This window comes from Tamandua tetradactyla, chromosome 17 (assembly GCF_023851605.1).
Source record: "Tamandua tetradactyla isolate mTamTet1 chromosome 17, mTamTet1.pri, whole genome shotgun sequence".
Taxonomy (NCBI): Eukaryota; Metazoa; Chordata; class Mammalia; order Pilosa; family Myrmecophagidae; genus Tamandua; species Tamandua tetradactyla.
The window spans coordinates 43,411,805-43,482,833 of NC_135343.1; the positions used below are offsets into that span (position 1 = coordinate 43,411,805).

The window sequence follows — 71,029 nt, forward strand, 5'->3', positions numbered from 1 at the left end:
GAGTGCACGTTCCCCGGGAGTCACGGGGTCACCGTTCTCCGCGGCCTGGGGGTTTCCGATCCAATTCTCTCAGTTGGTCCGGGGGTTGCGCGTGGTGTGGGCACCAGTCGCCTTGGTTTCAGGGGACCACCTCTCCAATTCTCCCAGCCGGCCTGAGAAGGGGGAAGGGAGTAACTCCGGCCGCTTGCCACCCCGCCCGGTAAGGCCCGCGCGCCTCGGCGATCTCACCCGAGCTGCTTCTCTCAGCCAGCCAGCCGTTCCAGGATGGGGTACGCTGTCTTTTTTATCTCTGTTGTGGCTTTGGGCGCTTTCTGTATCGTTTCTACTCCCCTAGTAGGTGTCCTGGAGAAGAAACTAAGATCCGCGCGTCTTACTAAGCCGCCATCTTCCAGGAAGTCCTGTACTCAATATTCCACCACCTTCTTGTTCCAGCACTTGAGTTCATCCTCCTTCTCCCCTGGTACCTGTCTACATCAGGTATCTTCTCATGGTCCCATATTTTAAGTTTCTTCCTCTCTGACTCTTCTCAGTCTAAAAATATTAAGTTCCTATCATCCCGAACCACACATACACACGTGCATACACCTTGTCCTTCAACAACCATCTAATTACTACCCAAATGTTCTCTTTTCCTCTTAAGCCAAGATCCTGAAATGAGTCATCTGCATTCAGGGTTTACACTTTCTTTCATTCCCTTCTCACAGCAGTCCTTTGTAAAATTGTCTTATCCTACCCTCCCATCAAATAATTTTCAACAAGTTCAACAATGGTCTCTGCGTTGCTAACTGCAGTGGCCACTTTTTAGTTCTTATTTTAAAGAATTCTCTACTGCATTTGATACAGCTGACTGTATTAGTTTCCTGTGGCTGCAGTAGAAAATTACCATACACGCGGCGGCTTAAAACAACAGAATTTTATTATCCTTCAGTTCTGGAGGCCAGAAGTCCAAAATAATAAGTTTCACTTTAAAACCAAGATACCAGCAGGGCTGTGGCCTCTGGTGCTTCAAGGAGAGAATCCGTTTCTTGCCTCTTTCAGCTTCTCATGGCTGCCAGCACAATTTGGCTTGTGGCCGCATCACTCTCATTTCTCCAAGTCTCCCTCTGCCTCTCATAAGAACACCTATGATGGCATTTAGGGCCTGCCCAGGTAAGCCAGGATTCTCTCTCTCTCCCAAGATCCTGAACTTATTCACCTCTGCAGATACTTTATCAATAATAAGGGTAATATTCACAGATTCTTCCCAACAACCGACAGCAGTTTCTGAATGCCTTCCCGAGGCTGATGTCTGGGATAATAGAAAGCTCCCTAACGATGACCTTGGATATATTCACTCCCTATGAGAGAATATGTGAAAAAGTCAAAACACATTAACTTAGTGGATGCTATATATAGAATTGGTTTAATGTGAAAAAACTTACGTCGGCTTAAAATCGGTTTGATATGAGAGATTTACGGATGAGGACAAAAACTGACAAGAAAATGGGGGGGGGCAATGATTGCTGAGCGGCAGGTGTACGGCTGAGTGTTCCCTACATTTTCACGCCGTCAATTAGCACATAAAACGTCCACCGTGGACACAGAAAATGGCGAAGCCCCCGCAGAGGTGGCGCGACAGCAGCGGCGTTTACAACTCGGCTCAGCAAAATCCTTAGCTCCGCAGCGAACGCATCGTGGGCGGGGCCACGTGTTTCTGGGCCGGCCCAGTGCCGCCTCCCTTCTTTAGAAGTCGGAACCCTCGAGAGTCCTTTCAGTGTTTTCCAGTCGGCTGCAAAAGCTCAGATACCTGCCCTCCGGAAGTCGTTGCACAGTCGTTTCCGGGGCGGTCTGAGTAAGAACAGGACTCCGGATGGGCCGCAGCCGTAGCCGCTCCCCACGGCGGGGTGAGCCTAAAAGCAATTTGGGGGGGCCTGGGGGTGGGTCGGAGGCGCGTTCTTTTTTTGTTTGTTTGTTTGTCTATACCAGAGTAACGCAGAGGCAGGCCCTTTTCACTTGGGGAGGAGAAAAGCGGGGGGTGGATGGAGGAACGCAGACCTGGGTCCTAGACTCTCCAGCCTGAGTCCTCCGGTTTGAGGGTGGTTAGTTTTTTGCCCTCTGACATAGGATTTCGTCTACTCTTTATCAGCTTCATGCAATAAGTTTTATTATATTGGTGACCGGGAAGCTTAGAATCAAACCATATGTCTTTCATTTAATTTCTGGGTTTATGTGGGCAAGGTGTCCAATCTTTTTGAGTTCAGATTTCCGTTATTAGACATTGGGGTGAAATATTAACCACCTTAAATGATTGATGTGAGAATTAATGTCACATTCCGTAGCCCTCAGTATGTGATAGTACCTGGCTCTTTAGATACTCAATAAATGTTAGTTTTCTTCTCATAGGGAAAAGGAAAATCTGTATTTAGACTTTGTGTCCAGAGTGCTCACCTCGAAATGACATCTGCTCTCCTACGCCATAAATGATCCCTTACCACCCTGAACTTGGACCAGATCAAACTTAGACTCTTTGTTCTGCCCCTTGTTAAGTTTTTCACTTCCGACTAGTCCCTAATGTTCTAAGACTAGGGTTTGTTAAAAATTAAATGAAGCCACAAGCCGTATGATTGAGCACTTGAAGTGTGGCTAATCCGAATTGAGAAATACTATACGTATAAAAAACGTACCGTATTTCCTTGACTTAGTAGGAAAGAAAGCACGGTATCTCATTAATAATTTTATATTGATTTACATATAAAATGATAACATTTTTACTCTGTTGGGTCAAATATATATTATTAAAATTAATTCATCCTGTTTCTTTTTACTTTTTAATATGACTGCTGGAAATGGCTTGCTTTGTATTTCTACCAGAGAGTGCAGCTCTAATATTTGATGTAATTTTCAGCTCTGCAATTTTATGTCTTTGTATTAGAGCGCAGGCGGTCCCGGTCCACATCCCGGGAGAGAGAACGCAGGCGTCGAGAAAGGTCCCGGTCCCGGGAGAGAGATCGGAGGAGGAGCCGCTCTCGATCCCCGCACAGAAGACGGTCTAGGTAAATGCAGAAAATGAGCCGTAAGCTTTGCTATAAGTCGCAGTGAAACTCGTGACTTTCCGTAACATTGTTTTTTATCACTCATAAGGGGATTTGAAATGTCTTGAAATGGAACTTTAATCTAAATTTCGTATTCCCATTTGCAAATTGGGGTTAAACCTCTCATCATCATAGAGTTGTTCTGAGGACTGAATGAGAAATAATACATGATAAGCACCTAGCATAGTTCTTTACAAGAGTCCTAAGTAAGTGTTCTATATTTTTGTTTTGTTTGTTAACTTTTTGGTGAGAATGATTTAGTCAGTTTTTGTGTTTGTAATTGTTAGAAATGTCTTAGTTACATTTTTCTGCGTCACAGAACATTTTTTTTAGCCTTACCTCTATGGAGTGAACTGATGATAAACAGTAAACTGTAGTTTCCATTTTTTTGTTACTGATCAAGGCCTAGGCTAAACCTTTCTCTACCCTTTGCTGTGGAGATAGACCCCTGGTTCTGGAGCCTGGCTTTTGTTCAGTTTTGCGGGCATGGGTGTACATTTGTGCTTATCAGCATAGAGTTACCAGGTATGTCTGTTTTTAACATCTTTGCTTATTCAATACTAGATCCCCAAGACGACACAGATCTACATCTCCCTCCCCTTCTCGACTGAAAGAAAGAAGAGATGAGGAAAAAAAAGAGACAAAAGAAACAAAGAGCAAAGAACGTCAGATTACTGGTAATGTTATTAGATACATAACCATAGAAAGAATATAGCCTTGTTTAGATAATTTCAGCCAGATATAATTACAAAAGTATAATTTAAATATTAACCTTTCATAGTATTCATTACATATGGTTTGAGATTTTGATGTAATGGTACTTTAGTAAGTTGCTGATTGTCCATGGTGCTCCTTACATAACATAGGAAGGGCAGTTTAAAATTTGGAGGAGAATATTTTGTTTTGGAAGTATCTTCACAACTAGATATTATACATGTGATATTAAAGATTATCCTGGGCCATGGTGGCTCAGCAGGCAGAGTGCTCGCCTGCCATGCCAGAGGACCCAGGTTCGATTCCTGATGCCTGCCCATGTAAAAAAAAAAAAATTATCCTGCTTAAAGATTCCAAACATGTTCTTTCAAGCACTGTCTACTGACAAGTGGGGAATCAAAAGTGTATTCTTTCCATGCATCCAAGGATAGTCTGTTTATCCAAACTGAAGAGGATTTTTTTTTCATTAGACTCAATGCTAATTGTTTTGTGTGTTCTCTGCTGTTAATGTGGAATAACTATTAATCTGTTCATATATATATGATAGGTGAGTTTAAAAAATTACCACCTAGGCCTAAGAGTTACCCCCCAAGAGAACCTCTTTTGTTGCTCAGATGTGGCCTCTCCAGCCAACACAACAAGCAAAGTCACCACCCTCCCCCTGTCTACGTGGGACATGACTCCCAGGGGTATGGACCTTCCTGGCAAAGTGGGACAGAAATCCTAGAATGAGCTGAGACTTAGCATCAAAGGATTGAGAAAACCTTCTTGACCAAAAGGGGGAAGAGTGAAATGAGACAAAATATTGTGTCAGTGGCTGAGAGATTCCAAACAGAGGTTATCCTGGAGGTTATTCTTATGCATTAAATAGATATCACCTTGTTAGTCAAGATGTAGTGGAGAGGCTGGAGGGAACTGCCTGAAAATGTACAGCTGTGTTCCAGTAGCCATGTTTCTTGATGATGATTGTATACTAATATAGCTTTCACAATGTGACCTTGTGATTGTGAAAACCTTGTGTCTGATGCTCCTTTTATCTACCTTATCAACAGATGAGTAAAAACATGTGGAATAAAGATGAATAATAGGGGGAACACATGTTAAAATTTAGAGTGAAATGCTGGTGATTGGTGAGGGGGAGGGGTGGGTGGTAATGGTATGTATGAATTTTTTTCTGTTTTATTTTTATTTCTTTTTCTGAATAGATGCAAATGTTCCAAGAAATGATCATGATGATGAATATGCAACTATGTGATGATACTGTGAATTACTGAATATATATGTAGAATGGAATGATCAAAAGTTAAGAATGTTTGCATTTGTTTGGTGTTTTTTGGTATTTAAAAAAAATTTTTAATTAAAAAAACAACAACAAAAAATTATCACCTATTTTTGCAGAGGAGGACTTAGAGGGCAAAACAGAGGAAGAAATAGAAATGATGAAGTTAATGGGATTTGCCTCCTTTGACTCCACGAAAGTAAGTAAGAAATAAAACACACCAGCTAAACATTCTGATTCAGATGACTCCCATTTTTCCGTATTCTTTTACCATCACTTATAATCGATATAAGTTTATATGATTGATTATAAGACAATAATGATCTCTATGAAAAGCTTTGAGAGCACAGAGGAAGAAGCAGCGAGCTGCCATTGGAATTCAGGGGAAGCTTCCCAGGAATGATGTCCGAGTTAGATCTTTAAGGGTGAGTAGCGGTGATCAGGCAAGGAAAAGGAAGAAAGATTGAAGTAGAGAAAATGCCATTATGTAAAAAAAGCATAGTGTTGTAGGAATCTCAAATTGAGTGAATGATAAAGAAGTGCTGATGGACTAGTGAGTAGGGATGAGGCTAGAAAAGTAGGAGCCAAATCATGCAGGCCTTTGATGCTATGCTAAGGAATTTAGAATCAGTTTTTTAGATTTGAGGAGAGGAACCAATGCCTTTTAAGCAAAAGAGTGTTGACCTGTGTATTAGAAAATGACCCTGGGGGGCAACCTGGAGGACAGAAGGGAGGCAGATTAGATTGGAGGTAGAACTGGTGAGTGGTGCAAGCAAAAGTTGAAAGTCTGGACCCAGGCAGTGGGCATGGAGAGGAGGGTCCAGAATATTGAGAACTGTTCAGGAGCCAGAGTTAGTGGTAATGAAAGTGAGTAGTCAGTGATAACTTGGAGGTGTCCAGCTGGGGAGACTGGGTAGTACAGTTAACCACAAAAGGTGTGACAGGAAGGGGAACTGCTGTGAAAGGGAAGAACAACATTCAGCAGCCAGATAAAGATGGTATGTGCAGCTGCATACATGTCTCATAGCTCACAAGAGATGGATTGGAGAGTTGGGAGCTGTCTCACAATACTGGAGAGAACAGGGAATGGAAGGGAGAAGAGGAAAGAATTGTAAAGAAGAGGAGAGGAGAGTGGAAAGAGGGATTGTAGGGAGGAAAGCGGAGGGAAATAGAAACAAGGCTATGAAGAGGAGATGTGGAGAGAGAGAGGAAGTAGAGGGAAGGGGAGGAAGAGGTAGCTGCAGAGGATGGGAGAGGGAGCATGTGTATGTGGAGAGAATATATTTTAAAAATCTCTTTTCTAGAAATTTAAGTCTTTCCAACTTAGTTTTACAAATGGCAGTTGAGATTTTAATTTATTTTAATTTTTTATCACACCAACATATATATAATATAAAATTTGCCATTTTAACCATTTTGAAATGTAAAATTGTTTTAGTTTGTAAGCTGCCGGAATACAATATACCAAAAGTGGAACAAGTTTTAAAAAGGGAGTTTATTAAGTTGCAAGTTTACAGTTCTAAGCTTACAAAGAAGTCCGAGCTAAGTCATCCAGAGAAAGTTACCTTGGTTCAAGAAAGGCCGATGGGTCAGGAACACCTCTGTGAGCTGGGAAGACAAGTGGCTGGCATTTGCCGGGGTCTCCGGCTTCTCATTTTAAACATCTTCCCTGGGGCGTTTTCTTTCTTCATCTCCAAATATCTCTTGGACTCTGTTGCTCTGAGCTTTTTCCAAAATGGTTCCCTCTTAAAGGGCTCCAGTAAGCAACCCAACATTAATTGGGTGGAAACACGTCTCCATGGAAACCATCTAATCAAAAGTTGCCACCCACAATTGGGTGGGTGGATCACATCTCCATGAAAACAGTAAAAAAGATCCCTCCCAGCAATATTGAATGAGGGTTAAAGAACTTGGCTTTTCTGGGGTAGACACATTTTCAGACTGGCACAACAGTTCAATATTACAGTATTGTCCTGCCATCCCTACCTTCCATTTCTAAAACTTTTTTATCACCCAAAACTCTTCGCTCATTAAGTAGTAACTCCCCAATTCCCCTCCCCTCAGGTCTTGGGAACCTCAAATCTACTTTCTTGTCTCTATGAATTTGCTTATTCTAGATATTTCATGTAAGTGGAATCATACAGTATTTGTCCTTTTGTGTCTGGCTTATTTCATTCAGCATGTTTTTAGGGTTCATCTATGTTAAAACATGTATCAGAACTTCATTTCCTTTTATGTTAAATAGTATTCCATTGTTTGTATATACTATACTTTGTTATGCGCTTATCCGACAGTAGCACTGAGTTGTTTCAACCTTTTGGCTATCGTGAATATTGCTGCTTTGAATATTGGTGTACAATATTTGTCTCTGGGATACATACCTAAGAGTAGAATTGCTGGGTCATTTGGTAAGTTTATGTTTAACTTTCTTAAAAATCACCAGACTGTTTTCCAAGGTGGCTGCAACATTTTATATTCCCGTCAGTAATATAGGGGGCTCCAGTTTCTCCATCTCCTGGCCATCGTTTGTTTTTTTCCTTTTTTTTTATTAATAGCTATCTTAGTGGGTGTAAAGTGGTATCTCATTGTAATTTTGATTTGCATTTCCCTAGTAGCTAATGATATTGAATATCTTTTCATGTCCTTATTGCCCATTTGTGTATCTTCTTTGGAGCAATATTTCTTAAAGTCCTTTGCCCGTTTTTCATTAGGTTGTCATTTTGTTGTAGCGTTGAAAATTGAGATTTTTGAGGAAAATTGTCAAAAATAATTGCTTTCCCACCAAGTTGTTAATAGAATGGGGTGATGTCAGGTGCTATAATAGTTTCTTTCTTTCTAACGACTGTGGTTGTATACAGTTCACATGTTTTTATAAAATGACAGTGTATAGCCCTAAGAAGAGTGCTGAGGCATGACTATTTTGGAGTGAGAAGATTAAGAAGGAGCTCTCGCTCTTGCAAATGGCTATATGAACTTGCTTTTGAAATTCCTTTCAGAATTGAATGTAGTTTCTTGAGGGTACCAAATCTTTGTTTTGTTGTTATGTATGCTCTGCAGTGGGGGTCATATTTCATTGTTTTCCATGTGACTATCACATTATCGCGCACCATTTACTGAATGTTTTTTGTTTTTTTGTGTGTGTGCAAAGGGTGGTAATCGAACCTAGATCCTGCAGGGCAGACGAGCGTTCCACCACTGAACTACCCATGCACCTTCTTATTTGTTTTTACAAGGAATTTTTATAAATGAAATATTTTATTTAATATATGTGTTGAAGGATTAAAAATATTTCCAGAGTAAAAAAAAAAAACTGTAATTTTTATTATGCTTAGAAGAGTACGGATGAACTTATTGAAATTATTTTCTTGTTTTTCTTATTGCCTGTTGTTATTTTAAAGGACCCTGAAGCGGGCAGGCCAGGGTGGCTCAGTGGCAGAATTCTTGCCTGCCATGCTGGAGACCCGGGTTCAATTCCCGGTGCCTGCCCATGCAGAAAAAAAGTACCTGAAGGATGTAAAGATGAAGCCATAGCTTCACTTTTACATGCAGTCAGTGCTGAATATTTGTTATAAAGGAAAGAATAATGAGAATTCATAGATTCTGTAAAAATTACAGAGTACCGTTGAGACCAAATGATGTCAGTTTTATTTGTTAAATGACACTACGAGGATTTGAATTTAGTTCATATGCAGTTGGCTTCATGGCTTTCAGGTACAGTCTCTCAGCTCATTTGAATTTTTCAATAATGTGTATCTTTTGATATTTCATCATTGATCCATGGTGGGACCTTTTCATATGCTAATGTAGTCACTTATTTTTGTTTCTCTTTTAACATTCTTCTAGGAAGTCTCAAAGTTTGGTTATGTTTATCAATGATACTTTTCCATTCCATCATGTAAATAAATGAGAATAGGACTAATAATATGCAGCCCTGCAAATAGTTTTTAAAAATCAGTAAGCCTTTAGGAATTGGACTTAATAGCAGGATTTGCTTTTTTCCCAAGGCCAGACTTTCCAAGCCATTCCTACCTCCTGTTCTCTGTGAGGCCAGAATCATATATCTCAATTTTCCCAGTATTTTTTCCCTAAAATAAGTTTGATGAAAACAGGAACAGACAAATAAGACCATATATATTTATTTTAGCTCCACTTCAAATATGTAGATCACCTCTGCATGCCTTGAGGCCAGTGGGCAGAATCCTTTTTCTGCCCTAACACAGCTCTCTAATAAATATGCTACACAGATAGGGTACCCTGCCTTGGATAATGAGATATTGTTCTTGGGAACCACTGGTGTGTGTGTCATGACATTAACTGGTGATGCTCATACATTTAGCAGTCATTTTCTGAACAGCTGCAAGTGCAGTGGCCTAGGATGTGAGAATGCAAAGGAGACTCTCAGACATATCCCACCATAAAGAAGCTTGCGGTCTCTTAGGGGAAATAACAGCAAGTGTATACACCATGGTAATATGGAGCAGAAAATGGAGGGTGCTCTGGGGAAAGCACAGTTAACATTCTACACTTGTATAGGCATTAGAGAAATGGATGTTTCTTGGCAGCTGGATCATTTGAGTTGAGCTTTGAATGATAGATTATAACCAGGTAGTGAAATTGGATGGGGGTGGGAAAGGCAGTTCAGGTATGAGGAACAATATGGAGGCAACTAAGTAAGGTGAGTCACCTTGACTGGATCAAAGGCTCATAAAGGAATTGGTGAGAGAGGGTAGATGTCATATTTGAGAAAGACCAAGATGTAAGTGACACGTAATATAAGCATCTGTTAATCCATGTTCTGATTCTTGATTTAAAATTCAAAATTATAAGTCCTGTGTAAGTAATGGGATTAAGAGGAATGGTGACTGTTGCAGCCATGACATGAGAATAGTTTTCATTTAAATTTTGTGATTGTGGGTTTTTCTGGAAATAACATCCATACTTTCTGTCTAATTTCAAACTATTCTTTGACCCAAAAAGGTCAGATTCTTATACTCTACTGCCTGGCACACCTTGCACATAAGGCATAATACCATGTATGTTGATTTGAATATTGTATTAATTGCTCTTGTGTAACTATAAGAATGTAAGCAGAGAGTTGTAACACTTGGGAGTTTGTGGGATATCATCAGGAGCTGAAAATTTTCTCTCTCGTTGGGCTACCTCATTCTTTTTTTCTTTTTTTAATTATTTATTAATTTAAAAAAATTACAAGAAACAAACATTCCCAACACATACACTCAGCAGTTCACAATATCATCACATAGTTGCATATTCATCATCATGATCATTTCCCAGAACATTAGCATCAATTCAGAAAAAGAAATAAAAAGACAACAGAAAAATAAGCAGAAAAAAAAATTTTACAGGCCATACCCCTTACTGATCCCTTTCGTTGATCACTAGCATTTCAAACTAAATCTATTTTAACATTTGTTCCCCCTGTTATTTATTTTTATTCCATATGTTCCTCTCATCTGTTGACAAGGTAGATAAAAGGAACATCAGACACAAGGTTTCACAATCACACAGTCACATTGTGAAAGCTATATCATTATACAATCATCATCAAGAAACATGGCTACTGGAACACAGCTCTACATTTTCAGGCAGTTCCCTCCAGCCTCTCCATTACATCTTGGATAACAAGGTGATATCTACTTAATGCATGAGAATAACCTCCAGGATGACCTCTCGACTCTGTTTGGAATCTCTCAGCCATTGACACTTTGTCTCATTTCACTCTTCCCCCTTTTGGTCGAGAAGGTTTTCTCAATCCCTTGATGCTGGGTCTTAGCTCATTCTAGAGTTTTTCTCAATCCCTTGATGCTGAATCTCAGCTCATTCTGGGATTTCTGTCCCACGCTGCCAGGAAGATCCACACCCCTGGTAGTCATGTCCCACGTAGACAGGGGGAGGGTGGTGAGTCTGCTTGCTGTGTTGGCTGGAGAGAGAGGCCACATCTGAGCAACAAAAGAGGTTCTCTTGGAGGTGACTCTTAGGCTTAATTTTAGGTAGACTTGACCTATCCCCTGTGGGGTTAAGTTTCATATGAACAAACCCCAAAACTGGGGGCTCAGCCTGTAGCTTTGGTTGTGTGGACAACCAAAGCTTGTGATATTCTCACTACTTGTGAGAATATCAAGAATTCAACTTGGGGAAGTTGAGTTTTCCCCCGTTCTCACCATTCCCCGAAGGGGACTTTGCAAATACTTTTCCACTCACTGATCAAATCACTCTGGGATTCATCAGGGCATCACCTGGACAAACCAACAAAATCTCATGTCCTATACAAAGTTCCATGTACTTAAGGTGTTCAATCAGCTATCTACAAAAGTTATATTAGGAGATGCACTAGTCAAAGTATAGATTTGTACCAAATAAACATTTTTTGCTTTAGTCTCACACATTAGTTGAAATTTTAAAATATTAAGTACCATCTATTTTTTTTTTTTTTTAACATGGGCAGGCACCGGGAATCGAACCCGGGTCCTCTGGCATGGCAGGCAAGCGTTCTTGCCGCTGAGCCACCATGGCCCACCCAGTACCATCTATTTTCAGCACACTGCAGTAATGACATTCTTTTGTTCTTCCTCACGCAAAAACATTTTTAAAATTTGTGCATTTAGTCACTATCATTATACACTCTAGGCATTCCTAGATTACACCATCTCAATCTTTATCATCTATCTTTCTTTGTGATTTCATTTATGCCCCAGCCCTCCTCCCTCTATCATTCTCATATGCAGCTTCATTCAGTGTTTTAACATAATTGTATTACAGTTAGGTAGTATTGTGCTGTCCATTTCTGAGTTTTTATATTCAGTCCTGTTGCACAATCTGTATCCCTTCAGCTGCAATTACCCAATATCTTACCCTATTTCTATCTCCTGATGGTCTCTGTTACCAAGGAAATATTCCAAGTTTATTCACTAATGTCAGTTCATATCAGTGAGACCATACAGTATTTGTCCTTTTGTTTCTGGCTAATCAAACTCAGCATGATGTCCTTAAGGTCCATTCATGTTGTTACATACTTCATAACTTTATTCTGTCTTATAGCTGCATAATATTCCATCTTATGTAAATGTCACAGTTTGTTTAGCCAACTGTCTGTTGATGGACATTTTGGCTGTTTCCATCTCTTGGTAATTGTTAATAATGCTGCTATAAACATTGGTATGTAAATGTCCATTTGTGTCCTTGGCCTCGTGTCCTTTGAGTAGAGACAGCATATAGATGGGTCCTGTTTTTTAATCCATTCTGCCAGACTATGTCTTTTGAGTGGAGAGTTTAATCCATTAACATTCAGTGTTATTACTGCATGGGTAGTACTTTCTTCTACTATTTTACTTTCTGGATTTTATATGTCATATCTAATTTTCCTTCTTTTTACCTTTATTCATAGTCTTTCTTTCTACACTCTTCTCTATACCTCTCTCTCTTCTGTCTTCGTATCTGTCTCTAGCGTTCCCTTTAGTATTTCTTGCAGAGCTGGTCTCTTGGTCAGAAATTCTCTCGGTGATTTTTTTGTCTGAAAATGTTTTAATTTCTCCCTCATTTTTGAAGGACAATTTTGCTGGATATAGAATTCTTGGTTGGCAGTTTTTCTCTTTTAATAATTTAAATATATTATCCCACTGTCTTCTCGCCTCCATGGTTTCTGCTGAGAGATCTGCGCATAGTCTTATTGGGCTTCCCTTGTATGTGATGGATTGCTTTTCTCTTGCTGCTTTCAAGATCCTCTCTTTCTCTTTGACCTCTGACATTCTGATTATTAAATGTCTTGGAGTATGTCTATTTGGTTCTATTCTCTTTGGGGTACGCTGCACTTCTTGTATCTGTAATTTTAAGTCTTTCATAAGAGTTGGGAAATTTTCAGTGATAATTTCCTCCATTAGTTTTTCTCCTCCTTTTCCCTGCTTTTCTCCTTCTGGGACACCCACAACACTTATATTCATGCGCTTCATATTGTCTTTCAATTCCCTGAGTCCCTGCTCATATTTTTCCATTTTTTTTCCTATAGTTTCTGTTTCTTGTCGGATTTCAGATGTTCCGTCCTCCAGTTCAGAAATCCTATGTTCTTTCTCTCAAAATCTACCATTGTAGGTTTCCATTGTTTTTTTTATCTCTTCTACTGTGTCTTTCATTCCCATAAGTTCTGTGATTTGTTTTTTCAGACTTTCAGTTTCTTCTTTTTGTTCTTTCCTTGCCTTCTTTATATCCTCCCTCAATTCATTGATTTGGTTTTTTATGAGGTTTTCCATGTCTGTTCATACATTCTGAATTAATTGTTTCAGCTCCTGTATGTCATTTGAATTGTTGGTTTGTTCCTTTGACTGAGCCATATCTTCAATTTTCCTAGTGTGATTTGTTATTTTTTGCTGGTGTCTAGGCATTTAATTACCTTAATTGGTTTATTCTGGAGATTGCTTTCACTTCTTTTATCTAGGGTTTTCTTGCTGGATGAATTTGTTTTCTGTCTGTTCTTTGACATTCCGTTCAGCTTTATCTGGACCTTTAGCTTAAGTTTTGTTTAACAGAGGAGAATTTTTCAGTTCTTGTTTTCTAGTTTCTTGCCCTGCTTGTGTGGTGCCTTTCCCCCACACACAGTTAGGAGGGTCTACTTAGATATTATAGATCCCAGCCAGATTTTCTCAGACCAAACTGGCCTCCTATCAGGAGGAAAGAGTCACCTGCATCGGTTTTCCCTGAGGGTGAGACCCAGCAGTTTGAAAGACTTTCCTGTGAAGTCTCTGGACTCTGTTTTTCTTATCCTGCCCAGTATGTGGTGCTTGTCTGACTGCAGGTCCCACCAGCATAAGATGATGCGGTACCTTTAACTTCGGCAGACTCTTCCTGCTGGGGGCATGGTGGAGACAGAGAAGAGGTTGTAGGCTGGTTTTAATGGCTTCAAATTACCAAGGCCTGGTGTCTGAATTCCTTGATGGAGGGATTCCACCTGGGTGGGGCTTCACCCCTCCCCTGGGGAAGGCACAAGCTCCAGATAAGCCCCCAAAAGAGCTCACTTCTGCCTATGCCTGGGGCAGTTGCAGCCTGAAAAGTCCTGCCGCTGTATCCAGAGGCAGTCAAGCCTTTGTAGATACACAGCCACAAAAACCTCTGTTTCCTTATTTTTCCCCCCCTTTTTCTGTTAGTCCTGCCCCCTTGGTGCAGGGGCAAAAATGATCAACCTCTGCTTTGATCAGGTTCACCTAAGCTGGGGCCTATTTTTAGTAGTCAGAATTTGTTAATTAGTTCCACAATTGGCGTTTGATTGTGCCCAGTCCCTGCTCCTGGTTAAGTCCTTTCCTTTCCCCTCTGGGAAGCGGCCTGTGGGGGAGGGGCGCTGGCCACCGCAGCTTTGGGAACTCACGGTTCTGGGGGGGTGCTCCAGCCAGTCCAGCTGGTCCAGTCTGGGGTACGCTGTGTGTCCAGTCACTATCGTGGCTCCGGGAGCTGTTCTGTACTGTTTCTGGTTATTTAGTAGTTGTTCTGGAGGACGAACTAAAATGTGCATGTTGTTAAGCCGCCATCTTGACCTGGAAGCATCCTACCTCATTCTTAAATGAATCTGGCAGTGTATCTATAGGATCATACTCTCTGATCTAGACATTTAATGTATCATTCCTTTTTTTTTTTTTTAATGTTTCTTTATTGCTTTTCTCTAGGGTAAAAAGGTGGATGGCTCTGTCAATGCGTATGCCATAAATGTATCTCAGAAGAGGAAGTACAGGTATATAGACCTCCAATAATTATGTTTGAACTAATGATACAAATAGCATTCTTAAGAAAGAATTTCATTATGGGATAATCATGTTTGTAGGAATTGTAGCAGTTTTCCATACTGTCCCTTGTTTTACTAGAGGATTATCTTCCTTGCTTATATTCTCATGTATTAAAATTGTTTTCCAGTTTACCTGTGAGCTCATAAATAAAATAGAGAAGGGTAGTTGGCCTCAGTGTTTTAGGGCATAAGTAGTTATTTCCTCAAAACAGCACAATCTTAAGTCTTTCGACTCTAATTTTATCATAATTAGTAAAATAATTACTAATTTAAAATAGATCCCTCTTGAATTATTTACCAAGATTGATTGTGTAAAAACATAAAGTGTAAATATATTCTTCTATTAAGTGTAGGCATATTTTATTAGTACCACAGATTTGGAACACTCTAGACATGTTCAGACTTAACCTTTCTGTCCAATTTAACCACTGATAAAAGACTAGGATTCCAATTAAATAGAATATGAATAATGTGATTTCAGAATCATCATTGCCGGTCTTTTATAAAATTACTTTCAAATCAGGTCTTATGGGGAAACTCTGAAATCTGATTTATAACTAATTGTTGCAATATGCTTTTGAATTACTTTTTTTGTGTATCTGTTATTTTTCACATTAAAAAAAAAATAAGGTCCTACAGGGAGAACCATACAGTGAGTGGTTTAGTTTGCTTGATGGGTGCCTATTTTAGAACTCTTTTCTATTTCCTTAAGTTGAGTGTTACCTAAAATGTGCTACCTGAAGTGAATACAAGTTTTCAAATTTATTATTTTTTTAAGCATGTAGAATCTTCCCAAATAGTCTTGAAAGTTTGTATTTTGTAGTTTTAAAAAAATCTGAGGGCAGCCCACAGTGGCTTAGCAGACAGAGTTCTTGCCTGCTATTCCGGAGACCCGGGTTTGATTCGCAGTGCCTGCCCATGCAAAAAAAAAAAAAAAACAGATCTTTAAGACTTTGGCTTATTTCATTGGTAAAATATTCTCTTAATGTGCATTAAATAGCACTTGAATAGTTCTTACCCTAGACTTTGCCATTTTAAAGGTGGTTTATAGGTTTCATGTCTGAAGCATGTAATGATGTTTTCTTACAAGAGTCCAAAATTTTTTTTAATAAACTATGAATTGTCTTTTCTCATCACAGGCAGTACATGAATCGAAAAGGTGGATTCAACAGGCCTTTGGATTTTATTGCCTGAGAATTGAAATGTTGAAGAATGTTTTTTCCCTCATCTTGGTCAGAAGAATGGATTTTATATTGTGCATTTAGTTTACATCAAAAACAGGATCTCAGTTCTCCCTCCTCTTAAAGTAAGAAAATCTTATTTATGAAGTGTGCAGTTCACTTACCTGCCTCAAAAGAAGAAAAATTAAATATTACATTTTTTTCTTTTAGGAAATGTCATTTGGGTCAATCGTCAACCCCATTTTGTTTGTCCTTATTCCTGTGGAAGCTGTGTATGTTTTCTTCTGCTTGTTAGAACTTTTTAAAAAAACATGGAAGTAATTTGGATGTAAGTTTCTCCAATAAAGCAATATTTCTACTTTTTTGTATCTGTTAAATATTTTTATTACTAGGTAAAAACATCTCCCTAGACATTTTCTGTTTTTTCAGATATGGTTTTAGTAGTTTAAAAATTGGAAGAATGAAAAAGTATTACTTTGGAGTTTTATATCTCCTGTTTCCCCGCCCCTCTACCATTTATTATCTGTTCCCCCCTGCAATTATACAAAGCAATGCATACTCATTATTAGAAAAATAACTTGTGAGAAACCGAAAAGTAAAGTCAAAAATCACCTGTAATCTGACCCCCAGAAATAATTTGTGTTAATATTTTAGTGTATATCTTTCCAGGTTCTTGTGGGTATGCATGTATATTTCTTGCCCCTACCTATCAGATCATACTTTGCTGTTCTTTCTCTAACTTTTTACCCCCTCCTATTTATTGAGAACAAATTTTTTTACGCTCTTAAATAATTTTTTTAAACTTAGCTTTTAATAGTATTTAGTCGTACCATAATTTACTAAGTAATACTTATTAATGACCATTGCATTGCCTTCTATGACTTCCTATTATAATTAAAACTGTGGCTAGTATCCCTGTTATATATATCTTTTTATATCTATCTCCTCAGGCTCAACTCCTAGGCATTGTTGGGTGAGATAAAAGGGTGTATGTTGTAAAGCTGTTGATAGACGTGACTAGAAAGGTTATAGCCAACTCTTACCAGTAAAGTATGAGCATTCCCATTTCATGTATTTGTACCAATGTTGGAGATTGAATTTTTAAGAAGTTTCCAGTCTGATAGGTGAAATAATGGTAACTGGTTTTAATTTGTTTAATTTCTAGGGAAAATGAACAGTTTAAAAATGTATTAACTGGGTGGGCCCCAGTAGCTCAGCAGGCAGAGTTCTCACTTGCCATTCCCGAGACCTGAGTTCGATTCCCATTGCCTGCCCATGCCAAAAAAAAGAGTACTAAACATTTGTATTTCTTTTGTGAAATGATGATTCCAAGCCTTGGATCCGTTTATCTTGTGGCAAGCATTTATTTTTCTTATTTGAAGGAAGCTCTTGTTAATATTGAGGATAATAATCATTACCCATTTTTTTCATTTCTTCCTGGTATTTCAGGCTTCTGTAGCTGGATTTTAAATTTTCATATTTTTGAGTAAGTTCTACAAATACATGGAACATAATTCAGATGGTACAAATGGTATACAGTGATGAGCTAATTGTGAATCCTTTTAGAGATCCCACACATACACAAACATTATATATATGTTATTCAAATGAAAGCAGACTCTACACACCATTCTGCACCTAGATTTTTTTACTTACCAGTATATCTTAAGATTGTTATCAGTACATGAAATAGCCTCATTTTTTTAAAATATGTGATCCACTGTAGTATGGATTATAATTGATTAATCTCCTGTTGAAGGACATACAAGTTGTTTCTTATCTTTTGCTATGTTAAACAATTCTGCAAAGACTATCTTTTTACACATATGATTTTACAAGTCTTTGGCTAGATATTAAAATCTTTATTATACCTGAAATTTGACCACCCTATTTAAAACTTTCCTGGCAGATTAGTTGCCTATAAAGAAAATAATAGTAATATGACTGCATTGTATGGTGCAGTATATAAAGTGCTTTGATTATTTAATCCCTGTGAGACAGATAGAGCAGATAGTATTATCTCCATTTCCTAGATAAGAAAACTGAGACTTAGAGAAGATAAACGACTTGCCAAAATTCAGATCCTGAAGATCAATACTGTTGGCATTCTTACCAACTACTGCTTTCAGTGCTCACGTATTTGAATATGCTATATCATTTGCACAACTTGACGTTTCCATGGCACAAGTGTCACCACTCCAGGCAGGCAAATTATTTTGCTTGGACTTTTGTCAGTAGAGCTAAGTAGACTCCTGATGCCTCTACAACCACCACCACTACTGCCAAGTATTCTATATCTGTAAATCATCTGTGACAAGGACTATCTCACCATATTTGTGCATACTGAAGGAGCACAGACTCAATTGTTGTTTTAAAGGGTAGCTAATCAGGGATAAAATACTATACCCCAAACCAAATTATGTTTTTAGATTGTCATCATCATTGTGGTGGTAGTAGAAATTTGACTTAAGACCCTCAAGGCAGCATACTGTGTCAATAAATAATTGGAGAATACCTTGTAGGTCAATAGGTTTCCTTTCAAAGAGGAAATCTTTGAAAATCCAGAGAGAAGATACCTCTGATCTTAAGGGAAGTCTTAGTTTGCATGAACTTGTATCCATCAGATCATTTGATTCTGGAAAAATGACAAAGATGAAGCATCCTTGTCTTTCTCCTCTAACAAGTATTAGCTCTCAGAGGACATACATTTTGCCAAATCTTCTGTTTTCAAGTATCTAAATGTTAGCATGCTCCAGGGTTCAATCCTTGGAAACTCCCCGATTTCTCCCTCCGTGAGTCTTCCAGACCTGTAGCTACAAACATCTGCCTTCACTCTCAAATTTCTACTTCCAACCTGACCATTTTCCTGAATTCCTGTCTTGTACACCCACCCAGAAGATTAATAGGCACCTCAAATTTAAGGTAAAGTGAACTTTCATTTCCCTGTCCAACCTTCTCTGAAGATTCCCCCATTTCAGTAAGTGGCTTCTCCTTTCAGTCCTTTGCACAAACCAAAATCCTTGGAGTCATCCTCAACTCTTCTTTTACTCCCATGCTCCACATTGGATTCATTAGTGAATCCTTTTGGTTCTAAACTCAAAGTATATTTTAAATCTACTTTTCACCACCTGTACCACTACCACCCCAATCTAAGCCACCATCTTTCTCACCTTTTCTACTGCAATAGCCTCCTGATAAGTCTGTCCTTCTCCTGCTTTTGCTGCCTCGGTTTATGCATCAACAGTGGAGTGTCAGGTCACATTGCTCCTGTCTCCCACAGTTTTCCATCATTTAGAGTAAAGTCCAGTCCTTACTTGACTACAAGCCTCTATAAGATCTAGACCCTGATTCCAGCAGGCTCACTGTGCTCAGCCATACTGGCTGGCCACCTTCCTGTTCTTTGAGAACAAATGTGTCTCTTTCACAGTCTTTCCATTTGCTCCTAGAATTCTTCCTGGAATGTTCCCCTTCCTCCCTATATTCACATGGGTAGCTTCTTTAATCCATTCAGGCCTTGCTCGAACTGGGGTTATTTCTGACCACACTGTCCAAATTAGCAAATCTTTCTTCTATCTCCCCTCTTTTTTTTTAATATTTAAAAAATTAAGATAAAAATTCACAAATCATAAAATTCATCCTTTTAAAATATACAGTTAAAGTGGTTTTTTACTGTATTCACAGAGGGGTTCATCTATCACTATTATCTAACTCTGGAATATTTTTATTTTCCTTATCCTGAAAAGAAACTCTATATCCACTAGCCATCACTCCCCATTCATGTCCTCCCATCAACTCTTAACAACCCTGATCACCTTCCGACTCTATGGCTTTTCATATTCTGGACATTCATATAAATGGAATTATAAAATATATGGACTTTTGTGGCTTTTTTTCACTTAGCATAATGTTTTCAAGGTTCATCCACATTGTAGCATATATCATGGATGGATGATATTCCATTATATGGATATACATATTTATCCATTTTCCAGTTGATAAGACATTTCTATTTTTTGGCTATTATGAGTAATGCTGTTATGAACATTGATGTGCAAGTTTTTGTGTGAACACATTTTCGGTTTTCTTAGGTATTTACATAAGAGTGGAATTGCTGGGTCATATGGTAACTCTGTGTTTTAACTTTTTGAAAACCGCTAAACTTTTCCAAAGTGATTACACCACATTCCCACCACCAGTGTATGAGGGTTCCAGTTTCTCCACATGGTTTGCAAATCCTCCTTTACTTTTCTTCACAGGTTATACCACATAGCCTGACATATTCTATATCCATTTATTACTGTCTGGCTCTTCCACTAGACAGCGAACACTGAGAGGTGGGGCTCCTGTGTCATTCACTGCTGTAGCCCCAACATCACTCAATACGAGGCAAGTAAAGATTGTAAATATCGATTGAATTTGTGGATATAGTTTTTTTTACTTAACCATTTCCTCTGATTTTCATTTTAACCTTTAGCTACCCAGGTAATAAATACATTTTTTTTTTGTAAAATATTATGACAAAGCTAAGTCCCCTTTGACCTGCACCATAATCCTGATCCTATTGTCCCACTCCACTGTTAATCCTTTGCAGTGGATACTTCCAGATCTTTGTCTACACATATATGTATGTAACAGAATTTGAAATGAGGGATGCATAGTTTGGGTTTGCTTGTTTACATTGCATCACACTATAGAAATTATTTTACAACTGAATCTATGCCCTGAAGATCTTTCCATGCCAGGATATGTAAGTCTACTTCTTTTGGTTTTTAACTGCTACATGGTGTTTCATGGAGTGATATGCCATAGTTTACTTAGTCATTGCTCTATTTTTCAAATCACAAATATTTGTGGGGTGATTTTTTCAAGTATCATTTTTAAAGGCTTTAAAAACTTAGTATCACAGTATTGGATATCATGATATTGAAGTCTTCCAAAGTAGCCACAAAGAAAAGGTTTGGTATTAGTGAAGCAGAAATGTCCAGTCCTGATTTTTACACTTTGAATAAAAAATTTCCCCAAACACTTATGAAACAAAATTAATTTTAATGTCATAAGGTGTCAAAATCAGTAATAGTGTTTTAATTCCCACAGTTTGGGAGCTTTTTTGACATTCAAGGATTATGTTACTATTATTCCCTGCCACTGAGGTACTCATGAAGAGGTTCTCAGTAGAATTCCTCTGGCATTGAATAACCTGCCACACACTTTAGCTTGGCATTTACTTTTAATATACTATCCTCTGCCCACCTGGAGTATAAGCCCCTCAAAGAAAGGAGACTGAATAAATCTCTCAACCTTTAAAGAAGTACAGTGAAGTTTAGCTGACAAGTCTTTGTGCTTCCCCACTTTCAAATGGATTTATCAAATTCTATAAGTTTATTTTAATTTTATTTAATCAAAAATATAAATTATCTATCACCTGTATTTATGCTATTACATATAGCTTTTTACTTAAGAATTCTGTTCATAAAATTCAGGTTCAAACATTCTGGAATTCCCAACTTTTATTTTGGGGGTGCTGAACCCATCAGTCAATTCTTACTTAATGCCTCTGAGGTGCTAGGTGCAGGGGTTCATCACTTTTTTTGTTTTAGATTGTGGTTTTTTTTTTCAGTTCTTTCCTCAAAACTCGTACTGTCAGGAACAACTAAGTGGTCATTGTATACACTGTGAAAAATAATTTCTAAGGAAAAAAACCCAAACCTTTGTTTTATACTTACACTGCTTCACCTCCAGTAGGTGGCACCAAATACCCTTTGGAATTTTTTGTAATTCCTTCCTACTTTTGTGTTGCTGGCTAATTGTAATTTCTCCTGAGGCCACAGAAGAGAAACGATCCTTCTTTTAGTTTAGTACTCTGATTTTGATATAACTTAGTATTTTTGTTTGGAGTTTAAACTAGACTTTTGTTGGTGTTTAAATTATTAACTTATCTCTGACTCCAGATCTCAACCCTTTTCTTGTGTGAGTGTGTATGTGTGAGACAGAGAGATTCTTTCAATAAGGGGAAGGATAATGATGATGAATTACAACCTAGTTTAAATTGCAGTGCTGAGAGTAAGAGAGAAAGAGTAAAGAGATGTGTTGAAATGTTTATAATAAAATCAAAGAGAAAATATGAAAGTATAAAAAATCCAGTATGTTAAGATCATGAAATCAAAGTGTTTTTACTATTGTCAGTTTTGGTGCTTTGGTAGCATCACACCCATATAATTACAATTTTCAAATTTGTTTTACAAATAAGATGCAATTTTAAAAACTCTGTAAAACTGTTATATACCCATTTTCATTTCCAACTTTGTTTTATGCTTTCTTGAAAAACTTTACCTTCAATATGTATATTTAGTGTTTTCATGAAGAACCAGCTTTTAGATCCAATTAACCACTGAAACCAGGAAATGTTTTCTGTTTATCAGATGTAGTTTATTACATATTAATTCTGTTGAGTTCATTTAATTTTAATGGTGCCAATCATTAAAAAAGCAGCAAGTTAAAAATTTCTCGTCCTGATTACAGTAACTTTTTCTTTTTCCCCAGTGTTTCTAAGTCTCAGTGTTTCATGACTCAAACTGGAAATCTGTTCAACTGTCTTCCCTCCAGTACAGCCAGGACAGATCAGTAACCTGGTCTGGGTGAGATAGACAAAGTTTCAGTTTTCATCTCTGAGGCTGACTGGATGACTGGAAAAGTCACTTAGCCTTTCTGAGCCTCAGTTTCTTCATTTGCAAACTGTAGATAATTAAAACAACCTACCCAGGACTAGAGATAATGTAGGTAAATTACCTAACACATTAATAAGCTGCCATAATAATCCATGGCAACAATAAACTAAAAAAACTGTGAAATATGTTTTACTCATTTATTTTTTAATTTCAGGACAATTTACCAAGAGCTTAATTTCTGCCTTTTAAATTGGCGATGTCAGTATATTAACTAAGTAACTTGGGTCTCATGAGAGTTTTCACCTCAGAAATCCTTAATCTACTTTTTATTTCTGTCGCTGTACCGTTCTATTAAGCATTTATATGCCACCCACACACACACAAACACTGATAGCCATTTTCAAAAGGTAGTTTTGTGAATTTTTTCATCTCGAATTAAAAGGTAGAGACCCTAAAAGAGGTTTAAGTAAAAGAATCTCCGAGTTCAACGTTATTTTGTAAGCACAAGAACTTTCTCCACTTTTAACACCCACTCACGTGAGGGAGTAATTAATTATACCATCACTTCCCAGAAAAAAAAAATCTCCTCTGGCGAGGAGCTCAACGCCGGTTACACAGCCCGACTCTGCTGTCCGAGCAGAGGAAAATAGGGACCGCGAGCATTTAACGCTAAGAGGCGCTTCTCCTCAAACCCCACAGCCACGTGGCGCCCGCGGGGCCCAGAACCACCGCCTCCCTTCAGGAGGATTCGCGGCGGAGCCCTCGGCCGCCGGAAGTTTTCTCTGGGGACGGGTCTGGGCAACAGGTCGAAGCCGGGAGAGGGTGAATCAGCGTCGCCCAGCGCCCGGGCCAGCCTCGCAGCCGATGCAAGACCCTGAAAGGAATAGCCTGGCCGCTAACATCCAGCCACTCAGGGTTCGCCGGGCCGGGAGAAGGGTGACATCATCGTAGCTGGGAGGTTTCCGAAGGCTCCACCAATGGGAGACAGGCGAAGTAGCAACCCTTCTGTAGCTTTTGGCCAATACTAACAAAGCAAAAGGGGGCCCGGTTGTCGGTAGGGAACCAATGGAAAACAGGGAGGGAGCACGAGGCGGAGTTGCGAATCCTGTCACCAATTGGGGAGAGGGGGTGGAGCCCGGGCCTTGTCAAGCGTGCCCAACCAGCGAGAGGAGCGGACTTTGGGGGGTGGGGCAGACAGGCTCTCCCCCAATCGGACAAGGCTGGGGGCGGGGCATTCTTTGCGCTATCCAATGAGGAACGCAGCCGAAGCGGGCCTGTCAAGAGAAGGGGCTGGGGGCGGGGGGGATGGTGAGTCGGGGATAAACACTCCGCGGCGGTGGCGGCTGCTGCTCTTCTCTGGGTTCTGTCACGGTGTCGGCGGTGCCCAGCTCACCGGCCCCCTCCCCCCTCCGGCGAGCGTGGTCATCAGAGAGACCCCCTCAGGCCTGGTCCGCGGGACCCTCAGCTGGGCGCGGGTGTCGGGTGGCGCGGCGGCGAGCCCGTGGGCAGTGGGGGTTGGTCCCGTGGCTCCGGCCCCCGGTGCAGAATGGCGACGGCGGTTCGGAGGAACATCCAGATGCTGCTGGAGGCGGCCGACTACCTGGAGCGGCGGGAGAGAGGTGCACGGAGACGGGGAAGGGCCTGGCCCGGGCCGGGGCTGGGGGCCTGAGGGGACCGGCCGCGGGTCGGGGCTCCCGGCGGCTCCGGGGGTTGTTGGCGCGGAGAGCGCGACGGCGAGTGCTCCCAACCCCTCTGGTCTTCCCACGCGCGGTCCTCAGGGAGGCCACCGCTGCCCTGGAGGCAATGAATGGGGGTGCGAGCGGGGCGACCCCCCTCCCCGGGTCCCTAGCGCCGCCCGTCCCGCAGCCCCTCGCGAGTGGGGTGCCCGGGGGGCCCTCAGCCCGGCCCCTCGGGTTTACCTCACCCGGGTTCTCCCGAGCGGTCCCCAAGTGGGCCTGGCGCCCCGTCGCGCCGCCGCGCAGGAGGAGAGCCTCCCCTGCCCCCGGCTCACGGTGTTCTCCCCGCACCTTCCCGGAGGCTGGTCCGGCTTTTCCACTCACCAAACTGCTGGACGGGCTGAATGGGAGAGCCGGGCTCGAGGAGCTCAGCGACTTGCTGGGTCTCTCAACAATGAGCAGCTGGAATCCTCCTAACACCTGCTCCGAACTGAGGGTACTCATTCAATTAAAGAAAAAAATCATTGTTCTCAGAAGCCCACCTTGCCCCATTTAATTATTTCCACAATATTCTGTTAAAGAAAAAAAAATCGAAAAAGAAACACTGTGGAGGAGAGAGAGTATTGAATGTTCTGGGTTCATTCATTAACTGAATCCTCCGGTTTTCTAGAAGCTGAACATGGTTATGCCTCCATGTTACCATACAATAACAAGGACAGAGATGCCTTAAAACGGAGGAACAAATCCAAGAAGAATAACAGCAGTAGCAGGTAATTTGGTAAATATTTCTTTCTCTTTTAAATTATACTGTAGGTAACACAAACTGCAGGGTGTAAGTTGCCAGTTATGATTATAACCCTGTAAATACATTCAGTGGAGATCGTAATTCAGTAATGCACACATGGTCCTAAGCCACTGAAGGAAGCAGCCTTTCTGTTTGGATTGAAGGGACTGAAAAGAAAAGAGAAATGGAAACGTTTCCTATTTCTTTATGAGAGCTTTTTTTGTTCCCCCCTAATTTTGCTTTTCATCCCTTTTGGAACAAAAATCTGTGGAAGCTTCAAGTGAGATTGGCAACGGTGACAATATTTTGCTGTCAGATTCAGGACAAGTTTATTATAATTGAAAATGCTGGACATTTTCAGTTTCTTTTCCTAGTGAACATTTAAAACAGTTTAAAGGCTCTGACTTGGCATGGATGGTAGGATTTCATATTTCACATACAGATTAAATGCAGTGGTTTGATAATATAATTATATCTATAGCGACACGGAATTGTTGAGATTGAAGGTTACCTCGGTGGTGATGGAGAAACATATAATATTAAAATATTACTGTGCCACAACCCTTTCATATTAGCCTTAAAAACTGCCTTAATGACTAGGATAGAGCCTACAGTTTACCACAGATCATTGCATTTTTAAAACTTTTTTGTTGAAATTGTTAAAATACCTCTTGTTTAACAAATAATACTAAGTGCACATTTCAAAAGTTTATAGTGTACAGCTTGATACATTTTCAGAGGTTGAAAATGCCCATGTAGCCAGCACCCAGATCAAGAAACAGAAATGACCAGCCCCAAGAGGGCCCCTTTGTGCTCCTTACCATCACTACCCACCCACCCCAAGTGAAACAACTAACCTGATGACTAACAGCATAGATTAGTTTTGCCTATATTTGTACTTCGTATAAGTGAGAAAAAATATATTGTGCATTCTTAGGTGTGTCTGGCTTCCTTCACTCAACATTATGTTTGTGAGATTTATTCATGTTGTTGCGTATAGTTGTACATTATTCATTCTCATTACTGTCCAGTATTCCATAGTGTGATTATGTCTCAATTTATTTACCTATTCTAATGTTGGTAGGTATGTGGGTAATTTCTTATTTGGGCAATTACAATTAGCCCTGTTGCAAATCAACTAGTATTCATTTTTTTGGTAAGCATACAGGTGTATTTTTGTTAAGTATATTTATTACTGGGAGTGAATTTGCTTGGTCATGTGGTTTATATGTGTTCAACTTCATTAGATACTGCAAATACTTTTCCAAAGCGTTGATTAACATTGCATTTTATTTTTGTTTTACTCTGATTCTTATTCCAGTCAACCTTTTACATATCTCCTTTTCCTCTTGGATTTTTCTTTCAATGTTTAAAATAAGTAAAAATCAAATTTTTCTGAAGAAAAAATGCCTTACAGTTCTTAAAAGGTGTGAATCTCACTGGAAAGTATTTGGTTAATGGTCAATGAAATTACATATTAAAGTCGTAAGTATAGTTCTTGGCACATATAAATGCTTCATCAATACTGTTGCCCTTTCTTTCCCTTTTTGCTGTTATAATATCATTTGACTAGGAAATCTGTTCTAAAAGTTCCATTCAATTATGCCTTTCATGCTTGTAAATTAAAATAACTGACATTTTCTTCACTGGTTTAGAATCCTCGTCTTCCCCCATCCCTACTGCATAACTCCCTCCAAATAAATGTATTGGGTAGCCTCTGTGGCATAATACAGACCACTAAAAGCCAGGAGTTTCCCACTTAAACCCTAAAACTCCTTCTTGCTGTCTCTCCTGTCCTTATTTCACCCATTGTCTTTGGTGTTGGTGGAACCACAAGATGTGAGTAGCATACATATGCTGCCTTCTTGAATAAGAAGGATGAAGGATAAGCCAGGTGAAAACCAGGTGGTTTTTCCTTGCTTTGCCATCTTTAACATTACCTGACGAAGGAGGTAGCCAGTAGGTCTGTGCATGCAGAACTAAGACCCCTTAAGAAGAATGTTATTACTGGCTTGTATTATGTAATGGTATGAAAATGATTAAGCTATGTTCCGTTTTGTTACAGTATCTTTAAAATTTTGTTTGGAAGAACTGAGGCCTTTCAGTTCGTTTTTCTGGAAAAGTGTAATCAGTTTGTTGTTTTTATTGTTCATTCAGGCTTTGAGAGGCATTGTCCACTTTGATCTTCAAGGCTTAATACCTTAACACTTTCTTTTTCCTAAGTTTCACTGGGACATTGTGGAAGGAAGCTCATTCATTGGTGGGGAGAGGAAAAGGAGAGGGTGTTATTGAAGAAAAGTAACTTGGTCCAACAGGGTGATTAGGAAAGAAAAATGAGAGTTGAGAATTTCAAGCCAAGAAATGGAATTTTTTTTTCTGATGAGCATTAGTCTTGAAAAATGGCTGCAATTCCTGATTTTTGACAAAAGCTTTATTACTTCTGTTAATGGATTTGATTTGCTTTCCATGTTTAGAGATATGGGGCTAGTACAGTTGTCCCTAATCTTGACTAATACTTAATGTAACATCTTCAGTGATCCCTGAGAAGCCATGATTAAACCTGGAGGTGTTACCAAGTAAATATATGAAGCAAGAGCAGGTTGTTTTGTTGAAATGTGATTATTTCCTTCACGACCTGTTTGGAATAATCCTTACCTGAGCAGTGAAACATCTCAACAGAGAATGCATTTTGTACCTTTGATTTGAATTAGACTTACAACCAAGGCCATGTGTGGTTAGAATTCTGAACTAAGGCAAGGAATAAGGAAAGATTACTGCTGGCTTACTTAACCATTGGATAGCAGTTTATTCTTGTTAATTCAGGTTGAAATGTTGTACTATTTGCTTTAGAGTCTAGGGGGTATTTCCCTTGGACATTAAAAAGACTTAACCACATATCAGACTTCTTGGGAACTGAAAATGCAGATCCTAATCAAGTTTCTCCATTTGCTTGTTTAAAAAAAAAACAGCAAAACCAAAATCATAAATATTGATTGTTTTGGAATCATCCAGAGAACTGCTGGAATACAGGGAGATGGAATCTTTTTCTTTTCTACTGATTTTTAAAATCAGTTGCTAACTATTTAGAAGTGAAATCTAGAATGATCTAAAATGTGTTTTGCTAAATTAATAAGGCTAGTCTTGGCACTGATGTGAAAGAGGAAGTTTAAGACTTGCTACCAGTTTTTTTAAATGACAGTGGCCACGTAGCTGACTTGACATTGGGAGTGCTTTTGATCCCAAGGACTTCACCCATTTTTCAGATACTCTTAAATTGGCTTATGTTATCTTTTTTGTTAGAATACATTTTTAAACGGTAAAATTTAACCTTTATTAATGATTCCAGAATTAAATCCATTCAATAATCACATGGCAAATCTTTTGACACAAGGTATCTATGTATTAGAAGAACACTTCTAAAGCTTTAATTAAATCTAAATGTTACATCGATAGAGGTGGCAGGCAATCTCTGAACTGATCATTTTTAGAAGACCTGCTTTTTATTAAAGGTCAACTCAGTGTCAAAGCAAATGTACCTCAGTAATTACCAGTTATTAGGTATAACCCCCCTTAAAAAATCACCATGTTTTCAAAACTCTTTAAGTAAACAAATAAGATCTGTAGTTTCCAGAATTCTATCCAAAGCTTGAGAGGAATTGTGCTTCCTAAGGAATGTGTTTTAAAGTTATTTTCAAAGCATCCAGAATTTTTTGGTAAAATACCCAGTGTGTTATTTTTTTATTACCAGAGATAATGTTCCTTTCAACCTCTCTTTTCCCCTCCTTCTCTACTTCATTTAGCATGGAAATCTTGTCCATAGTTCAACAGGGAAATCTTGATCAGCTACTGTCATATGCTGTCATCCATTTTAAAAATCTGCCAGACTTTGAACTTGTTATTCAACAGGTTATTAAAGCAAGTGCCATGTGCTTTAAAACCAAAGGTTTGCAAGCAGGCCAGGTTATTGTTAATCCTGCTGGCCATTGCAGGAAGTAAAAGCCTTCAGAAAAATGTGACTGAAGAACACTGAGGAAGGGATGACCAAAAAAAAAAAAAACAGTTTAAAGCTTTTAAGTTAACCAGTTTTAACATCCACATATCCTTTATCTAGAAAATCAATATTCTAAATCTTAAATACTATCATTATTTTCTTGTAAGTTTCCCTCGGAATAAAAATATCAGTATCACAAGGGCCTGTAGATAAGAAGCTTTAGTGCTGGATTAGAAATTTCCGAATTCCAGAGCAACCCCTACCCCCCCAACCCCCCCACCTCACCCCCTGGCACTGGTCCCTCATGTGAGTAAACTTGGGCCTCCCTCATGTAAGCGAGTGGCTGAGCATTCACAAGGTAATGTTTCTCCATAATTACTGTGAGAATTTATCTCCTAGGCCCTTAAGGTTCCGATCACAGTCACGGCCCCACAGAATCCACAACCTGCACCAGGGAGTAATCTCCTGCGCTGGTCGGATTCCAGGGAGTTTCCTTAAGAAAGGTCAAGATTCAGCTCCTTTATAATGCTGGGAGTTTCCTTGAGCTCCCCAAGTAGGGAAGAGCTGTTTGAGGAAGGACACTATAGTGGCCATGTTGACTGACTTCTCGTGACTTTTGCAGAGACCTGTCCATAAATTCTTAGACCAGACCTTATGTTCCAGTTCAGCTATAAAAACGCTAATGTGATTTCACATCCACCACAGATGAAAGCTCTTAAATCACTTTACAGTTGCTACTTCATTGATCCATGCTTGTTCAGTAAATAATTGCCTATTATTTTTATTCCCATATTACAGAGGGGTTAACCAAAGACAGGATGGTAAACAATTTAATTTCTTCCACAGTACCAGTCAGTGACAAAGCTGGACTTCAGATTTCACCCACTACTGCTTTAACCAGCCAGTTGTCTTTATGCTGATCTGAGTTTTGGAAACTCCTTCCTAAAATCATTAGGTAGCTGTTTAGCAGTAGCATCTTTCAGGAGGTTGTATACGATAAGGCAGAGTGATAGGGATGGATTCGGTGGTTATTTTATCCATTTTAAACTATTTCCTGTAGTTAAACAACTTAACACAAAATTATGGTTTACTACACATAAAAAAAATGCAGGTCTGAGGTGGGGCTGCCACCTCCACTGTTCTACCTTCAGCCTAAAGAAAGCTTTCTGATATTATATAAACCAAATTTGCATCACATTGTGCAGCTGTTTTTCTCTTTGTAGAAATGACCCCTTTATTTCTTTCTTTGAAACAGATTTCTTTTCCACTAGGTAATGGCATGCCTCTTTATTTGATTACTTTTCCTTGAACTCCATTTTAGATATTCGCATTTATCTGACTCCCCAAATGGACTAATTTCTTTAGTAGAGTCCAGTTAGTTTTTTCTTTCTCCACATTATGTTTTACTACCTATGAAGAAAAAGAAGCTCAAACAGTTGTGTTGATGTTGACGTAGTCTTTCAAGACCAAAGAATAATCATATTTTCTTTTGTTCTCTCTTTCAGATCAACTCACAATGAAATGGAGAAGAATAGGTGAGTTGGAGTTTGAGAGATGGGATAAGGGGAGTTTAGATACATTTTCTATTCATTAAGTTGAGACTTGGTTGCTCCTCTTGATGCTTCCTACTAATGACACCTTGGTTTAAGAGTTTACCCAGAACATTCCAAGCAGCACTGCCCACTTCAGGTAGGCGAAGAGTTCCCCAGTGCCAATGACCACACACCCAACCCTCACCCCAGGCCCACTCCTGAAGAATGCTTTTCTTTGTGGCTGTTACTTAGCACAAAGAATTTTAGGCTATAGGTAATGTTTCTACAAATAGTGTTTTTCTTAAATTGCATGCTACTAATTATAATTAGCAGTACTTTCTTAAATTGTACACACATACACACATGTGTTGTGTGTATATATATATATATATATATAATATATTTGCAGTTTACTTGTGAATGACGACTCTCAAAATTCAGGCAAATGTGTGCCAAAAAAATTGGAGATGATGATGACTAGAGGAAGCCTGCTGTCCTCACTGGGCTTGATCTGGCCACAGGCCTGAGATGAGTCTCATGAGTCTCTCATGTTTTACTGTCTTGCTTGTTTAAATATTTTTCATATCAAGTTTCCCCTCCTTCAATGATGCATCCTAGTGGTTCTCACCTCTGGTTGCACATTAGAATCACTTGCAGGGCTTTTATTTTTATAAACATTTTATATTAAATACATTATATAAAAACATACATTTTAGAGGGGAGATGAGAACAAATGTTATTTTTGCTGATTTTATAAAATAACTTTTTATTATAGAAATTTTCAAAAATAGAAAATTAGAGACAATAATTTAATAAACTGGGTACCAGTGTATCTTCAATAACTATCAATGCTTTGCCAATCTTGTATACTTAGAACCATCCCTCTCCATGGACTATTTAAAGCAAATCCTACACATTTATCTTTAAATATTTCTGTTTCTATCTCTCATAGATAAAGACTTTTAAATATTTGTTTCTATCTCTCATAGGTAAAAATATAGTCATTTGCTTTTATCATGGTGAAAAAATTAATGATAATTCTCTGTGGTGCTTTATAAGAAAATACCAATGCCCAGACCTCACCCCTAGCAATTCTGATTTAATTGTTGCACATTAGTATGTTTGTACACTAATTAGTTTGTATACTGATTGCTTTGTACACTAGTATGTTTTAAAAGCTCCCCCAGTGAGTCTCACTTTCAGCCAGAGCTAGGAACCATTGAGTGAGCCTCATTCTGGTCTCTGAGCTCCCCCTCTATTTGAAATACCTGTTCCCACCCAGATTGAATGGCTCCTCTGCCTGCATGAACAATGACATATAACGACGACTCTAAATATGTATGGTTATTTCATGCAAACCCTCTTTAAAAAGGAAACCAGACTTGGAAAATTAGAATCTGAATGTTTGTTTCTTCAGTGAATAGAGCAGACCAGACCCTTAGCAGACAGGCAAATCTTGGCACAAGGTGAACATTTAGCTTTGTCCACTGGAATTTTGACCATGTGTGAGATGGCGAGTGTACCTCATTGCACATGTGCTTCTCTTTATCCCTCCTCCTTCCATGATTGTGATTGACCATGCTTTGGGCCAAAGCTTCCTTTGTGTTTTAGGGGTTTACATATTATGAACTTAGAACTCAAATGGATCTGTTCTGAAGGTGGAAAGGGTAGTCTAATGTGGCTTTTCTGTCTCATCTTTAGATTCTCCCGCATATTCCTAGTTCCGAGGTAAACTGGGGAAATGGACCATTTCTGCTGAAAAGGCTTCTAGTTCTCTTTCTTCCCTTTAACTTTGTACTTAGGCGTTTATTTTTATTATTAAATTTTCATTCCTTTAGCTGAAGGTTCTTAGACTTACTTCAGCAATGTACCTTTCACCTCTGCAGGAATGCCACAGAATGTCAATTTTCTATTTTATTTTAGCAGTTCAGAGATACTTATTTTCTGCCTCCTGTGTCCTAAGAATTTGTGCTTAGTCTTGGGGTATTAAATGAGGCCAGTATTGAGTTATTATGATAACAGTCCCTATCCTAACGAAATGTGCAACTTGTCTGATGAGAAAGACATAGAGATGGTTCTAGTTAATACCCTAAATACTAAGATTGAGGTATGTATAAGGAGTTATGAGAGCAAAACCTCTAGAAAACTGTATTTGAAGCCACCCTCAGCAAGCTGCTTATAATTTAGACTGTTTCTATATGACCAGTTAACTTGTTTGTTGAAGGGTTGGTTTATCTAGTTTCCTTATTTTCCTTTTTTCTTTTTTTTAATTCGGTCTTTTCAGGTCTTGAAAATTCTTTTTCTAGTCTAGAGCACACAAGACAGAAGAGAAGGAAGTAGGAACTTGATTTACTTAATTTAGCTAAGTATTGGTTGTTGCAATCCAATGGAGGAGGTTCACATTGTTAGACTGTCCTTCCTTAGGAAGGATGCTTTAGAATATTAGGCCTGTGAGGTCAGTTAAGCAGCTGCCCTTGTAGTCTCCCTGTTTTTGGTAATTGAGTCCTATAAAATAATACTGCTTTGCTAAATATCAGTACACTTTAGCAATTTTTATCTTTTATTTTTAAAGGACAGTTTAGGAAGAGAACTTCTAATGGTGAAAACTTTTTTGCTCTTTGATATTACCAAAGCTGATTATACTTGGGATAGTTTAAAATAAAAAAGAGGGACCTTTTCTGTGGCACTTCAGAGATTTTATATTATTATTATTATTATCATTAAATAATATTATTCTATAATAATTAGTGTTTCTATATTTGATCAGGACTCCACTATGAGGCCATTATATTCGATACTTCTGCTTTTAATTATCTTGGCATTGGTGGGAAGATAGAAGATACCTAGAAGGTGGTGGTGGGAGTCGGTAGCAGTGGCATTCTCCTTTGAACAGAATGGGGGCATTTGTACTAGATATTAGGTGCTGGAAGTATAGAGATAAAGGCCAAACCCCTGCCTTGGAGGGACTCAGTTTAATATCACTCTAGAGTGGTCCCTCAGCTGGCATTTGTTGTGGGCTTCTCTGTACTTGAACTAATTTTGTGTGTCTCACCTTTTAAAGAAGCAACCTTGTGAGAATGTGGTTTTTCTTTCTTTCTTTGTCTTTAAACTAAGACAATTTTTTTAAAACTAATATTGTTATAGAAGATTTTGAAAAATACAGAAAATCATATTGAAAAACAAATCATCTATGATCCCAGAAGCCAGAGAAGACCTATATATCTTTGCAGTTGTTATTGCAAAATAACTTTAAAAATATAGTTTAGTGGGGAAAAATTGGAAAGTTCAGAAAAGCACAAAAAAATATAAAAATTACCTGTAGTAGATCCCACAGAAGTAACCACTGCTAACATTTGTTCTATGGCCATTTATGCTTTGGGACATACATTTTTTTTACACCAACAATGGATCAAATGAGAAGTAATTTTTAATTTGCTTCTTCATGAGCTACATCATAAACATTTTCCAATATCATTAAATCTCCTTTTCCAGCATTACTTTTAATGAGTGCTCAGTATTACATCACGTGGATATATTGTAATTCATATAACCCATCCTCTGTTTTAGTTTCTTCCCAGTGTTTTGCTAATATAAACAATGCTTCTTTTAACCACCTTGTAGGTAAATCTTTGTCCAACATCGTAATTATTTCCCTAGGATAAATTTATAGCTGCCTTATTAATTATATACATGGTTTTATATTTTTCATGTTGATTGCTGGATTGCCCACCAAGCAGCTCATAGGCAGTGTTTTCCTTATACCTTCATAAATTGTTATTATAATTTAAGATCTATATGAATATGATAGATAAAGAAAAGACATGTTTTAATTTGCATTAAATACAGTTGAACAAGTTTTAGATCCATATTGACTGTGTGTCGTTCAGTTGGCTATTAAATAACATTTGCCCAGTTTTCTACTTCTGTTATTTTCTTTAGTTTGAAAAGTCTTTGTGATTAAAAAAGGCCTGTATATGTACCATTCCTTTATATTTATATAAAGTATATTGTTCTTTGTCTATCGCATATCATTTACCCTGATGGAATTCATTTTCTCTCACTACCTAGTTGCTGCCTCTATAATATAGTTAATTCTTATTTATGGCTAAGCTGTTTCTGGACTTATTCTTCTAGTCCATTGATCCACCTGCTCTTCCTGCCAGTATACATTGCTGTAATCATTGAGGTTTTATCATGTGTTTTTGGGTCTGGTACAGCAAACTCACCTCTTCCCTCCATTTTTCTTCTTTTTTTTAAACCACATACATAGCTGTTATCACCAGTTCATTTTTCCAGATGAATTTTATAGTCAGCTCACCAGCACTCCATCCCCCAAATTCTTTTGGGATTTTAAAAATAAAAAATGCATAATTCCAATATCAATTAATCTGAAAAGGGTTCATGTTTACATATTAGATCTTTCCATCCGAGAATTCATGTGTATCTTCATTTATTCAGATCTCTTTTCTGTCTTTAAGCAGAATTTTATAGTGTTTCCATGTGACTCTTATACATTTTTTTGCAAAAGGTATATCTGGGTTTTTATAATTTTAAATTGCTATTAGTTTCCTATTGTGGCTACTAATTGATTATTGTTAATTATTGCTGGTAGAAGAGTACAGGAAATCTTTTGATATTTTTGTTGTAGCTTTGAACCCTTTATTGATGATAATTCTGCTGTTTCTTTCGTCATAGCTGAGGATTTCTGTGGTTTAAATGCCTTTCAGTAAGCTCTTCAGCAAATTAGAGATTGAATGAATGCATGTTAGCTGCAGCCAGTTGGTTGAAAGTCAGGTGCTAGAATGGACTGTTTTTCAAAAGAAAGCTCTGGCATCTCCTTTAATAGTGGATATCCCTTTTGCTGGAATGGTACATATGCAGGCCTTGCTAGAATTAGGCAGCTGGTCTAGGGAGGTTACTTCTGCCAGAGTCTTCTGACCCTCTAACAAAAGATGTTTTTGTGTGCCATGTGGAGAGGACTCAACAAGCTGAGCTAAGCCGTTATTTTCATTTGGTCAAACAGTATTTCAGTGGCATCTGTCCTGGCATGAGAACCCATTTCTGTCAGATCTCTTCTGGCAGAATATTATGAGTGCAGATCCCTATAGTTGTTTCTCTTGGGTTTTGACTTTTCAAATGTCCAGGCTCTTTTGTTCGAAGGGGTGGGTACCTGACTTTTGCATTGCACCACTTGTACTGCTTCTGAACTCCCTTGACCACATTCAGATTTCACTCTAAGATGTTGTAAGCAGAATCCACAATGCTTTGTTGCCACCTGAAGCTAAGAGCATGGCCTGGTTATTACAAAGGAAGGGATATAGGAATCAGTGTGCACATTTGGTCTATGTTGATCATGTGGAGGAATGTTCAGATAAGGACCACAGAGTCCTGAAATGCACCTCTTGGGTAGGTGGCATCTTCCCTTAGAAGAACTGAGAGAAAAGAAGTATGCTGGCTATTTATCCAATTCCACAACCCTTCCTTGAGCCCTGGGGGTATAGCCTGACTTTTTGTCATAAACATTAATAGTCAAAGGGTGTGAGATAGAACGCATGAAAAAAAATTTTTTGTATTTGTTTAAATTAGGTTCTGGATAGGAAACATTAATGAGGCATCCATATGAATTTCATACTTTTAACAAAGAAGTGATCTTATATCTTCAGTCATTACAAATTGCTATATATGCATCGTTCATTGAGAGACATGTTCCCACTCAGCTAGTATCTATTACTACCTTTGTATTTTCTATAGAGATTAAGAGCACAATTGTGAGAAATCTTCAAACCCTTCTAGGGTTCCAATTAAATTGGAAATAATAATGTGTTTGACTATTAATTATAAAGGGATCATTTGCAAAAAATGATCATTTGAGAAAAAGGAGGAGAGTACTTGTTTTTCCTCAAGGTATAACTTGTAGCCTTCACCTGGATTTTTTAATTTAACCCAGTAAGACTTCGTTATCAATCAAAATCTAGAAAAGAAAATCTAGAGAAGTTTAGGCTCTCTTGACCCATAATCACATTTAGCAAATAATTTTAGACCCTTTAAAAAGATTTCTTTCTTCTTACTCTATATTAAATAGCCCTTTTTCTTACTATAAAGCTCACACGTACCCAAATGTGAAGTTAATTTTATGGTATACTTCTTCAGCCTCCAATTACTTTATAGAATTTCTGAGATTTTTACTTGGCCGTCTGTGCACACACAAAGGTAGGAGATAAAGTGTCTCATAGTGTGACATACTCCTTATGTCACCTTTTTCCTTTGGTTAATAATCTCAGACTAAATTTTAATGAAAAACTAGTACGCAGGTCAGTTTATCGTGCCCTTTAAGTGGGCTTTCCTCAAAGAGGTGGGCCACAAATGATCAAACATAGCAAATTCTTCTCTTAAATCAATGTCTTATTATTATGTGCTATTAGTCCTAGGCCTCAAGAGGATTAACATGAAATAGAAAATTTGATCCCTTCTGTTATTGGTAACAAAAGAAATAGGAGTTACTTTGAACTCATAAGCGGTCCTCAGTAAGTGAATGAACGAATCAACTTTAGTGGGAGCAGGTATTTGTCATGGTCTGAAGATAGCTCAAGATAAAACATTCTACAATAATTTTTTTTACATGTGTGATCACTTCTACTAGATTTTAAGCACTTATTTCGATGATGAGATCTTTAGAGTAGAATCCCATGAGGAAAGATGTTCCTATAAGTGCTAGGCTTCCAATAGTTAGGGAAGATATGATGAAGAGCAGGGTTTTGAATAATCCACCTATTTTTCCAATCTCTTAGTTCATAATTTAGGCTATGAAACTTGAAAGATAGGGACTCAGTCTTGTTCAGCTTTACATCCCTGGCATCTAGGAAAGTAGCAACATACAACAATCCTTTGAAAAATGTTATGGAATAAAAGAATTGAAAAGCCAAAAATTTCCACCTTTAAACCTAATTACTTAGCTACTCTCTTTAGTAGCTGCCATCTTGTATGTTCTGCTCTGACCTTAGAATTCTTTTTTGTGTGTCATATTCCTTACTGTGAAGGTCTGAGGGAGGGCAGTAACCTCCAGTGAGTGTCTCCTGCAAAACACACATCCATATATACACACATGCCTGGTTTTATACCATTCCACTTATGACTCCATCCAGGTCATGAAGAACTGTAGGAGAAACAAAGTAAATTCAGGAGCTACTTTCAGCATATAGCATCATCTATCTCTAATTTCACTCTTTTGTGGCACCCATTCCCCAATTTATAACTCTGCCAACCTGAGACAAAGCATGGATAGAATCAAGGAAGCTTGAGTCTGGAGGCAGAAATAAGAAGAGCTGCATTCAGAATTGTCTCTGGGCTGGTTCACCCAGGATCCTCTGTCAGTGCCAAAACTCCATTAGGGGGTAGTGCCTCCGACAGCCCAGAGCTGCTGTCATTAACAGTTTTTTCACTCAAATATTTTGTTTTCCATAATTCACATCTGAAAAGAGTTAAGGAAAGGTAATGACAGAACTGTGTGATATCTGAATATATTTTACATTTAAATCTTTAATGTATTTGGAATTTATTTGGGTATTAACCTGACATTTTCTGAGTTATCCATTCTTTCCCTAAGGATTTCCAGCATTATATCCCTCATATACTACACTTATATCTATTCTTAAGTCTATTCCTAGGTTTTTGTTTGTTTGTTTGTTTTGTTTTTGGGTGCATAGTCTAGATATTCCTAGGGATTTTTATCCTGTTTACTTGATTTCTGTCTTTTCCTATACCAGTACTTTACTATTTTCAATTATTTCAGCTTTATAATTCAATTTGATATCTTGTATAACATATTCCTTTTCATTAGTTTTCTTTTTCAAAAATCTTGGCAGTGCCTCACACATTTGTTCTTCTAGATGATTTTTGGACTAATTTTCCAACATTAAAAAAATGTTGGGATTTTTTCCTTGAATAGTTAAAATTTTAGACAAACATGGGGAATATAGGCATTTTTATTTTGAGGGTTCATATCCAGGAATGTGTTATTTTTTCCCATTTATTCAGATTTTCTGTCTCCCAGCACAATTTAATAATTTTCTTCTTGTGGCTCTCTCCCAAACTATTTTTAAGTTTGTTCCTGAATATTCTATACTTTTTCTTGCTATTGTACATGAGATATTTTTACTGCTCTAGAGATGTGCTTAGATTTCCAAGGGTGATACATTATTTGCCCCTATTTTGATTTTTCTTTGGCCGTTGCAGCAGAGACGTAAGAAGGAGGCCTAGGAGTACTTCAGAACATTTTCTCCTGGAGCATGGGGAGGGAAGCAGATGCTTCCCTCTCAACGTTGGAATCCCTTCTATTCCCTCCTTCTACATGATGTGGGTGGCCACAAAGGAATCTTCCCTTATGCGTGTATTAGCTTTATAAAACCCTTGCTAACATTTTAAATGTGAAAAACACTACCTTTAGCATAAGCAAGATCATGTTTCTATGGAAAATGGATTAGATTTCCATTAAATATTTTACTGACAAAAGATGTCTTCTTTATGAAAGAGTTCAATCAACTGAATTTTTCTAGATGTCTCACTAGGTAAACAGAAGCTACTTTTAAGTTCACGATTGATTTTTAAAGGAATATCATAGTGCTATAATTATCTGTGTTTGCTCACAGTAATTATCGCTCTGCACAGGGAGCTAGGAATGAAAGAATGACTGCTACCGTAAATGGAGCACTCCGTGTCAGACCCTGGGCCAGGGGCTTCCATACGTTGTCTCAGTTAATACCCACCCCGGTCCTTGAGGTAGGCATTGTCCTCACTCTGTGATGAGGAAACTGATGCTGCACAGAGTTAAGCAATGAACCCTAGGCCACACAGGCAGAAAGTGGCAAAGCTAGCATTCCAAACCTTTGCTCTTAATCACTACAGTAGTATTTTGTAGATGAGTACATGGTTCAAAAAAATAACAACATTTAAAATTAAATAAATTTTTGGATATTAAAAAAAACACCGAAGAAATGCTATCCTTTGTACCTAAATTAGTTAACACAGAATAGGCCGTGCTTGAGTCTGAACATTAATGATTATAGCTCAGAACAAAGATAGGTGTCAGTGCTACTGTAGACCAAAGGTATATCAGCCCATTCAGAATAATACAAGTGTTCTTTCTGAAGTATCAGCAAGTGAAGTTTCTCCACACAAAATAGTATGGATTACTGCAAAAAGAAGAGGCAGGGGCAGGCCACAGTGGTAGCTCAATGACAGGTTCTCGCCTGTTGTGCCAGAGACCCAGGTTTGATCCCCGGTGCCTGCCCATGTAAAACATAAATTAAATTAAAAGAAGAGGCAGTTAGAAGAAGGAGGGAGCCAGGGTTTGCCATACCCTTTTCTGCTGGGATTGGGGGCCTGGAAGGCAGTTCTTGACAACGGAGGGAAGACTCTGAAGAAATGATGGGAGGAGATCCAAGTAGAGGTCAGACTGAGATATTGGGTGGCTTCCTGTTGAAGATATGTAGCCGAATGTGCAAAACCCCCAGTAGTCCCCAAAGGGGAGTTAGTGCTAGTTCAAAGTGGGACACTAGGCCCCTCTTAGAGGACCAGAGCACTTGGCAGGGGAATAGTTAGGACTGAGGAAGGAGAGTTGACCCAGGTGCCTGCTCTGCTTGTTTTGAATCTGGGAGCTCCATGGGTTCTCCGGGTACACTAAAGGACTCCACATTCCAGAGGACATTGGGGCAGGGGTAGGAGCGTGGGTATGTGTGTCAGGGTTGAAGATCTTTGGTGAGAGCTATGACAGAAGGGTCTGTTTGTGTTCGGGAATTGAACTTCACTATTATGTGGTGGAACTGAATCTGTTTAACAGACTTCATCCCTCCTTTGTGGTTGGCCCTGGCCCCTGCACGGGGATGTGTCTTCAGGCAGGTAGGCAGGGCAGCCTTCAAACCCTGGGAAGGCCAAGGCACTAGCAAAGATAAAACATGGCTTTGGAACTCTGTAGGAATACAGGGAGGGCCCTGGTCCCATTTTTATAAACCTAAACCAGAAAATACTAAATGAAGATGTGCTATCCTCAACTCGAACTAGCCAAACAGCTTATTTCTCGTTTTACAACCAGGAGTGTTTGTAGAAACCCATATTTGAGTAGTGAAATTTGCACTTTCTGAACTAGGCTCCCTGTGTAACTAGAAATGACAATGCATGAAAAGATGACTTTATTATATTTTTATCAGTGGACAAGCTTGCTAAAAAATTTACATACTCATATCTGTATATAAACCCACATCGTAAAAGGACTATGTCAGTGTTGAGTCATGTGTTCTTTGCAGATACCAGGCAAGCTGTGAGAAATGTTTAGATCTAATTTACATTTTTAGCTTCTCCCCTAATTTGAAAATTAGTCTATAACTTTTTAGTGAGAAATAAGGTGGAAAACTTCATAAGTGACTATACTTTCTCATGGTGTTTCTAATAATGATCTATGTTCATGGTTCTTTTTTGAAGAATATTATCTAAAGTAAACGAGTACATTTTATACACAGTTATGCTTTTCTTTTTTATTATTTTTTTTTATTAATGCCATAGTAGAGTGAGTCTTTGCTTGACAATATTGCATATGGACAAGTTTTCAGAGCTAGTGGAGGTCTTCTAAGCTGGTAAAACATTTTGCCATTAAATCTCCCTAACTGAGAAATGCTATATTCTTCTAGCCTGTTAAGATTTAGAGGGCCCCTGGAGAGTCTAAGACAGTTCCCTTTTGATCCAGATGAGGAGAGGCTCTGCAGCAGATGAAGAACAGTGCCCAGAAGGATGTCTAATGCAACATTTACTAGATCTCCCTTGGAGGAACATGCTGAAGTCTCACTGAAGGTTGTGATTCAGCTTTCTAGGTCAATATCATGCACACTGACCTGTCCTACAGCTTTCTGAAGCAGTTTTCTTCTTTTGGTCTGCATTTCCAACTTTGGCTAATACAGTAAAATTCTTAAGAAGAAAAAAGCTTTAAGGCGTGCAGTTGTCTCAGTTCAGCCACAGGGTAACCACCTAGGCTCCAGGGAGCTCTAGTCCAGGAGGTTCTGTGCAGACAAGACCTTTAGCACGCTGAAAATGCAAAGAGGTAGTAAAGATGGGCTCTGTCCTCTAGAGGCTCAAAGTCTAGTTGAAGAGATGACATAATCCATTCAGCAAATATTTTATTAACATTTGTGTGTGGGAAGCACTGTGAGAACGCAAGGGACCACAGCAATGATTAAGATGCAGAACTTTCCAAGGAGTTTGCCATGGATAGTTAAGTAACCAATACCAAGCAATTCAGGCAGTGTAGTGAGCTTCCCAATGAATGGTAAAAACAAATAAGTCCTTGTAAAAATGGAGGAATTGTTATGGGTTGGAATGGCCTGGAGAGGGTTAGAGAGGCAATGGGCTTAAGCAAAAGCTCTGCCTCTTGGCTGTTTGTGACATTCATGCAATCTGCTAGGTTCTAACTTAAAGTTACCTAGAAAAAAGCCCAAAACAAGGTTTCAGTGAGGTGTTATCTTGTGCTTCTGGCCTACTTGTGACTGATGGTTCCCTCTTCAGTGAGTCTCTGTGACTTCTCATCTAGCCTTTCTCCCCCTCTTGCTGTGTTCCCTTGCATGACTCCACCAGGCTCTAAGACCTAGATGCGGTTGTCTCCAGAGGTCCAGCCTGCCTGCTAGTGTGCACTAGTGTGTACTAAAAACTACAGTGATGTTCTTTTTCCTTGTTTTTAAAAAATGTATTTAACTTTTTGAATAGTCATTGGTTTATATGGTTGAAAAACCAAAAAGTATTAAAAAATAAAAGTCCTCTCCCTGCCTTTCCCTGTCCATGAAGTCTGTGAAGAAACCTATTAGTTTCTTCATGTACATTCAGAAAACACAAATATATTAGATTCTTATTTTCCCTGCATTTTTGCACAAAAGATATCCTATTATATATGCAGTTTGATATCTTGATTTTTTTTTTTCATTTAAAAATTTACCTGGGAGATCTTTCCTAACAGGGCATAGAACATTCTCATTCTTTTTTATAGCTACATAGTACTCCACTGAATGGATGAGCCATAATTATTTTACCAATTCCCTACTGATGGTCATGTCGATTATTTCAATCTTTGCTATTACAAATAAATATATGCATATATCATTCATATGCGCAAGTATTATATCTAATGGTTCTGATTTAGTGGTCCCGGATGGGAAAAGTGAATTAGGTGTTAAAATAATTCTTACTCTGACATGTCATTATTTTCTGAATTTAGATGTTCTGTAGGTCACAATCATAACTGAAAACCTGGATATAACATGATAAATGCACATATAATAGCAAATATTAGCCTCTTCCCTGACAAACTGTATTATAAATAGTCTTAACTTTAGAAAACCCTGGATTTTGCTTCTCACTGGAGTTGTCTGGTTTCAAAATGTTTATTTGGCAAGAAGTTATTGGTTGCATTTGCCATCACTTATTTGGGCAACTTCATTCTCTGGCCCACTGTGAAATTCTCAGAAGCTACAATGATCTTGTTTTTATAGGCGGGCTCATCTTCGCTTGTGCCTGGAGAAGTTGAAGGGACTAGTACCACTTGGGCCCGAGTCAAATCGACACACTACATTGAGTTTATTAACAAAAGCCAAATTGCACATAAAGGTAAGTGCATCTTGGGATGCCTTTTTATCTACCTGTTTAGTAACGGTTTGTCTGTTGTCATGAGGGACAGCAGATGTGTATCTCCAAGACAGAGTTTCCTCTCAGTTCTTCTAACTTGCCCCTTGGAATGAATCATAGGCACCCCAAAGTCAGCATGTTCAAATCCCAAACTCAGTGTGTGTACCAGAAGTTAAATGGTTCCATCCGCTTGTACAAACCAGAAACATCAAAGTCATCCTTGATGGCTCCTGCTTCTTGGTTCTCTATATCTAAGCCATCTTTAAGACCTAATATTTCACACATTTGTCTACTTCTGTCTTCACCCCACCACCATCTACTGTAATAAACAAGAGATCTTCCTACATCCCTATGACTCTTCTCCAGTCTGCGCTCCATGCTTCCTGAGAACAACGTTTCTAAAGCTCAGATCAACATGTCACCCTGTTTAAAATTCTGCTGTGGCTCAGGACAAGTTCTAGTCCCAGGATCTCCCTGACCTGCCTCTGTGGCATCATCTCGTACTGTATGCTCCTCTTGCTCTCTCACCTCCAGACCTTCTTTCAGTCCCCTGTACTTGTCATCCTCTCTCCAATCACCCGGGCCTTTGTTCACATTCCCCTTCCTTCTTCACCTAGTTAACGTTTACTCCTTCCTTCAGATCTTGACATGAGTATCGTTAGCTTGGGGAACCTCCCCTGACCTTCCTGACCAGCACTTGTCACAGTTGAAATTTGACCATGGTTTGTGTGACTATTTGATTGTTTCCATTGTTAGATTGTAGACTTCATGAGGAAAGGTAGCAGGAATTAGCCTCACCTAGTATCCCCAGCATCTCACAGGTTGTCTGGCACAGAGTTGGCCCCTGATACATTGTTTGAATAGCAAAGAGTAAGGTGAGTTATATTCAAATTCCTGAGAGCCACAGCCAAATCCCTGTTTAGAATGTTTTCCTATTCAGATCTTTGATAGGACAAATATCAGTTTAATTGTGGTTATGGTTAGTAGCCTACATATGTGACAGTTGTGGGCGGAAATAAAGAATCGCTGTAGTGTGGGGGGGGGGGAAATAAAGAACCTCTGTTTATAAAGCAAAACAACCACAATTAAGCAATCTTCTTAATTTTCTGAAGAAGATGAGAAGCAAGGGAACAGCTTTGTAATAACAAGTGATCTATGGAAATGTATTCTTTAAGCTTGTATGTTGGACAATTTGAAATCATGAGTTTAAAAAGAACTGTTATTTCCTTCTGACAAATAGAAGTTAATTGAGGTTTGGCATTACACAAAAAAAGTGCTTATGTAATTGGGATATGTACCTGAGTAAACATAATTTTAAATGGAGGTGTATTTGTAAACCTCCCATCCCACTCAGTTATGTAGAGAAATTAGTTGTTTGGGGTTTTACTGCAGACAAGGGAGGCCAGGTTGGGGGTTCCTGCCTGTTGTCTTTTTGCTGTCAAAACTGAGAGGTACCATGATGCCAGAGTGTCAGAGCTCACCCCAGAACCCCTGTGATGACGCAACTATCCACAGTGTTGTTGATGTTGAAGAAGTTAAGCAAAGCCAGGAGTCACTGGCCAGCAAGGCCCCCGTCTCTGTGAGACACTTGATGAATGGCACACCTAAATGGCTTCTGAGGAAAACTGGCACATTTCATTGCGAAAAAGAAAGAGGCAGATGCAGGTTTATTGCCGACTTATAAATCCACCGATGGCTCCAACAACTGCTTCTTTCACTCACAGAAACTTGAAGATTGTGACAGAAAAGCCATTCACCAGATAGACCAGCTTCAGCGAGAGCAGCGGCACCTGAAAAGGCAGCTGGAGAAGCTGGGCATTGAGAGGATACGCATGGACAGCATCGGCTCCACAGTCTCCTCAGAGCGCTCAGACTCAGACAGGGGTGAGTTTCCCTCTCTCCCTTTTCTTCTCCCACCTGTCAGAGGAGAGTACAGTGCTGTTCCCAGGAGGCAAAGCATGAAAGGGAATAAGAAATTGCTTATGATTTGGAAAATTTGAGTAGTGTGATCTTCAGGGATAAGTATTCCTTTCCTGTTATCAGGGTAACTGTCCAAAGAAGAAGTTCGATTGGGGGAGTCTTGATTTTCATGAAGCTGGAGTTTTCTGGCCAGCTGTAGCTGGAAGCATCCTAAGAATGCCTTCACCAATTTCTCTCTGTCTTGCCTTCCCCACAGAAGAAATTGATGTTGATGTTGAAAGCACAGACTATCTCACAGGCGATTTGGACTGGAGCAGCAGCAGCGTGAGTGATTCTGATGAGCGGGGAAGCACGCAGAGCCTCGGCAGTGACGAGGGCTACTCCAGCTCCAGCATCAAGAGAATAAAACTCCAGGACAATCACAAGACATGTCTCGGTCTATAAGAGACAGTAGTTGCTGTGGCTGCCTCCTTGATGGTTCTCCCTGTTGGATCTTATTAGGTAGTGTATTGAACCTTCCCACAGTTCCCTTGCACGTAAATTCAGTGTACCAACTTTACCAAAATCAGCTTTGTAAAAGTTTTCAAAGAAGTGCTTAGGATCGTGGGTTTCTGATTGCATCCACTAGCTTCGCTTTCTCTCCATAAAAATTCGTCTCTGAGAGACTGTACATTCCAATCAATTTGAAGAAGCTGAGAATTCTTAGACCGCATAACCAACTTTCACATCTCGGCAATTTCCCCCTCTTCTTTACTGAACTCATGTAGTCTACCAGACCTTTCTTAAAGTTTTCAGGCTTACTATGTTACTTGCCTAGGAAAAATGTCCAAGTGTGTCTTATGCTTAGGAAACCTGAAGGAAACAAACTTTTAAAGCGGAGAGCCTGATCTCAGAGCTCCAGAGTAAGCTTCGAAAGCAGATTGAAGAGCACTTAACCATGGACCTCACTCTCAGTGAGGCAGTCAGGATACCTCCAGAAAACACACCCTTCACACACCCACACTGACCCTGACCCACGTGTGGATGGGAGCAGTATTTCTCACTTAAAATGGACACCTTGAGAGCATGTCTTTGGGGTTCCACAGCTTATAAAAGTTCCAATATTGTTTGTACTCGCAAACGGTACAATCTATTTTTGTGTGACGTTCTTGGGACCTTGCTGTGTTCTGCTTTCCCAAGATACATTTTCCCCTCAAAGTTTGTTAATGCAACTTGTCTCTGGAACATTTTTTTTTTCCTACCTCAGAGATAAATGAGATCTCCATTTCCCACTTAACATGAAGTGATTATGCCTCTCCCCACTCCCCCCCCCAAAAATAAGTGACATTTGGTCCAATTCTAATCTATTTTCCTATTTAACTTTCAGCAATAACTGAGCTTTGGCGCTAGCTGAGCTAGTGTCTATTATCAGTGTAAGGAAAAGTCCACATTTCTACTCTATGTTGCAAGTGAGCAGGAGGGGATGGTACAGTATCACTAGAATTCCTCTCCTTGATTAATTTTGGACATACCCAGAAACTTCTTTATGGAGGCTTTTGGGTTGCTAGTTTAAAAGGCTGATTTTCTTTTTGGTTATGATTTCTCCCTTAAGTGGTCTCCCACTTCGTAGTGTTTTATTTAAGCTTAAGACAGAGCACATGTATATGTACATAAGACACATTAAATCTATAAATACTATTTATTCATTTTATATAGACTAATGTAATGGAAAATAAATTCTTATGACTTTGTGCTTTTATAGATGTTCTAGAAACTTTGTATGTAGGTATCTTCAAAATTGGTTTGTTTCCCCTATTAATATTTTTGCATTCATATTTTTGAGGTCTTGATGTTTTCAGCCTCTTGCTGATCTTTTTCATTGGATTTGGACCATTTGTAAAATCTGTGATGCTGAAACAGAGTGTGTGTCACAAAGTGATTAGAACATTCCTAAAATCCACAGACGCACTGCAATCTAAGGGCTCAATGGCCGAATCAGTAGTGGCAGCCACCTTGTGCTCCCCTGCTGGCCGGTGGTCTCCAACACAGCACAGCCTCGCAACTCATCTACCGCCGCACCTCCCACACATCTAAAGTCAAAGTTCAAATACACTCTACACTCAAGCTCATTCTATAAATGAAGAGCACTCTAAACAAAACAAGATTACTTTTTTTTATGATTCTTTAACTTATTTTAAAGACCTAAAATTGGAAATAGTGGATTCCTAAATGATTCCAAAGTCATCTGTAATTCTTCTATTTTTGTTTTGCTTTGTTTTTTCTTCATTTCAGCTTTGGGTGGGGGGAGGGGCCAGTGACAAAAAGTTTTTTGTTTTTTTTTTAATTGCTGGAATCTTTTCCAATTACCAGCTGAAGATTTGCACTGAAGTACAACTTGTATGCCTTTTGCATTTTTAAAGCCTGCTTCCTGAATTTAAGCAGAGTTATAGTGTTCAAAGAGCCAGCTCAGCCTGTAACATGTTTGAAAAAGATATATCTGCACTTTGAGGTCCCTTTTGAATGCCATTCACTAGACCTCTCAAGCATTTCATTTCATTGCTACGTTCAAGCGCCTCACAAATCCACGATGATGGATGCTATATGGCATCGAAAACTTAAGACTTTGGGAAAAGCTTGTGGGTTTGCGTTGGGGGAGGGAAGGGAACAAAATTTGTGTACTTGTTTGTTTAATTTAGAAATGAGGCATCTAAGAGATGTCATTATTTTCTGTGTTTTAATTGTTGTGCCTTTGAGTTAAACTGCATTTTTGTCTTTTGGTTAAACTATGAAATGTACTGTCCCAATATAAAACAGTAATTATTTGACCTTTGCACTGTTTGTCTGGTCCTTTTCAATTTGATTGCATGTAAATGTGGAACTTAAAAGATCTCTATATTTTTAGTGCACTTGTGATAAACTGACATCAGGGTTAGATGTTACTGTCAGAGCTCCAGGTAGACCAAGTCCGCATGCGAGGCTGCTTTCTAACCAAAACTGTAAACTTCAGGACCAGCAAACTCAGACAACGGCAGCTAACTCCCTTCCCCACGTGGCCAGTCAGCAGCCTTGATTTACCAGTCTGTCCTTTCTCATTCACTGATCCACCAGCGGGACTGTTAAGAGCTATAGAGTTTTTTTGGTGGTTTTGATTTTTTTTTTTTTTTAAGCAAAATGAAAAACCTTTCTATTAGGGTTGTTGCGGGGAGGGGATGGGCAAAGATATAAACCCCAGCCTTTAAGACTTTGACAATTGTACCTAATATAGATGTGTATAAATATAGGCACATGTATATTTTTATGTGACAGTTGATTTTAAAAAATGAAAAATCTAAACTGCACTCTTGTCAATACCATTGCAATGCAATGGAAAAATAGAAAACACAGTCCAATTAATTTAATGCAGTGAGAAAATTTATATGTGTGCTTCTGTTAACATCCTGGAAAACGTAGCTTTCCATTCTTTGTTGGTTTTGAACGGCAGACCGAGCACCCAAAGTATTTTTATTTTGGTTTTCTTCTGCTAAGCAGAGATCTTGAATTCTTCAAGGTGCTGATAGCTACTGCTGGCTCCTTTCTTTAGTCACAGAGCTAATGCTAGTTTAGCGATTCAAAGAGCATCACATTTTTGAGTAACCCAAATTAAAATTATTTCAGTGTCAATTCAAAATTGAGCATTACATAGGCCTTGATCCTCTGATCAGTCACTTGAGCATTTGAATATCTTTTTTTTTTTAAGGTGGACATTTCCCTTTAACCTCTACTTTTTTCAAGTGGGACAGCAAAGGGTCCAGATCTGGTTTCTTATGGGCCTCTCTCCCCCCAAGCCTGAAGTAGCCAAGAGCAAATTCTGGGTTTGGTGGGGCGGGAGTGGGTGAGGATGAGAGTGGGAGTGAGGATGTATATAAACTAAGTAGGATTGTGATGCTCAAAATAACCATCTAGCAATATCTTGAGGCTTATAATGGATTTTGTGAGCTTTTCTTCTTGCTTTTCCCCCATCCCTTAAAGAGAGAATTTACTCACACACACAATTTTATTTAGAGTTTTATACCATACTGTATTGGCAAGAATACCACTTTCATCATGTTTTGTAATCTATTTATTACAAAACAGGATATTCCCCTGAATATTAGTCTTCTCTGTTCTTATTTTCCTAAGTTTCATTGTCTTTCCCTGTTTACCCTCCCTGTGTGTTGAACACCAGGTAGTAAAAGGCTGAAAGGTAATTTCCTGTGTGTAAATCTATTATTTTTTCTATAGCTCTTTGATGCAATATATTTAGGTAGCTGGCTACTCTGATTTAAAAATCCTTCCTGGGAGAAGAAGACCCAATAACTCTTATAGATGAGGTGATTTTTCTTGTTTTACATGATCAGATCCTTGTTGACTTAAGATGCTTTGTTGTCAAAGATACCTGCAGGGGGTGCGATATGCAGCTTATCATGATTTTTTCATTACCAATATTAATTAAATGGAATATTTTTTACTAATTTTTGTGAAGGAAGAAATAATTGACTGGCACTGCTAGATTCAGCTATTGAATAGCTGAAGAAATTGAATGTGTGTCTTCTCTCAAAATCATAAAATGAAAATAGTAAGGCACCTAATTCTAAGATTTATCCAGAATTTTAATTTTGATTAGTCTACCTAGGGGCCAGGAGGTTACAGAGGATTGGGGAGGGCATTCTTCATTTTAGCTTTTTCTGAGAACCAAACTTGCCTTTGCCCTCTTGTCCCTAGAATTGGTGCTGTTTGAACATTTCTGTTAATCGTCAAATTTTTTTTGGGGGGGGGGGGCATCTTCCTAATGATAAACACAGCCTAAACAGGGGAGCAGCAGATGAAGGAGTAGGAAATTCTGTTTCCAGATGTTTATTTCTTGATGTAAATACTACGCCAATGTAAATCCTGTGTCAAGACGATAGAGAATGGTGCTTTTTACTACAGTTAACACATGCATTTTTAGAAAACTACTACATGTTTTAGAGAATCTTTGCTGTGTATATGTAAACTTCTGTATTGTTCAACTGTTAACAAATAATAAATTATTTCATTATTAAAGAAATTCGGTCTTCCTGATATTGTGTACCCCAGTTTAACCTTTCATGGTTTTACTTATAGAACTGAAGTCATCAAATTTCTTTTCTCTATTAATTTCATGGAGAAGTTATTCTGGCCAAACATTTTCAGCCATTGGGTTTGTGATAAGAATTTAGATTGTATGTCTTCAGTTGCGCTTATTTGTTGGTCAAAATTAGTGACAAAAATTCCCATCATGTCCACTGCCACATTATCATACATAGCCATTTTGCCTGCTCATTCACTTGCTCTTGGGCTGGCTCACTCTTCATTTCAGACACCTCTGGTGACACAAGCACTGTGCTGGGACCACAGGGACAAACAAGACTTTCCCATCTTTTCATGGGAAAGCCCACAGTCTGGAGGGAAAGAGAGATACACACATAGAATTTAATGCACTATAGTCATTTGTGGAATAAAGTTGTAGAGGAAAGTGCTATGACAACTCATAGAGGTGGTGGCCATTTGAACTGAGACTTGGAGAAAGAATAGGTGTTTGCCAGGAAAAGAACATGTAGCAAAAGAGAAGTGAAACAAGGCAGGTTTCAGGAAAGGGAATAGTTGCGTGAGGCTGGGGTGTGGTTTCGTGGCTGGGAGCATGTGGGACGTGATGGGAAGTGGGGGGAGGACACCATATGGTGAAAGACCTCCTGTATTGCACAATTCACCATGAGGAGAAAAGGAACCTGGCTTTGGATTTTAGTTCTTTTACATGTTACTACCTTTCTTTACATTTATTCAGGTATTTAACAAATAAAGGTTGAGCTCCTGTTCTCTGCCAAGCTCTGTTATAGAGCAGAAGATAACATCAATAAACAAAACACACAAAAGTCCCTGACCTCACTGGAGCTATCCTAGTGTGTCTCTGACCTTGGAGCTCAAGCCCTCACTTGCCAAGTTTGCCAAGCCCAGTACATCATCCTAATCTGGCTGCTAATCAAACTCTCCTGTGTTCTGGCTCCCCCAGGAGAGCACTTTTTCAGAGTCAAGAGGAAGGAGAAAGATGTCTTTTTCCCCCAAAACCATCTAAAATTTTTGAAAGCGTTTTCTGGTGTCCTTAGAAGTTAACCATGATGGCATTCAGCCTGCAATCTTATGATAAAAAGATCTTTCTACTTTGGAAAAGTGGCCCAGCTCTTCTGCTTTCTCCAAAAAGTGGAGGCAATAAATGGGACGCTTCTATGGTGGGTGATCCCAAGATCCGCCTTCATGGAAGGCTCCATATTGAAAGCAGCCAATACCGAATCAACAACCTCAAAGAAAGCTTTGTTCTACCAAAGCATCAGGATCCCTTGTTTACTGCGGCCGAGGAGAGGAAACTTTGAACCGTAGATAATTATAAAGAGAGGTCTCACATAAAGATAACTTCCCCCACAAGATGACAAATCTTATTTCCAAGGTTTCCTGCCTCCATTTGTTCTCAGTAGCATGATGAAAACGTATTCTTGGTTATGCCACTTGGGTTTCTGTGAGAGCTCTCCTAGTAACAGTCGACTAATATTTCGGAGTGCTTCCTCGGTGCTGGGTGCACATCAACCCCGGGAGGTGAGTGCTTTCATCACCCCCACTGCATAGATGAGGAAACTGAGGGAGAGAGGGGATTGAGGAGCATTTTATCCTAAGTCCACAGAACTGGTGGGTGATGGTACTGGGAACCACAGCAATCCGATTCTAGAGCCCCACACTTCCTTGCCTCAATTTTTGCAAGAGATGTGAAAAACCATAGCCAATTTTTAAAGCTGGTGACTATAACAACCTATTTTCTATGGAGGGACCACAGGTTCCAGTTAATGAAGCAGAAAACTGGGAATTATCAAGATACCTGTTGAATTACTGCCATTGCCTCAGCCTTATCTTCTCTGTGTCCATAGCGTGAAGAACACCTCACACTTGCAATGCAGTGAAACAGCATGTCCTTAGAGGAGGGCAACCCCCTAAAGAGCTGCTGGAGACCTTCTTTCTTACCATGTTGTTTAGGTTGTAGGCCCTGTGGCATCACTCTTTATTCACCCAGCGTTTACTAAACATCCTTTGGGGCAGGTACCAATATGTTCCCTCTCACTTCCACTTAGGCCTTGGAGTCCCCATTGTCCATTGCCCTTTGGACCACTTCTTTGTTGTCACCATCACTGAGAAGAGGAGGAACACTTTCAGACTCTGCCAAGAGACTCCCAAAGTGAGGTGCCTTGTTTCCATTGCCCACGTGGGCCTCCCCACCAGTAGGGACATTTAGTTCCAGTGGCTGAGACAGCGGCTCCTCCGCAAGCATCGTTGAGGGCTCAGCATGGATTGGGTGGCAAGTTAGCTCTTTGCCCACTCTGTCCCACATGGAATTTGGGAGTCACTGCATTTTGGTGTGACCTTATGGAGACCAGACAATGGGGAGTGGGGCTGCTGATGGCCAACTAGGAGTGAACATGTTTCCCAAAGGAAATCGAAATTTATGTTGGGAGATTGTGACAAACCCCATTTGAGGCAGACAGGGGGTCAGACTGTGTCTGGCTGGAGGTTCTGGGAGCCCCTCCTGACGAGGGTGAAGGCAGCATCCCTGAAGAAGTCAGGTTCAGGATCCAGTGGGATGTTTGGGCCACCCAGTCCAAAGGGATGGTTGATCTGGTGCCGAAGTAAAAGATTGACCCAAGGCCAGCCCAGATGGAGCTGGGGCCTGGGGATACTGGGGCTGCAGAAGTTCACAGAAGCCCTGGAGGAAGAAGGAAGAGCCTTTTATAAGATGCTCTTGACCTCACCTGGGGTGCTGGGGTGAACAATGACAGGCCAGGCAGCAAGATTGTGTCAGGAATATGAGTGCTTTTAAGGAAACCCATGAGTCTGGGAGCCAAGGCCCCTGACCTGGGAGGGCCGAGGGCACAGGGGAAAGAAGGGAGGCACCATCCCGACCAATGCTGTCGGCCACCCAGATGGCCAGGTGGGGCAACATCTGGAGGCAGTCCTCAGCCCTGCACAGGGGACAGTAGGGATGGGAGACCCAACATCTGCTAGAAGGGCATCCATCAAAAAATGGAACGTTGGACAGACTCTTTCTTGCCTTGCTTTGTTGATGGTCCCATCCCCTGGAAGGTAGAAGATGCTGTTATTGTGAAGCATTGGAACTAATTCTGACCAACAGAGATGAATGGCTAGGCAAGTGGAAGTGAGAGAAACCTCACAGGGAGTGCCCATTTCCCACTGATACTCTGGAAGGCGGGTCCTAAGTGGGGGTCAAGTGTACGGAGGCTGATCAGATGGAACCACAAATGTTAGTGCCAACTCCAACCTTGACTCTTTGTGTGACCTCGGGCAAATCTAAGTAGAGTCTTGAGCTCTAGACTCCTTCTTTGCAAAGTGAAAGAAATAGTACCCACTTCTCCAGCTGTTGGAGGGGTTAAGTGATATGAGGTCTGGAAAGAGCTTCGTCCAGTGCCTGGCGTGCAGGAAGCTCTGAGTACTCATGAGCAGTCATGACGGTTTTGCTAGTCCAGAAGGGAAAGGCCTGAGCACAGTCACGCATGGGACTTGGGTTTTCAGAAGGCAAAGTTCCAAATTTCAAGGCAGAAATAAGCCTGGAAGGGAAAATTACACTAGAGGGTAGGGAAGGGTTCAAATATGTCATTCTGACTGTGCTGTTTAGACAACAAATAGTGGACAGGAAGTGGTTAAACTGAAAAAGGGAGCACAGAAAAAGAGGGTGACTCAGGGACAGAACATGGCCTTTGCCAGTGGGGGTGGGGCTGTTATCAGAAGGCGCCTCACCTAGGTGCTGCTCAGAGAGTCAAATCAAATCCTAAAACCCCTCCAGCCCTGCAGGGCAGCTCAGAGACTCAAAGAGTCACAGAGGCAGATCACAGAGAGAGAGAGAAAGGGGGGTGAGGGTGGGGGGAAACCCTTGCTAAAATGCTTGCATTTTGCAAGTATCTCATCAGAAGAGTGTAAAATGTCTAAAGTTCCTGCATTTACAGGACAGTAGCTAGAGCTCTAGCCAGACCTTCAGTGAAGACACCATATGTCAAGTGGGAACTCTGAGCAACTACAGAGCTTGTCATAATTCTCTGAAACTTAAAAAAAAAAGCATTGGTCATAAAAGCTGCCAGTCAAATACAGACCAGCATGAGCCATGGAACAGCAGAGGGCCCAGAAGAGGCCTAGGTGGAAACAGACAATTGGGACAGAAGCTGAATGAGGCACTGCTTACTTTTCACCACACCTGGATTCTTTGATGTCAGGCAAAATGATTCTTTCAGAACTTAGTGCATGAGCCCCATGGCCTCTTCTGAAGAACTGGGGTGCATTTACCTCAAGGAGATAGTGAATCATTAAATGGATCATCTTTCTTTTCTTGCTTTGGCTGTCAGGAAGCTCAGAGCCAAATTCACACCTCAACTTTAGTCATTATGTGAGATCCTGTGATTTGCCTATTTGTGTCCTAATTTCGCCGTAGTCTTTTCCCTGACTTTGATTTTTATTTTAAAATTTCCCTTTTTTAATTAATAAAAAAGTTAAAAAAAAAAAATTTCCCTTTTAATATATGTAATTTTGGAAGTCACAGATCCACTACGTAGAGAACAAGCACATCTCCTTTATTACACATTGCCTGTTTGTAATTTTAAAATGCTCTGGTCTTTTCTATTGCAAGCCAAGGCAAGTGGAGTTGACTAAGCAAGGGTGAGGTTTTTGGGGTCCAGTGTGTGGAGAGGGAAAATAAGTGCGGGTTTTTTTTTTTTTTTTTAGTAGTGGAAACACACTTGCGGAAGAATAGAAGGGAGCTGCCTCCAGGCTGAAGGTAACCATTCTCTAAGGAACCGGCGCTCCCCTGGGGGGTTCCTCAGAGGTCGGAGACCTGACCTGGGACTGAGTCACCTGTCAGAGCAGTTAAGAACGCCACCCTTTCTCCCCAACTCAAGAACTTTCATTGCATTGCAAGTAAATGAGAATCATGTTTTTACAGAACTAGGCTTGAATCTGCTCTGTTACACATTTTTTAAAAAATTAATCACATGAAAATTTCAGTATTTTATTAAATTATACATGGCCCACTTCACAGTTGTTGTGACATTCACTGGACAACAAACTGAGTCAAATTAAATTAATGGATGCAGGACAACCTTCAGGAAGGCATGGGGGCATGAATGGGACATGGTCTCGAGCCCTGTCCCATTCAACAGTAATACAGTAACTTGAAGTTGGGTGTGAACGGCCCATTCTCTCCATCAGCGGGGGACCTCAAGGTAGCATGAGGGTCCCCCAGTCGCCCATCAGAAACAGGACCTGAAAGTTCCTGGCAGATTGAACTGACGGGGCATCCTGAGCAAGATGCATTTTGAGTGAGATACATGCATGCTCACAGTGGGCAGGTGCTGCTTGCTGGCCAGGCAGGTAAAAGAGGAAAGGGACTATTGTCAAGTCAGCTCAATGTGAGTATCCAGAGTGGAGGGACTGGCACAGCGCAATGGCCCTTTGGCCACATGAAGAGGCCCATAGCATTCGCCAGCCAGGCTGCCCTGGGGCCAGGCTCAGAGCTGAAGATGTCCCAGACCCCACCAGAGCCTTCAAGCTGGTCTCCTTGCTGCCACCCTGGTTCTGCCCCTCCCTGGTCTCTCCCCACAGCTCCGTGATCCTTTTAAAACAGATGTCATAGCCTGGCCATTCTCTGCTTAGAACCCTCCTGTTTAAACCCCAGGCCCCACGTGACCTGGCCCTGACCACCCTCCCTGACCTCATCTCCTCCAGCCCCCCCCTTCACTCACTCTGCTCCAGTCACCCTGGCCTATGGGCTGTTCCTGGAACATCCAGTGTGCCCCAGGGCCTTTGCACTTGCTGCACCTTCTGCCTGGAATGCCCTCCCCTGACCCCTCTATGGCTCGTTCCCTCACTTCTCTCAGTTCTCTACACAAACATCACCTTCCCTGACTCCCCTATATAAAATAGCCCACTCCCCAGTCCTTCCTATCCATCGTCCCCCTTACCGTGATTCATTTGACTTTTTCTTCTAACCACACGGCATAAGATATTTTTATGTCTGATGTTAAGACATGAGCTCTGTGAAGGCAGAGCCTGGACCCACCGTGGCATCTGTGAGCAGTGCTGAGTGCAGGGCCTGGCTCACGGTGGGTGCTCCGTGACACCCGTCTGTGCCTGAGTGAATGAACGAAGGACACGCAGAGAGACAGAGACAAGCTGCACACGTGGAGCTGGGGCAGCCCAGCAGCCTCCAGTGTCACAGGCCCCAGGGCAGATGGGGAAACACAGAGAGCAAGGTCTTCACGAGAAATTGCAGCCTTGCTCACCATCAGAGTCGGAGGTGGGCGGCGCGGTGGGTACCGTGGGCGACGCCTGGGCCTTAGGGTAACCCAGAAGCGTGGACACAAGCAGGGACAATTTGATGGACAACGATTTGGTTGAGAATAACCCTGTGGGGAAAGTGATTCCAACCAAAGGACAATTTGGTCTAAAAGAATGCTCCACAGTATTTTTCAGAAACTGGAATTTCAGTTCAGCCCCGAGCTGGATTGCATCCTCTTGTGTCTTTTCAAGGAAGTCCCTTAATTTTCAGAACATCTCTGCCTACATTTCTAGTTAATTTTCAGCACCGATCTTAATTCTGTTCATTTTTCAAAAAATAAAATGTTCTTGTGAAATGCATATACATAAAAGTGCACGAAAGTGCATAAAAGTGCTGTTTAGTGAGTTATGATAAACACTGCATCACCTCCAGGACCCCCGTTAAACCAGAGGACCCCGCGATCCTGCTGCCTGGCAATTGTGTTTCTTCTTGTCCTTATAATTTTGCCTCCTGAGTCTGCATTTCTAAGCACTACAGCTTAGTGGTGCCTATTTGTTTTAGAATATTGTACAAATGGAATCCTACGGTATACGTTTTGTGTCTGGCTTCTTTACTCAGCATTATGTTTGTGAAATTTGTCTATGAGATGTGGTTCTCGTTACTGTATTGTGAGCTTTGTAATAGCAAAATGTTGGAAATGAGCTAAATAACCAACAACAGGGAATTGGTTAAATAAAGTCTGGGCATTTACAAAGCAGAAAGTACCACATAATCCCATTTTTGTTAAAAAGGAAGATAGAAAAAAAGAGCAAGGGAGAGAGAAAAAAAATGAAGGAAAATACATCCATATAAGTGTTTTTAGAGAAAGGTCTGGAAAAATAGCCCATGGGTTACCTAAGGAGAGCGGGTGGAGGCAGGGTACTTAGTGAAGTTTCTTTATATACTTTTTTCAATTGACCTAATTTTCTGATTTTCCTACAATAAGCACTCATCACTTTTGTAATAAGGAAAAAAAAAACCCCAACACTAACTGGAATTTAAACAAGGAAAGAATTAGCAAAGCAACAATAAGTAACAAAGAAAAGGATCTGGAATTTGGAGGGGTTTTAGGGTTTTTTTTATCCCTCTTAGTTTATTTTCAGCCAATTATGCCTCTTCTACTTTAGCGATTTTGTAAATCTTTTACTCTTGTAAATTGATTTTTAAAAATGAGTATTTCCAACCACAGTTTGCATGTTTATGAGTCTTGTAAATACCTTACCCACTGTTTTGTTAACCAGAACCTTATTTGTTGTATGCTTGGGCTTTACACACTCATTTTCAGCCACTTAGTCTCGCCATGGTTTATTTATAACAGAGGAAAACAGCGCACATTCATTTTTATCAAATCTTCGTCCTGATCAAACCGCTTTGGCTGACGAAACTGAAATGAAGTCAAGCAGGCTTAAATTCTAACCTCTGTTCAGCCACTTACCAGTTTCCATCTTCCCCATCGTTAGTTGGGGATAAAGCTCGCATTGTGAGAATTAGAAAGAAATTGCCAAATCAGCAACCTGTGCATTACCTTAGACCAGAGTTTCCCAACCTTGGCACGACTGACGCATCTGAGTGGGTGGGTGACGGGGGCTGCCCTGCGCTCTGGAGGATGTGAGCAGCACCCCACCCTCCTCTGTCTCGATGCCAATAGTGCCCCCTGCAGTTGTGACAACCAAAAATTATTCCAGACACTGCCAAATGTGCCCCGAGGGCAAAATCCCCCCCAGTTGAGAACCACTGCCTAAGATTTTCCCTCTTTCCCATACGGATGCCTCCCACTCCTGTTGGTTCCTTCTTCCCATCCCTTTTGGCGTCTGCCCCCCCTCACTGGGCGGGCTTGACCTCTCCAGCCTGCACCGTGGCCCACGCAGGGTCCCTACCAGACGAACCCCCTCCATGCAGTCTAATCCCCCGCCCACCCTCCACGGACTGCCAGAATGCACAGCAGGGCGAGACATAAAGACATTAATGTGTGCTTTTGCTCCTTTGTCTCCCCTCTGATTTCTGCATCTCAGCCTACTAGACCAAAAGCTGATATTGTCTGTGAGGCACTTTCTTCCCTGCCTAAAGCCATGAATGAAAATATGTCCTGCGCCCCGGATGGGGAGGTACAGGGATGTCCTTGGAATAAACAAGGCAGGATGGGGAGGGCAGGTCCAGCTGGACAGGAGTGGACGGTGGTCAGTTGTGGGGAGAACAGACACCCACACACCACTCCATGGCCTCACCCCAACAAGAGAGCAGAGCATCGCAGGGGATAGCTTTCTGGTGTCCCTAGGGAGACAGGACCTGAGGTCCAGGCTCCTTGTGCCATGGGTATGGCACAGGAAGCAGCCTAGCTGAGCAGCCTGAAGGGATCGTGTGGACAAGGGGTATTGCCAGGATGGCCATGTGTCTGGACACCCATGCTTAGAAGCCCTCCCCATGATACGTCAGTGCTACATAAGTGTGGGACCTTTTCCCCAAACCAGAGCAGAGAGAGCTCCCTGCCCCCCCAAAACAGTGGTGATTTCCCACCAGCCAGGCCAAATGGGGACTCAAGTTGGACTTCATTAGCTTTAATTATTAAAAAAATATTTTTAAATGGCATTTCTCACATGGCCATGAGTTCGTGAACCGAGGCTCAGACCCGCTACCAATATCAACATGTCACTTCACTGCCTACAGCCCCTCCATTACTCCCTATTACCTAAGGATAGTTCCGCCCCTGATTGCCTACTGCAGGAAAAGGAGGAGCTGGCTCTCCACACCTGCTCCCAGGGCAGACATCACTAATCAATCATGGCATCTTCCTGTGCCTTGGCACAGTCTCAGAATCCTTTGCAGCACCACCACTGGGCAGCTGCAGGGATCCAAGCTGGTACTTGAGATGGTATCTGCTGAACCCACACTCCACCCCCATCATACACACTTACTGCTTCTTAAATCCGAACATACCCTTGTGTGCCCATCTCAAGATGCAGCATTTATTTTTTTGTTTTTCTTCGAAAAATATTGTTACATTTATATTGCCCTTTGTACTTGAATACATGTTAGAGCTGAAGAAATACAACGTCCTATTTCCCTCCCCTCCTGGGACTCTTTGTCTTCCCCTTCTGTTGCCCCATTAGCCAGCCCCAGCTTTCTGGTCCTTGCCTCCCTCCTTTTCCTCTCTTTCCTCTCTCCACCCTGCATCTTCTTAGGAAGCACTCATTCTGCTCAGCTCAGACATCTCCTCTACGGAGCCAGTCCTTTCTCCTCTGACCCCAGAAGGATGACTTGGCCCCTCCCTGTGTCCCTTGCCCTGGCCCAGATGTGAAGGGTGACACCTGGACCATTCTAAGGCCCTGGCTCCCTTTGCCTGCCTCTTCTAGCCCGTAAACCCCTGGAGGGAGGGCTCGCTTCCCACAGGGCCCCAGGGCAGGGCAAAGCTGGCCCCCAGGTGCGTCCCACAGGCAACATGTACCTGGGGAGTTTGCCAGAGTCCAGGTCAGAGAATCGCAGAGTTCATGGGGCTTGGAGGACCTGCAATAACTGAGCACTCAGCAACAAGTGCAGAAAACTGAGAACTGATCTCTTAGCCCACAGTGAGACGCTTCGCCACTGGGTGGGGCGAACGGTCAGAGTGGCCTGACCAGAGCCGGCCCTCCTCGCATGTGTGGCTCGGGAAGCCCATTGCCTGAGGTTGCTTGGCGATGATGGACTCTAGACAGGAGCTGTGACTGCTGGGGCTGGACTGTACGGTGGCATCAGTTCTGATGGCCACCTCGGTGTCTCCTCAGAGGCTGAGGACCAGGTGGGCAGGCCCTGCTACCTTTCTGGAGCACAGAGGCTCGTCCCTCCATCAGAATCGGCACAAGAGGAAGACCTGTGGCCGTCAGGCCCTGACCCAGGCTGCCTTCTGATGGACTTGCCATGTTTTCAGATGAAGTCATTCCTTCAGACTGGTCCTCAAGGCAAGTCCGGCACACCTGGAGGCCTACTTCCTTCAGATGACCACATCTGTCTATTTGGATTTCGTAATTTATCTTGCTTCTGGGACACCCTGTGTTACTGCCAAGGACCACCCACGGCTGTCACCCTGTAGGCGATTAATAAGTGCTTGTTCTAGGTTTTGTTTTTCATAGATGTATGGGTTAGCAATTCTGAAACTATTTTCTGGTATTTGAGGATTGAGCAAATACGTAATCCAGAGCCAGGTTTCTCAATGTTAGAGAAAGGAGTTGCAAACCTAAAAGGGGAAGGCTAGAGTGAGTCCTCTGGTGTTGGACTGGAATTGGAGGTATCAGCATGTGCGCATATTTTTAATATATGTAGAGAAGAGAGGGAAATATGTAAACGTATGATATTTCTGTCTTAGCTCTGCCCACGGAGAGGACCCAGGAGTAATAACAGCCCCACACTGAGTCCACCTAACACCCGGCTCCTGCTTTCCCAAGATCAGACTGCACAAAGAGGAACTGGGGCTCCGTGAAATGCTGGCTGATTCCAGGGCTGGGGCAGGGGAAGGTACAAGGTGAACCTGGAACATCTTGTGCCCAAAAATAGGGTAAGACTCAGGTTATGATAGGGACACGTCTCAAGAAACAGGAGCCTAAATAAATAAATAAATAAATAAGAAAAAAAAGAAACAGGAGCCAATCTAAAGAGGCTCCCACAGTCAAATCTAAAACATTGAACATCAAAGTAAATAATCGTGTATATATTTTTAAAAATTCGAAGAGACAGAAAGTAATTAAAGGCTGTCTGGGAATGGGTGTGGTGGTGGTTGAGGAGGTAGATGTTAGGTGCGTATAAAAAAAATGATAGTAACAGAATATAACTCATCAAAGAAAATAATCTATGAATCCACACTGATTGAATGAATGAATGAAAAGAAGGGAAAGCTCTTCTTTGGGGTTGAGTGCCCCTGACAAATGCAGATGGAATGATAGAGTTAGAAAACCACCTTTTGGCACCCATCACAGGAATAAAGAGTCCGGGCAGGGTCATCACTGGAGGCTCAATTTGGTGGGCGACATTCTGACGAGAAAAAGGATATTTACAGAGTTCCTCCCACAAGACATTCATTAATTACCCAGGGGGAAGAGTTACCTTGCCGTGGAGAAAGCTGGAGACACCACCAGGAGCAAGGGATTAAAGTAAGCGTCACCTGGATTGGGACAAACAGGTACCTGTGCCTCCTGCCAGGGAGAGGGACACCGCGCCACTCCGAGCATCCTGCCAGGACACCCACCCGGACGCAGTCATGAGAGAACATCGGGTTCCCCCAAATGGAGGACATTCTACGAAGAGACTGGCCCAGTCTAGAGACAAGACAACTAAATGCAGCGTGTAGCTGGATTGGGTCCCGGACCAGACATCTTTTTTTCTTCTTTTGCTATAAAGGTCATTGCTTTAGAGGACTATTGGAAAAATTTAAATAAGGTCTACAGATAGTCTTATGTCATTATCAATTTCATGATTTTGATTATCGTATTGTAGTTACATAAGAGAATGTCCTTTTTTTATGTATGAAACACTGAAGGGTTTAGCGGGAAATGTGCAACACATTTGTAATTTTTAAGTGATTCAGAAAAAGTATACACAGATGTAGAAAGAAGCAAGCAGGGTCAGAGAATGATACAGTCAATTGGTAAAATGTTAACATTTGGGGAACTGGGTAGAAGATGTGGGAATTCTTTGTACTACTCTCCCAACTTCTTGCATCTGAAATTATTTCAAAAGAAAAGTTTAAAAATAAAATGGGTGTTTTCTGGATAAAAGCAGGAGGGATTATCTAGCCTGGCCCAAGGCAATTAGTAGGTATTCCGCGTGTGGTCGACTTTATCAGAGAAGGGACGGTCATGCCGGGGCCATGCTTGGTCCCTTAACTGAAGGTGTTCGAATGCTGTAGGCCAGTGCTCTTCAAACGCTCCCGGGCGTGGGAGCCACCTGGGCATCTTGTGAAATTGAGATTCAGGGGCAGGTCTGGGTGGGGAGCCGGATTTTGAGTTTCTCACGAGCTCCCGGATGAGGGGAACTGCTTTCCTACGAGTCCGTGGCACGTGCTCACCGCCCACCCCCAGTTTTAATTTTGTGTGTATGTGTGTAGTCTCATATATACAACATAAAGCTTCTCATATTAACCTCTTGCAAGTATATAATTCAGTGGTATTAATTACGATTAATACACGGTGTTGCGCTACCATCACCACCACCCCTTACCAAAACTCTTCCATCACCCCAAATAGAACCCTGCACCCGTTAGGCAGTAACCACCCCCCTTCCCCTCCCCATCCCTGCCCCTGGTAACTTGTAATCTGCTTTCTGTCGGTAGGAATTTGCACATTCTATTTACCACATGTAAGTGAAATCATACACTATTTGTTCTTTTGTGTCTGGCTTATTTCACTCCACATTGTGTCTTCGAGGTTCATCCATGTTGTCACACGCGTCAGGGCTTCACTCCGGCTGCATGACACTTCACGGTGTGGGTAGTCCATGTTGTGTTCATCCACTCATCTGGTGATGGACACTTTTAGGCTGCTTCCACCTCTTCCCGAGGATCACCCTTTGAGAAGCAAGGACCAGGAGACCCCACTAGGAAATAGCCCCGGGGGTCTGCAGCCTGGCTGCCTGTCAGAATCACCAGGGAAGCTGACTCAGCTGGTCTTTCCAGATGTATCATTTTGCATCTGTCTCCTCCATCCCATCATGTCAGTTTCAGACCCCCTACCCCTGCCCCAGTCTGAATGCCCCCCTGGCTCCCAAGCGGGTCTTCTTTGCTGCCGTTTCACTGCATCCTATACTCAGAAATGGGGTGAACTTTCTTGCCCCGCCACTGTTCCAACACCTGCCCTGTAAGTCTAGTGCACACTCCTCACCCAGGCACCAAGCCCTCTGTGCTGCGGCCACTTGTCCTGGTACTCTCCCTGGCTCCCCCGCTGACACTCTGCTCCCAGACGAGCAGCCCCCCAGGATCCTGCAGCCCAGCTTTCTCCGACCGCCGTTGGCTTCTGCGACATTTTCAGGCCGGGGTGGCACCTGTGTTATGTCACACTGCAGGTCTCCAGGTAAGAGCTACCACTTAGTTCCTTTCTCCTTGGGGCCTGCTTGTGAACCTCACAGACCCCCACTCTGGCTGTGTCATTTTACCCTGGAGAGGGAGCTAGCTGGGAGCCGGGGTGGGGGCAGAGGGGATATGAAGGGGTGCTCAGGAGGAGGCTGGAGGAGGAACCTCGGATTGGCTTCTCCTCACTCAGAACAGGACAGGACAGGGCGTGGGCAGCCTCTGCTGTCTCCCTGGAATTCTGGCCTGGTCGCTCAATACCCCGTTCCCCTCATCACTTCCCCACCCACTCCTCCCTCCTTCCTCCAGAAGGACATAGAGGAAAATGGGTCACAGGGCAGGGACATATGGCTTGTTCCCTCGGGAGAGGGTTTGGCCCCGAGAGAAGCAGCACTTAGGCCAGCAGACAGGGGTGTTAAAAAGCAAATTTGAGAAGGGGGACGCGGGGCCCAGGGAGCATGAGGGAACATCTCCTTCTCCAGCCCTCCCGCCTCCGTGGCGCCCCTCGGCTGTGCCCACGCCCCTCTCCAGCCTCACTGTCCTGGGAAAAGACTTCCTCCTGAGTGCCTGCCCTCTGCCCTGCTGAGCCCACTGCAGCTGTGATATGGGGATTCCCAGAACCCGGGGTCCCTAAACCACAGCGGGGTAGGGACGGTGTGGGGGTGGTGGTGGGGGGGGGGGGGCGACGGCTCCCAGGGGAGGCACAGCCTGAGTCCCAGGGAGGAGTGGGCCCACAGGGGCAGCCATCAGTTTGCGGAGGCAAATCTCCAGTGGCCTCTTTGGAAGACGGGGTCTCCCTGTGTTCTGGCTCCCAGCTCTGATGTTTGCTCCTCCTTCAGGGATGTTCAGGTGGGAAATCTCCAAGAGCGCCTCCTTCCTCCCTGACGCCTCCTGAAGGGAAAATGGCCCTTCCAGCCTCCCATCGAGAGGTTCTCGAAGCTTTATGTCCTTTGGACTCTGTGCAGCCCCCTCCAGCCCTGCATGCCCGAGCCTCTAGCTTTGCACCAGTCCTACAGATCCACAGCCAGCTCAGAGGGCGAGGACCACCCTCCCCCATGTACTTGGTGGGGAGGTCTGAGATTTGGGACAAATTTGCTCTTTTTTTTTTTTTTTTTTTTTACATGGGCAGGCACCGGGAATCGAACTCAGGTCCTCAGGCATGACAGGCAAGCACTCTTACCTGCTGAGCCACTGTGGCCTGCCCAATCTGCTCTTTCTTTGGAGAGTTCTGTCCACTCCACCTCTCCCTTTGGTTTGGGGGGCGTTTGAATTCCTAGTCCTGCTGAGTCCCAGAGGAAGACGTGGGAACTTGGAAGCAAACATAAGGTTTGCTTCAAAGACGAACACCCAATTTACGGATCTGGGAATGTCTTTCCCACTCCCTGCAGCCCCACTAGTTCCAGGCTCCATTCCAAGTCCCTCCAGGAGGAAGCTGTCCTCACACTGCTGGAGCCCCCGTCCTGCCTCCTACCCTGTCCTTTAGAACTACCCCCTGGCCCCTTAAAGGTCAATTCTTGTCTCCTGACTTTGTTTTCTGCCTCCAAATCCCAGCTCCCAGGGCAGATACAAGAACCTTTTGCCAGGCAGATACTTTCCTACTTGTTTATAGTAACCATAATTTTCCATTCCCCAATCAAGACATCTTACAAATAACTTCAGGGTCACTTTGGGCATAAGGAGCAACTAGGTGCTAACATACTAGAGTTTGAAATGATTAGAGGAATTATGGTTAGATTAGAAATGACGAGACAAATTATGGAGGGAGGAGTCAAAATATTTGCAATTAAGGCTGTCTTAGAAAATCCAAGCTATATAGTTTCTCCATATGCTCATCTATCTCCAGGCTACACCCATCGAAGGCTCTGGGTAAATACTTGAATCTTCTGTCCCTGTTTCCCCAACCCTCTGCTGTCCATTCATCCCCAAGCAACACCTTACATGGTTTTTCCATGAATCAATCTTTATTGGTTTTTGAGGTCATTGAAATCTTGGCACAAGGCTCAATGGGCTTCAGAACAAAGAACAAGACATTACACAGGTGAAGACTCAGCAGGCAAGAATCCCAGAGCAGCTGTGGACCTCACCACAGCTGGGTCCTGGCACGAAGACCCTGTGGCCAATTCTGGCCCAACTGAGGCAAGCTGCATGGGCCTAAAGGTGACTGAGCCACTCCTCAGGGTATCTGGAGGGATCCCCAGGCGTCTCCCAAAGACAGCCATTTCAAGCCTTCTTAGAACCTTCTCCAGCCTTCAGATCTTTACCACTAATAACAGCTTGACAACCAGGAGGATATTCTCTCCCAAGAAGGCCAGCCTGCTTTTCTCCACCTGTGCCTTTCAGATGGAAGCCTCCCTCACCAGGGAAAGACTCGGGCCCTGCAGAGGGAGGCCAAGGGCAAGAGTTGGTTTTAGAGTTGGCCAAGCCCTTCAATGACTTCCCTGAGGATATGTAGGGAGAATAAGGAGAAGGGGCTTTTCAATAGGAGAGCTGCTGCCCTCTCTCCCCTGAGGAGAGCTCCTCTTCTATGAGCTCCAGGTCAAACTCATCTTCCAGGGTCCCCCCAACAGGCAGAAGGCGGAACTTCTTTCCTTTCAGGGTGCATGTGCGGTGCTCAAAGTCCAGGACTGCGTTTTGGTCCTGGAGCAGGTCAGTGCCGATGATGGCTTCCTCGGCACTTGCGTGGGCCACGAGGAACTCTGCCTTCATCTTCATCTTGCCCAGGGAGACCGTTGTGTGCCAGACACCCAGGATCTTCAGCTCGGCCCCATTGGCTACCTTGACCACGTTCTCGAAGGGGTCCAGAGTATCCATGTCACCGTCGGTGACCTCTTTCCACAAGCTGGGGTGGACCACGGAGACCTGGGCCCCTGAGTCCACCAAGAACCTCACGGGCACTTTGCCAATTTTCCCCTTGAGGTAGTAACCCTTACCCAGGCTGTTGGCAAAGACAATCTCTTTGGGTGGGTGGCTGTGGGCGGCACTGGGGACCCCGAAGGTCTTCAGGAGGTTCTCTCTCACGGTCCCGTAATCTCCCTGCTCCTCTGGACGGAGTCCTCTGTACACCTCCAGGGCGTCTCCCCGGAGGGACTCTTTCAGGAACCTCAGCTGGGTGGCATGGTCCCAATTGTTCAGTTCATTGATGACCTCAAAGCGGTGCAGCCAGAGGTGTGGGGTTAGGTTGGTTCCATCAAAAGGCTCTGGGACAAAGGCGTGCTCCCGGCGGCCCTCCTGGCTCCTGGCTCTGCTCCCGGCCATCGTGCTACTCTCCTCTGGAACTAAAGCAGCCACCCAGGCCAAGCAGAGAAGACCACAGACCAGTGTCGGTGCAATCACGCTGGAGAACAAGGCCTCTCTGAGCAGAGCGCTGTTTACTTGCCTGGCCTTGGACAAGCAGGAGGGACCGGACGAGGTCTGTCTGACTGACGGCTGGGCGCAGGAACGGGCAGCTGCTATGGCCTGCTGCCTCCGCAGAGCCTTTTTGATGCCTAGCCTGGGCCTCCGGGGCGCCCCGTTCTCCTTTGTTCTGCAAGCCCCGCCCCTCCTCGTCCCGCCCTCTTGCCAGCATCCTGCCTGACTAGCAGGACCACTGCCCCGCCCTTCTGCATCCATCCGCGGGACGGCACAGGCCAGCCCACGCTGTGAGAAAGGCCAGCCGCGGGCTGAGGGGGCCTTCCCAGGTACCCTCTCTAGCTGTGTCCCAGAATTCCAAGTGAGGAAATGGAGGCTGTGATGGCATTCAAGTGTGTGCCATCTGCAGGGACCAGGTGCCAGTAGCTGAGACCGGGGAGGCCCGTCTGGCCTCGTGCCTATGTGACCGCTGTGAGGGGTCAAAGGAAAGGAGTTGCATTTACTGAGCTCCTCCTGCGTGCCAGGCCCTACATGGGTGATTCTCACACATCCTAACCCAAGTAACCCTAATCCCATGAGATTCCCCAGAGAGGAAGGTAACGGAGGGCTCCAGAGTGAAGAACGCACAAAAGTAGTTCTATAAAAGAGGGAGGCCGGGCGGGCCACGGTGGCTCAGCAGGCAGCGTTCTCGCCTGCCATGCCAGAGACCTGGGTTCGATTCCTGGTGCCTGCCCATGAAAAAAAAAAAAAAAGAATAGCATTACAATCAGTTATTAAAATGAAATTAAAAAAAAAAAAGACGGAGGCCACACAGACACACGGCATACACGTGCATTTTCCATGAATCAGTCACTGTCGTCATTTTTGTAATTCCTCCTTATTGATCTCAGCTAGTTCAGAGTCAGCATTTTCCAGGCCTCGTCCCAGGAGCAGAGCTTGAAGGTCTGGGAGTGGAAGTTGGACATGAGCTCCCCCGGCATCCAGCTCCATCCTCCCTTCCCAGCTCTGTGAGTCCAAGGGCTGGAGGCCTGACTTGGGGCTGCTGAGGGAACCCACTTTCATGACCCTGTTCAGATGTCACCTCCTCCATGGAGCCTTCCGGATGAAGATGTGTTACAGTGTGTGGCGATGTCTGTCTCCTGCTACGAACCAGAATCGGGAGCTCACATAGAACCTGGCATTTGTGATTGTCGCCAGCCCCCATGGAAACTGACTCTGGGGCCCAGGGATGCTACCTGCTGTGCTCCAGGCCCGGCCATGGGTTTCACCCAGCAGGAGAGATGATGGACAAAAGAGGAGGAAAGCCATGGAATACTTGTGGCTCTAGGGATATTTATCCTGTCCTAGAGCCTGTCCCTTGCAGGCTCTTCCAGAGGTACCTGCCCCCATCCTGCCTCTGGGTCCCTGTCCGCGCTAAAGGACCATCAGTCCCTGCTGTGGGCTCTAGCCCCTACCACTGTAGGGTGCCACCACGCCACCCACACCATGAGCCAGTGGAGAGGCAGTTGGGTCAGCACCTCTCATCACAGCTGCCTGGCTCAGGTGGGGCCATTGCATCATTCCAGGAGCCCCGAGGAGGGGAAATGGGGTCACTGGGACGATGTCAAGAGCAAGTGGGCGTCCGAGAAGATTGCACAACGAAAAGCCCCTGCCCCTAACCCAGCCACTGACAAGACCCTTAAGCCCCTTTTGAAGCAGACTTCTAGGGGGTTCCAGCCCCTGGATGGGCACCGTCCCGTGGCCCTGAGAGCTGGTCCAGTGGCTTCCCAGTGTGCGTCACCTCACACACCTGGTCCCCAGCCAGGCAAGGGGTGATCAAATAGGAAGTGGGTAGGAGTGAGGAGGCTGGCATGTGGTCGAGAGAAGGGAGAGGAAAGGCGGCTTATTTGCTGACAAACAAGGACTTTAGATGTCCCGGACTGTGGCCTTCCCTACCACGGTGGTGGGCATTGAAGTCAGAGCTCCCCAGTGCTCTGGGCTGGAAAGGGGGCACCCCCCGGGCCTCAGGTTGCAGTGCTTCACTGGACTGGGTTTGGGGTTCACTTTGGCTAAGTCGTGCCACATCCCGCATGTCTGTGTGCACCTGTGATGCACGATGAGCGTAATTGGCTCCTCTCGGGCCTCCAGCTGTGCCGCGAGAGGGTTAGGACGTGGCCTGAACCAGGGCCGGGCTCAGGGCTGACTCCAGCGGGGGCAGAGGGCTCTGGGGACAGTAGGCAAGAGCTGACTGTTAAATATTAACGAATTTCGCCAGCCAATTGTTAAACCACTGGTTGCTTGAAATTAGACATGGTGGAAGTGTTTACACCACAGAAATTGGCAAATGCAAAATCAGGATCAAGGGCCCCTAGTCAGCTTAGCAGCACACACCTGCAAGACCACTTGGGCTAAAATCAGCCCCCTAAGGCGAGGAACCCGACTCCTCCTTTCCCCCACCTTCCCCCAGGATGCTTACACTTCTAGTCAGTTTGGCTTGAGGCAGGTGGCCTGGGCGGTGAGGGGGTGGCGGGAGGAGGCACCCTCCAGGCTGTGACTGGTCACACAGTCCCATCTGGGATCCCATGGCAGAAGCACACAGCGTCTCCAAGCTACCCTGAGAGCTGGAGGGGATTGGGGTTCAGCTAGGATCAGGAACAAGGTGAAGGTTCTCAAATTCCCTTAACCCTTGGAATATCGCCACCCACCTGGAACGCCCCAGAATCACCCGGGAAGCTTGGAATTGCTATGTTAATACTGCACTGATGAGCTAAACCAGCTGTGAGCCTGGGCCAGTGCCTCCACCCAGAACATAGGAATGCACAGGTAATTATTGACGAGTATAGGTATTGGGGCAGGAACACCTCATTATTGGCATTAGCGTCTCCTGGGTGTTCTCTGAGGCAGGCACACCATGCTTAAGCCCAGAGGAAGCAAATCAGGACGATAAACAGGAAGGGCTTAGGGAATCCCCACCCTTCCCACCCCCTCAGAGGGATGCCTGGGCTGTGAGCTCTGCCAGCGCAATCCCGCCCCAGCTCCCTGGTTCCCGTTTGCCGCTTCTCTCCCCAGGACAGCCCTGCCAATCAGCCAGGCCCTCAGGCCCCCTGAGAAGGGAAGCCCTGGGGCAGCAGAGACCTCCGGGCATCTGGAAATGGTGCACTCCAAACTCCTGAGACTGTTTGAGCTGTCTGCTGACTTCTGGGAAGCAGACTGTGTGCTTGGAGAGGAGCCTCAAGCCTTTAGAGTCCCGAAGGGGTGGAGGAACTGGTAGGGGACCAGAATATTCTAAGAGATCGTTTCTTAGCAAAGGACCGAGAGACATTTTGTGGGCTTTGGTGCCTCCTGTGAGGCCCAGGCTGAGACCAAAGGAGGGTCAGGAGAGACGGAGGCCAACCCTTGCCCTGCAGCATGGGCCGGCTGCCCCATCCATCCCGGCCTGCACTCCAGCTCCCCTCCAGGGGGGCTCCCACTACCTCCCCGCCAACATCAATCATCCTGGGCAACTGGATGGTGAGAGAAGGGTGGCATTCAAGGCCCTTGCAAGGCAGCATAGGAAGGTTGAGGGACACAAGGAGGTATCCTTGTCTCCCACCTGGCTGGCTTCTTGGCCCCAGCTCAGGTGGCCCTGCCAGCCTGGTTTGATGCTCTGCTGTTACTGTCTTGAAATTCTTAATAATTTTGCACCAGGAGCCCCATGCTTTCATTTTCCATGGAGCCCTGCACGTGTTGTATTCCAGTCTGTCTCCAACAATGCAGCAGGGCCTTCCCTTGAAATGTTCATACCCAGTGCCCACAAGACACTCCTTCACCCCTCATGTCATCCTGCACACCTAAAACACGCTCCGTGCACTTCCCACTCATCCCATGATGGTTTCCAGCTCAAAACAGCCAAGTAATTGTGTAACTTACATGTAGAATTCAGCCCCTGCCTATCATTTCACATATTGATTTGAATACTCCTTTACATTGCATATTAAAATCATAGTTACTGGAGGCGCTAGCCTCTGGGCACCCTTGCCAGTTCAGGAAACTAGGCAAGGCCCTGCT

At 42.2% G+C, this 71,029-nt stretch overlaps 3 protein-coding genes across 6 annotated transcripts; 2 read left to right on the top strand and 1 right to left on the bottom strand.

Annotated features, from left to right (window-relative positions):
* Positions 1-1,748: 1,748 nt before the first annotated feature.
* SNRNP27 (small nuclear ribonucleoprotein U4/U6.U5 subunit 27) lies at positions 1,749-16,391 on the top strand. Of its 2 annotated transcripts, XR_013164358.1 has the most exons (7): positions 1,749-1,883; positions 2,912-3,032; positions 3,636-3,748; positions 5,184-5,263; positions 14,733-14,797; positions 15,988-16,154; positions 16,240-16,391. XR_013164358.1 is itself a non-coding variant. In XM_077134489.1 (6 exons), exons 1-6 carry the CDS (start codon positions 1,850-1,852, stop codon positions 16,040-16,042), a joined length of 468 nt encoding a protein of 155 aa, XP_076990604.1. In that variant the 5' UTR covers positions 1,749-1,849; the 3' UTR covers positions 16,043-16,391. The 2 variants fall into 2 exon arrangements, 1 of the variants encoding a protein (XP_076990604.1); XM_077134489.1 differs by having other exon boundaries at positions 15,988-16,391.
* Positions 16,392-23,456: 7,065 nt separating this feature from the next.
* On the top strand, positions 23,457-50,298 carry MXD1 (MAX dimerization protein 1). 3 transcript variants are annotated; one of them, XM_077134468.1, is made up of 6 exons: positions 23,457-23,609; positions 25,041-25,140; positions 30,651-30,680; positions 43,202-43,316; positions 45,059-45,218; positions 45,511-50,298. In XM_077134468.1, exons 2-6 carry the CDS (start codon positions 25,064-25,066, stop codon positions 45,696-45,698), a joined length of 570 nt encoding a protein of 189 aa, XP_076990583.1. In that variant the 5' UTR covers positions 23,457-23,609; positions 25,041-25,063; the 3' UTR covers positions 45,699-50,298. The 3 variants fall into 3 exon arrangements, with proteins under 3 accessions (XP_076990583.1, XP_076990581.1, XP_076990582.1); XM_077134466.1 differs by lacking the exon at positions 23,457-23,609 and adding an exon at positions 23,986-24,313; XM_077134467.1 differs by lacking the exon at positions 23,457-23,609 and adding an exon at positions 24,658-24,866.
* Positions 50,299-65,597: 15,299 nt separating this feature from the next.
* Positions 65,598-67,022, bottom strand: ASPRV1 (aspartic peptidase retroviral like 1). Its single transcript, XM_077134469.1, has one exon. It carries the CDS (start codon positions 66,908-66,910, stop codon positions 66,131-66,133), a length of 780 nt encoding a protein of 259 aa, XP_076990584.1. The 5' UTR covers positions 66,911-67,022; the 3' UTR covers positions 65,598-66,130.
* Positions 67,023-71,029: the final 4,007 nt, after the last annotated feature.

Excerpts from the sequence above, each read along its gene's own strand:
- SNRNP27 (XM_077134489.1), top strand. The coding sequence starts at position 1,850 with ATGGGCCGCAGCCGTAGCCGCTCCCCACGGCGGG. Across the intron at positions 5,264-14,732 it reads CCTCCTTTGACTCCACGAAA|GGTAAAAAGGTGGATGGCTC; the intron begins GTAAGTAAGAAA and ends GCTTTTCTCTAG. Across the intron at positions 14,798-15,987 it reads TCTCAGAAGAGGAAGTACAG|GCAGTACATGAATCGAAAAG; the intron begins GTATATAGACCT and ends TTCTCATCACAG.
- MXD1 (XM_077134466.1), top strand. The coding sequence starts at position 24,241 with ATGGCGACGGCGGTTCGGAGGAACATCCAGATGCTGCTGGAGGCGGCC. Across the intron at positions 24,314-25,040 it reads CCTGGAGCGGCGGGAGAGAG|AAGCTGAACATGGTTATGCC; the intron begins GTGCACGGAGAC and ends CCGGTTTTCTAG. Across the intron at positions 43,317-45,058 it reads AAGCCAAATTGCACATAAAG|AAACTTGAAGATTGTGACAG; the intron begins GTAAGTGCATCT and ends TTTCACTCACAG.
- ASPRV1 (XM_077134469.1), bottom strand. The coding sequence starts at position 66,910 with ATGGCCGGGAGCAGAGCCAGGAGCCAGGAGGGCCGCCGGGAGCACGCC.